Genomic DNA, 72089 nt, shown 5'->3' with positions numbered 1-72089 from the left:
CCTCATTAGGAAAACATGATTGATTGAACCAAATTCAATTAATTCAACCTGTAAATCACTACTGCCAAAGAGTACTTTAACAATATTGATAATGTAGTGGCTTTTATAGAAAACATAAGTATAATAAATCATGTGAAGTGGAACGGAGCATCCTGCCACAATACAAATGAAAGCACTATAAGTAGATACAGCATGTTTAGCTTGTGAGGGTCCTCAAACATCCCTACAATAAAACATTGCCCTGTCGTACTCGCAAGGCTTTCTAACTATCCATTTATGCAGCTAGAATTTAACGACTGAAAGCTATTTTTCTTTCCCTCTTTCTCTGTTAGACTGAAATCACTGGGTCATGATGCACAATGTAATACAAGACATTTCCAAGCACAATAGGTCTAGACAGGAAATGCCAGAACTCTATTATACTAATTCCTCACAAGGCATGAATTATTAATGGTGCAGCTCTCCTCACAGTGATTGGACACACGTAAACATAGAGTGTGCGCTTCGAGGAGAAGACATATTTCCCAGACAAGAACAAGTGGAAATACAAACTGAAAGTCAATGGGATTAATAATATAAACATTAGGTGGGAAAATAAAACATAGGCGGGCCATGATTTTAGTTGCTAAGAGTTCCTGGAAACTGGATCTAAAATTTAAAATAAACTACTAATTATGTTTTATGCCTTGCAGAAACACTATGTAAAAGATATCAAACATTTCCTTATTTTTACACAGTTATGTATGTATTTGGAAAACACATTAACAGAAAATCTATTAAATTGAGGGAACTAAACAGATTTTTTGTGAGCAAAGTATAAAATAAATCATTTTAAAATGTCAAAGAGTATTAATTTTCTTCTTCCCTAAAAAGTGTTGATACTAAGAAATAAATAAGAATTACATAATGTTTACAATTCTTTTTTTTTTTTTTTTTTTTTTTTTTTTTTTTTTTGAGACTGGGTCTTGTTGTGCAGTTCAGGTTGGCCTTAAGCTCACTTTTTAGCCCAGGGTGGTCTCAAATTTGCAATGATCCGCCTGTCTCAGCCTTCCGAGTGCTGGGATTACAGGCGTGCACCACCATGCCTGACCTGTTTATAACTCTGGATTGTCACTTTTACCGAATATAACGAATATTAAATCTGCATGTAGTGAGATATGACAGTAGGCTCTTTATACTTCTAAACTCAAAGAGCACTGGAAAATCTTTTTCAGGTGCACGGAGAAGTAAATCCAACTACTATTTTGTCTATAAGCTAGACACAAGAATTTCACCTGGAGATGAAATCTCCTTGGACTTAGCTTAACATCATGAAGTAAAATATTAAAGGAACAGATACAAAAGTATCAGGAAAATAAATCAAATGAAGAATAAGTAAAGCTGGTCTCAACTAAGAATATAGTGTTGCTAAACATATTGCTCTAAAATAAGTAACTTACTATGCAAACTTTCACACTGAGCAAAAATTCTAAAAGTTACAGAGGAGGTGGCGTGAGAACTGGCAGTGTTCAAGGACAGACATTAAAGAGAAAGACATACAGTCCTGAGATGTGCCACACCGGAAGCAGCCTAGAGACCTTAATGCTGAAAACAGTGACACAGGTAGAGGAGTGGATTTTATAGCAAGAACAAAATGTTTTGAGAATTACAGTGTCACGTGTCTAGAGAGGATGATAGCATTAAATATGATGTCTGAGCACTACGATTTTAATTATGCAATGTTTTTGAATAAGCAGAATGGAAAAATTAGTGACAGGAAAACAATATGAACAACTTTTGAAAAAAACTTTCAGAAAGAAAGAGAATCAAAAACTGAAAAACTATATAGTATCTATGGGTCCATAGAGAGCAAAGAACTGTAACCAAGTGATTTAAAGCAGTGAAAGCCCTGCAGGACAAACTAAGAAAAGGAAAAGAAAAATTTTTATGAACAGATAAAAAAAATCAGATTGACTAAAGTTTTTCCATGACAACTATTTTCTCTAGGTTACATTAGCATTATGTCCGCAGTGTCCTCAGGGGAAGCAGGGTGTGACCCAGAATGTTATACTTTATAGTTATAAAACAAAAGGTAAATTATATAAACTGGAAAGATAAACATCTGTAACAAAAATGATAAAAGACAAAGGAAGAAAGTAATAGGTAAAAGTGTGCTGATTTTCTCATTTTTATGGTAAGGAAAAATACATAGGTAAAGCTGATAATTCAAGTAGTGAAATGTTAAATATGTTACTATATTTAATTATATAAAGACTTTAAAAATTTTGATAATTATATATATATATGTGTATGCCATGGTCTGTGGTATTTTGATATATGTATATATTGAGTAATGATTAAATAGATATAAGTTATATATCCATTACCTCACATGCTTTTTTACCTGGTGAGATATTTAAAGTCCACTCTGTTTGCAAATTTTAGATAGATGGTATTATTAGCTGGAATCTCCATGCCATACCGTGTAGCTCTGAGGCTTAGTACTCCAGTCTAACTAGAATTTTGTAGCCTTTCAGTAACACCTTTCCATTTCCACATCATCCATTTCCTCCCCCAATGCTCTGCCAACCACCACTATATTAGCTACTATTGACTGTTTTAGATTCCAAAAATCTAAACTGAAATCATGTAGCAGTTGTACATTTGCACCTGGTTTATGTCACTTGCATGATGTTCTGCATGTTGACACACATTATCACAAATGACAAGATTTCTGTTTTGAATAATACTATTTGTTATGGTTGGTGTCTAGATATCCCCCCTAAAGCCTCATGCAGTCATGGGATGGGCTTATAGATTGATTCCTGGTTCAATGCTGGGATTATGGGTGTGAGTTCCATGTCTGCCCTGGGGAAGGTAATTTGCATATAACATAGGGCAGGGGATGGGGCTGCTTTCTGCCACTCCTCCCTTTTGCTTTTGCTGCTTTGCTGTGTTCCACACCCCCTGCCATGTGCCACTCTGCCTTGGAGCCAGCCAAGAATGGACTGAAACCTCCACAGACTGTGAGCTAAATAAACTTTTCCTTCCTTAATTTTGGGTGTCAGGTATTTTATCTCAGCAATGAGAGAAAAATAATCAAGACAGAATTTCATTGTTTATATAATACTGAATTTTCTTTATCCATTCTTCTGTTAATAGATAAGTTGTTTCCACCTCTCAACTATTGAAAATATATCCACAATGAACAAAGGAGTACAGGTGTTCCTTTAACACAACCCAATCAAACACCAGGCAAAGGACCTGAAAGAAATTTCCCCGAACAACACGTAGCAAAAACCAACAGATATGTGAAAAGTACTCAACATGACTTGTAGTCAGAGAAATACAAATATAGCCACAATGAGGTGCTCATTCATAGCTGGAAGAACAGCTGAGGTCAAATAGACGATGACAACAAGGGTTGGCACAGATTCAGGAGAAGGAAAACCTGCATATAGTTACAGCAGCTGTGTAAATTAGTACAGCTGTAATTGAAATAAAGACCTGGAAATTTAATACAATCTTAGAAGTACATGATGTGAATATGATTTGTGAAGATATTTGTTATGTCAACTTAAGTAAGTTTACCTCATTAAAAAAGAGAGAACAGAAAACAAATTGAACAGGAAATATTATAATGTAAGAAACATATTTTAAAAAGCACATTTCTAGAATATTTTCTATTAGCTTTTCATATTAAAACTGTCTCTTTATGTATATTGGTATGTTATCCTTTTAATACAAAAGATACTTTTGTTATTTCTAAAATATAAGCAGAACAATTCTGAACCAAAATATCATTTTGTCTGTGTATAATTTCTCTACATTATTTTTAAATTACACATAATAACTCACATGATTCGGTAGCTATATGAGATTAGTTTAGTATGATAGAAAGTTTAAATGTAGTAGAAAATTAACATGGAGATTTCTTTTATGAAAAAGAAATCAAATTGAATTATTTAGTAAGTAATTTAGGAACACTAAGTGAGCTACTTGTAATTATGTATTTTTATTTAATTGGAAGAGTGAACAAAGTGATACAGAAAAGTTAAATATTTTAGTATCGAATCTAAACTATAAAATATTGCAATAAAACATGTTTGAATTGTTTCATAAGGGTTGTATTGGAAACCACTTGTAAATCAGGAAAAAATCTGTGAATCAAAGTATATAATTATTAAAAACTCTTCTCAGTTAAAGATGTCATATAAAATATCAAATGTAAAGTCTGCCTTGGTTTCAGTGTCCCAGGAGCACAGTGCGGGGTAAAGATTCAAGAGCAAAAAGAGCATTTAGAAACTGATCTCAAGATTACTAGTGGAGAGTAGAGAAACAGGAAGTGGATGGAAGACATTAAAAGATCTGACATCAAGAAGTCTGTGTACTATGTCAAACACACCAAGGAGTTACACAACTATGTGCCCAAAGAGATGGAGTGTCGAAAGCATCTTCCCTTTACAACAGAACACTGTTTCTGGAGATGTTCTTGATCTCCCTGAGAATGCTAAGCACGTAGCTCCAAAACTCCAAGACCATTACAAACCCTACCCAAACCATACGCCCAGTACCCACACCCTAATACTCAGGTGTTTACTTGCAACCCAATACCACCCCTAACTTTAACTCTAATCTTATCTGTAGCTCTAACCCTGACACTAATACAGCCACCTGAATACTCAGGGACTTTAAACACAGCACTATCATTAAGCCTAACCCTATCCCTAAATTTGACACTAACTCAGATACCCTCACCCCAATTCCTGGATATTTGCACCTAAACAACTTACCAAACCCTAACTGTATCCCTCACCCTACACCTAATACCCACAGCCCAATACTCAGGTACTTTTGTGCCAACACTATCTCTAATCTTAGCAATAGCACTAACCTTAATACCCATACCCCAAATTTCAGGTATCTGCACACCAATGTTAAACTTAATACTAACCCTAACACTGGCCATATTATGCTGGTCCCAGTGCTCGGTTACTTGTACCATGACACTAGCCCTAAACCAAACCCTGAACCTATTATCAACACTGTAACACTTGGTACTTGCATCCTAACCCTATCACAAAGAGTAACCCCACATCTAAGCTTGATACCTGCACACAAATACCTGGAAATTTCTCCCCAAAACTATTGCTAACTGTAACCCTGTGCCTCAAACTAACAAGAACCCTATTAACCACATCCCAATAATTTGTTACTGGCACCCAACCACTGTACCTAACATGAACCCTAACCCTAACCCTAATACTTGCCCACCAATACTCTAACCTAACCCTAATACCACACTCTAACACTTGGGAAATTGCACCCTAATACTATCCCTAAAGCTCACCTAAGCCTAACCCTAACACTTATACCCAGTTCTCAAGTACTTGGATTACAACACTATCCCTAACACTCTAGACCTAACCATAAAGTCCGCATGCCAATAATAGGATACTTTTATCCAAATATATTCTGAAACCCTAACCCAAACCCTGACACATACACCACCATAGTTATGTACTAGTTCTGTGAAACCATCAACCCGCTAGCACTTTCTCTAGTGCCATCCCTAATGCTAACTCTAATCCTAATCCTAATGACAGCACCCAAATATTTGGCACTTGCATCTAAATCCTATTCCTTGAGAGCTTGTTTGAGGTTCTAGCAGTGAAGCACAGCTCCTCAAATACCCTTGACCAAAGAACAGTCTTCCTCTGTCGGGGGTGATCATCCTCCTCGACAGAGTACACAGCCTCAGGAGGGACACACATGGAGCGCTGAGAGAGGAAGAGGATGCCGCCCAGCCAGCCAGATCAGCTGAATCAACATTGGCAATTAGTGGGGTGACAGAGGTCGCAGGCAGATCACACTCACATCCTAAACCCTATTCCTAAACCTAAGCCTGTCCCTAACCCTAGCTCTAACACTATATCTACAACCCAATTTACAGATACTTACTACCCAAGACTATATGAAAAGCTAAGCAAACCCTAACCAAAAACCCTAATACCCACACCCATATGCATACAAACACTATCTCTAACCCTAATCTTAAGTCTAATATCACATGCAAATCTTCATTTACTTATACCACTATCCCTGACCCTGAAGCTAGTCAAACTTAATGCTAATTCTCATGCCCAAACACTTGTGTAATTCACCTCCAACACTACCCCTCAGTCTAACCTTAATGATTATTCTAATACTCAAATCCCAATACAAACATACTGGTACCAAAACAATAATGTGAACTTCTACCTGGACCTAAATATGTCCATCCCAAAATTGGGTACTTTGATGCCAACACTGCCCCTGAATGTAATCTTCACGCTAAACCTGACCCTTGTTCCCAAACCTAGTACTCATATATTTGAACACTAACAATATTCCTAATTATAACCCTAACAGAAACCTGGAAACCTACATTCAACTATATGCATACTTATTCCAAAACAGTATTCATAACCCTAACATTAACCTTAATACCTGAACGCAAATACTCAGATACTTCCACGAACAGACTGTTGCCAGCTCTAGTTCCAATCTAATGCCTATGCCCCAATACATTACTTGGGTATTTGCCTCCCAACACTACATTTAACGCTAACCCTAACCCTAATCCTAACCCTAACCCTAAACCTAACCCTAACCCTAACCCTAACCCAAACACTAACCCTAACCCTGACCCTAATCCTAACCCTAAAATCCACACCCAATACTCAGATATTTCTACTACCAAACTATTCCTACTCCTAACCCAAACACCAGCACCTCAATACTCAGCTACTTAGTTCCCAACAGTATTCTGAACCCTAAACCTAAGCTCATAGCCTCACCCTAATGAATCTTGGGTACTTGTATAGCATTACGAAACCGAACCCTCACTGTAACCCTAACCCTCCCTTAATGCCCTCACCTCATACTTGGGAACTGGAACAACTATCACTAACGCTCCCTTGCATCCATTTGCAATACTCAGGTGATTGTACAAAACCCAAACAATAGCCCTAATAAAAGCAACTCAATACTTGGGTACTTGTGCCTCACAATACTCTGAACTCTAAACCAAACGGAAATTCAAATATTCACATCTCACACATGAGAACTTCTCCTTCACTAATATCTTGAAAACTAAAGCCACAAAAAAATATAATGCAAATTTCAAAACTCAAAGACTTGTGACAAAGACTATTTCTAAGGCTAAGACTTACATCCACATTTCAGTATTTCAGTGCATTCATCTTAACACTATCTCTAGCCCTATTTCTAATCCTAACCCTAGCCCTAGACCTAACCCTAACCCTAGCCCTAGCCCTAGCCCTAGCCCTAGCCCTAGCCCTAGCCCTAGCCCTAGCCCTAGCCCTAACCCTAACCCTAACCTTAACCCTAACCCTAACCCTAATCCTAACTCTAACTCTAGCCATAATAACTGCATCCCTATTATTGGATTCTTTCACCCCAACACTATCCCTAACTCTATGCTTACAAATTTGACACCCTACATGAAATTCTTTGAGAGACATAAATTAGTAAAACTCACAAAAAAATACTGACTGTAATCGAGTAATAACTATTAAGAACATTAAAAATTAAATAGATAATTGTTTGTTGTATTCCAGGAAAGAAAGCAGCAGACCAGAGGGTATGCTTGGTAAATTCCACTTCACTTTTAATGAAGAAATATACTGTACACATCCTCCACATTCCATGTTAGGAAGTGGTAGAGAGAATACGTTCTCATTTTGTTAAGCCACCATTACTCAAAACAAACAAATAAACAAAAACCAAACAAATTTCAGGAGAATTACAAAATTTGTCATGTACATTGATTCAAATACACTCAACAAAGGATTGATATAACAAATTAATTTTTGTGGAAATGCTAATGCAACTTTTCAAGACAGATGGAAGGTTTAACAAAGCCAAACTTCCATAGGCGGCTCAGTAGTAACCCCCATAATTATTTAACCAGGTTATTTGAAAATAAATTCACAAGAAATAGTACGTGATTTTTGCCTCAGCTTTATTCACTATCACTAAACTTGAAACAATACATGCCTTTAAAAAACTGAGCATATGGATAAATGACACATATTTATACAACTGAATGTTATTCACAAATCAGAGTGATAAAGTGCTGCGTCACAGAAGATACAGATGACTCTTCAGATAATGTTGCCAAACAAAAGAAGCTATAACGCAAAGAGTAAATACTGTTTGATTTTAATTACACAACGTTCTGAGAAAATGAAAACTAATAAGGCAATAAAAAGATTAGAAATTTGCAGAGGCATAGAAATACAGGTAAATAAGTAAAGCTCATGAAATTTGTAAAAATAATGAAGCTCTTCTTCTACCATGGTGAAATATTGCACTGTTCATTTGTCAAAATCCATGCAGTTTTACACCAGAAAGAATAAACCTTAAAATATGCCAATTGAGCTGGCAATAGTGGTGCACATCTATAATCCCAGCACTAGAAAAGCTGAAGCAACCAAGAGTTGGAGGCCAGCCTGAATTACATATTGAGACCCTTTCTCAAAAAGACAGAAGAAAATATGTGAATTGAAATAGCGTGTATGGGATCAGTGAAGCTCAGGATGGATTACCACTTTTGATAAATTAATTTAATTGTCATTACAAATGTAATGACAAAGTCACTGGTGGAAAGAGGAGACAAAATAAATTTGGAAATGAGTGGAGAGTGTAATTCTAAATGCACATGGAACTGCACTACAAATAAGCATTCTACTTCATTTGATAATGATGTGCTTCAAGAAAGTATGGATTAAATTTTTTAACATTTCTTATAATATATTCTGGAATTGACCAATTAAGTAATTTTATGGCTCATGTCAGGATTCAGATTTCTCACTGTCACAGTGGAAATATGCAGATAATGAGAGGAAGCTAGAATGACCCTTGCGATAATGAAATAGTATTGGAAGCAGTGAAAGCTCAGCTAACTATAATAAATATACAGAAGGCTGCATATGACAACGTGTGCAAGCTTTACAATATAAACAAGAATTAGTACACACATATATATTTTCTTATTCTGTCAACTGAAGGTATCTAAAGGAAATGGCATCCCAGTAACAAACATTTACCAAGAAGACAGTAGTTTTTCTCCAGTTCGTCTCTGAACTAGAAGACCAGAGGCTAAAAGTTTGGCTCTCAGCATTACACTTGTTGAAAGCGGTGGAAATTTTAAGAGGTGGGGACTAATAGGAAGTCTTAGTGCACTGCAGGCATGTCTTCAAAGGGACAGTGGGTTTCTTAACATTTTCTCTTTCTTTTGCTTCCTACCCAACATGAAGCACAAAGTTTTCCACATCAGAATATACCACTGCCTTTCTATAAGCCAAGAAGCAACTAGGCCAATGATTATGGACTGATCCCTCAAAAGCTGTGAGCCTCATTTTAAGTTGATTTTCTTAGGTCTTTTGTTACAATACAGGAAAGTTGAATGACACAGGTTTATGATACTGTCTTCCAATTAATAAAATAGGGTTCCTTGGAGAAATGGTGACATCTATGTTGAAGCAAAACTTCTACAGAATGAATCAGGAGCATTTTGTAGTGATAATAAGGATATACTCAAAACAAGCAAGGCTAGGTGGGGCTGTATCAGTGCAACAGAAGTCACTTGAAAGAGATTCTAACCATCAAAGTTGGAAAATTTTAAGCAACAAAATAAATTATTATTGAGCTATGATTCAAAGAAAGGTTTATGCTAATATTATGAGAATTTTTGCCCACATCCTGTACTAATTACTTTAAAGATAACAATATGCAATATATATTAACTATTGTTATTCTATTATTGCATTATAAAATTTTGTTTTACTTTTCCCCATAAAATAAGAAAAGTTGAAAATGAATATCCATACATTCCTACATATAAATAAATAATTTGATACATAAATAAAGACAGAGAATAGACAACTTCTCTGCAAAATAATCCCAGATCAATCTCATAAATACTCTGCTGTCAAGGAAATGAAGTATAATTATGTGCTTAAGTATGAGCTCAGAATATGACTTCTTTCCAAAGATCACAATTTAGAAAATGGGAAAAAGGAGTTATTTTAAAAAGTAATGACCCTGACAAGTGCTCCTTCAGCCAGATAACAAGGTTAACACCCACCTGTGTAAGTGATAAGTCAGGGGTGGTATGCAATGTTGATATAATTAATGAGAGTGGTACTAAGTTTGTCATCTTCCTACTTCAAACACATAACCTCAATTAAATCATAATAAAAATATTGGTTAAATCCAAAAGATACTATAAAATACTCAAACAGTATTACACAGTGAAATAATCAAAAACAAGCCAAACTTGAGAAAATGGTAGGAGGAGCCTTAAAACGTTGTAATGTGGTATTCTGGATGAAATCCTAGAATTAGCTCAAACAAAAAAGGCATTTAATGAAGGAAAGATGCTTATAAAAAGGTAACTAACATATGTAAGAAATGAATTTTCAAGCATTTCTATCCTACCTGGAAGTTATTCAAAGCTTTATTTTTCACTGAAATATAGCTGTGTATTCACTTATGTATAATGGCCAGGACCAGGAACGTCAAACCACAGAACACAGGTTCTAATTATGCTTCCCTTTATGAATAATGGCTTCTGTAAATATCAGTCCCTTTATGTATGTCAGGAAAAAAGATTCAGTTCTTAAAAATAGTGCAAAATGACTAGTAGCACATTATTTCAATATCATACAGAAGACAAAAATGGCCAAGATTATCTAGGATTATACATGCATATTTTTAGTGCAGTTAATTTCTAACTCATTAAAGATCTCAGACTTAGTAAAATTGCATATCTATTTAGACTTTGCCTGTTAGAGACACAAATGATTGCATATCAGTTTATGACCCAGACCAGTATTAACAAGCTTTCTATCAAATCTAGCAACGGTGTCATGCTATTTAGATCTGTTTTGCCAAAAGGGATTTCAAATAACTTCAAATTTATGAATATTTGCTGCTTCCCTCATTAATTAATAGATTCAAGAAAAGCTTTTACGTTTATTCATCCACTAGTATCATAGTCATATTATTTTTTCTTTATATTTGGTATCTAAAATTTATGTTGAAAAACTCCAAAATTTTTGTTGAAGAATTAAAGAAAATTGCATTAGGATCTTTGCTACAAATGTCTATAGAAATGAGGAAAATAATTGAGTCATTAGGTTAAAAGTTTCCTGTTAAATGAATTAGATGTCATAGGTCCATACAGCTTTGTAGAACAGATGGGAATATTACTGGAAGATTATCCAGAGAATGGGGGCATCAAATATCTTTACATGATATTTACACATTGCTTTTCAAATTTGTCAACATTTTCTAGTACAGTTTTGTCACCATTTTAAAGTTAAAAAAAAAAAAAACAACAACAATAAAATTACAACTTGAGACCAGAACCAATTCTCAGGCCTCCAAATTCAAGAATGTTCAAATATTGTTTTTCTTTGTGTGGATAGAAATTACAAATAATAGCTTCCTTTTTACCAACAAGGTTAGTACAAGGTTTATATTGAAAGTGATCTCATCAAGATTTTTAAAATGTACTGGGAAAGTCTTGCTTATACAACACTTCAGTTTCATTAACTACATTGAGTGAAACATAAACAGAGAATTTTATTATTCTAGGTGCTGTCTATCACACAGGTAAGAGTTTCTAAAACATGCTGCATTACTATTATGAACACTGACCAGAATGCTACATAAACGTATGCAACAGCATGAAACCATTTACTGCTGAAATGTTGCTGGTTTCCCTTTCCAGGTTTGTGAGCAGCTGACAGAAGAATAGAGTTTAAAATCTCTTGATAATTGGAAATGAGCGCTTTGTTGCCCTTGTCATTGGAGCAAGCAGTTTTGGAGTCATTTGGGGCCTCACATCAGTGCATTTGACAACAAATTGCTGGATGAAAATTCCCAACAGTGTTCCTCCTGAACTTCTTTCTTGTTGCCCTAGGCTTTAGTCAACTTTCTCAGCAATCGACAGGTAGAAACTTTCTCAGCTAGCATTGGTATTTGTGATGGCATCATTTATTTATGTGAAATGACAACCAATTTCTCACTTAAGATTGCTTAAGTAGAATGAGCAAGTCAAATGTTGGTTTCTTCCTTTAAATTACGTGGAATGATGTGAGAGACATTATATTTTTCTGCACTCTAAAAAAGTGTGGAAAAGCTTTCAGCATTACATCTGCTTACCTCCTCTGCATGATGCACCTCTGCATGGCTTTCATCATAAACTGCATTGTATGAACTCTGAATTAAAGAGAAGTTGATCTAGAAATAATTTGAGTATTGTAGGGAAATGTGATTTTTAAAGAGAGATTTGTAGTTCTTCTTTGCAATTCCTCTAACTTTTGTTGCTGAATCACTTAGAAGAACAATCATTGGATCCAATTAGTGGGAAAACATAGTTAAATGGTGTTAATGTGACTGAAAGAAGATCTCTAGCGGTGTGCCATCTTTGTTATAAAGTTTTAAATCTTTCTGAATAGTATTGTTGCAATTTTAGTCACGTATGAATATTATATAAACCTGTAAGAACTATTTTTTTGGTAGCAAAGTTTTAATCAAGGTAGGAAAAGAAACAGGCTCTGCAAAATGAGTTTGGGCCAAGTAAAAGCTGGAAAAGAAGTACACCTTACTGAGGGAGGGTGGACCACCGTGAAAGAGAACACTGTGGTGAAAACTCAGTGTGGATGGTCATTCTTTATCATGCAGTCCTCAGGAAGATGTCAGGTCCAGGACATCCTACAAAAATACCTACTTGAGTTTTTATGAGAAGTCCATTGGCAAGGATTTGGTAACTGTTCTGTGCATGTGTTCAAGGATCTTCTCATGATTTCTTTCCAAGCCAGTAGTATTTTGTCTTTTCTTTTCTTTTATTATTTTCTTTTATTAATTTAGTTTAGTTGTGTTTTTTTTTTTTTTTTTTTTGAGATAGGGTCTTTTCATGTAGTCCAGGCTGGCCTTGAACTCACTATGTAGCCCAGGCTGGGTTTAAACTTATGGCAACCCTCCTGCCTCAGCTTCTGAGGGATTATAGGGCTGCACCATCACACCCAGTATTTCAGACAATTTTAACCATGCTCTATCTTACTTACTGTCTCATCTCCCCGCAAGAGACACATATCACCACAATTCTTAAAAGACTGTAGAAGGTATGGAGGTCGTTTTCATCTATAGCTTCTCCTGGCTCAAAGTGGTTGTAAACCTTACGTACTGAACATTATGTGCTCTCCAACTGTCCTGGGGTGTTGTAGCTCACTGGCTGACTTGAAGAGAAAAACTGAAGACAAGGATAAAATAATTAGTGACTGTTGCTCTGTCTGTTTTACTAGAGAAAGAAAGCAACTATTATGTTAGGGACGTAGAACCCAGATAAAAGAGGAGGGTCAGTTTTCCATACTTTTTGTGGAGGAAAATATATGTCAAAGAGGGAAGTTAGACAAATTGTTGAGAACCTGAGGGTCACAGCCTTAGCAAGATTATCCAGTAATGGATCTAATTAAGAATGGAAGCCTCAACACAGGTGCTCATTTAAGCTATGCTGAGTTAGGGTCATTAGTGACTCTAATGTGCACTCAGACCAGCACTGGAGTTCTGCTTTGGAGGAAGGCCTCATATCTTTCACAGGTTCTCGTGCACATCTTTCTTCTTAGTCCTGTGAAAATCCTAGTGGCCTTTCCCATTCATGAAGGTTCTTAGCCTAGTGGTGAAGTCAGTGGAAGCTATGGGGCATGGTTCATGAGGTTTCTCATAGCTCATCTTGGGACCTATAGAGAGAGACAACTAGCTCTCAGTCCCTTAACATAGCATCCCACCTAGAAGGAGGAGACCAATTTGAGCCCACAAATGACCCTTGTGAGACTCAAGTGTTCACCACAAACACTCCTATCCAAAGCTGGAATAATACTAGCATCTTTCATAGAAGGATATAATAAAGGCCTACAGAGGGCTTTTTTTCTCACTACAGGGGCCCAATAACTCTTTAAGGAGAGGGATGCTGAACCATCTGTGGCTCTACCTAGCCCTTCATAGCTCATATGAGATCAGGGTGAGTCACTCCCCACAAATACTCTTTCAGCCATGTTAAGGCACTTGATGGATTTTCTTAAGCAGAATGGAGCCTCTTGGGAAAACTAACCCTCAAATTTATCCCAAAAGTGAAAAATTTGATGCTTTTTTTAAGGCAGCAGAGATGGAAAACTGTTGTTTTAAGAAAAAATCGAATTAGGCTTTACTGACTGTTCTTTTCTTCTGCTTGGGATATTAGGAATATGTTTCTAAATTACCTGCATTGTGTTAGAGAAAACAAGGAAGGGAAATAAGCATGATGGAATCCACATGGTTGATCCAAAATGGAAGCCAGTCATGTGACAAGACAAGATGGCAGCCAGAAATGTGATAAGACAACATGGTGACCTGAACTAAAATAGTGCCCTGAAAAGGAAAAGGCCCTCTAAAGAAAAAGCCTGGATGGGACATTGAGCTCAAAAACATGTGAAACTTGGTAGGCAAGTACTCAGGCAAAAGACCAAGATACTAACAACTATTTTTCCCCAAAGACTAAGAAAGCTGAGCAAAGTGTCATGAAGAACAGAAACACGAGGTTTAAAAAAGTATACTAGCTTGCACACATGATACCTGTCACACATGATATATATTTCACACTCAGGGGACCCATGGGAGATTTTCACAGGTAAGGCCCCAAGGTTATAGAATACACGAGTGCAAGACATCAGCAACAAGAGGGGGCAGCATGGAGCAGAGAAGAGCACAAGAGCCCCCTGCATCTTTATTGTAAAATCCTTATACAGGCCAATATCTCACATTTAAATTCTTACATAGTGCCATAACCAGCACATGTGTGTTTACCTGTGCTAAGTCATGGTTCCATAACTGTATCCCATTGTGCACCTGTCCTAGACAAGTAGGGTCACGTCTTCAGGTGTCCTTAGATGCCTTTGAGCTTTAAAGCAGTCAGAGTGGTTCCTCATATCCCACCCCCTCAAAGATCAGGAGTATATAAATATAACATTCTATATGTAAATGGGCTCAAGTATCTGTAGTTTACAAATCAAGAACTGTGGTTTTGTAAAATCACTCATTTCATTAGAATGGTTTCATCCATAGGCAACATTAAGGCCTGGCATGTAACATTCAAGGTCTAGGTATTTTATCTGCACTTCTGCTGTCTGTTGTCCTGTGATGCTCTCACAGGCATGCAGAGCAGCGTACAGTGCTGCTGTTTCTCAGTCAGGGAACACCGGCTCTCAGCTCCCTTCCACAGCTGTGACCAAAACCCAAGAGGGTGCTTCTGCTTCCCCTGTTTTTGCCATAGACCCCAGCCAAATCCATCCTCATCCACACTAATGATTAGGATAGATGGTAGGTTAGGGTTAATGACTCATAGGGATTGCACCTGTGCAATAGCCCTCTTTGAGTACTGAAACTCAGCTTCCACTCTATCTATCCAGCAAGCAGTCTCGGCTGCATCTATTCAGCCCCATTTTGTGCCCCTTTTTGTCATCTAGTATAAAGAGCACAGCAAGATAGGTAGGTGTGGCATGTCCACCAAAAAAGGAACAAGCCTATTATGCCTGTAAGTGGCATACTCTCTTGGGTCTGGTCTTACTCAACCGTATAACACCCAAAAATTTGATAGACAAGCCAGTTCCCAGGGTCTTATCTTTGTCCATGGCCCACCCCCAAGCCAGAAGAGTTTCCTTCAGACTGTTCATGGTGGCTTTCAAATTTTCAAGAAGATCAGAGGCTAACATAATATCATCAATACAAAACAATGATACAGAGTGTGGTTTGGTCCAGGTGGCCAGCTCCTGGGTCTCCAGGCCATGACACAAAATTGAGCTATGCAAATAGCCTTGTGGTAACATCTGGAAGGTCCATTGCCTGCCTTTCCAGGTGAAGGCAAATTGGTGCTGACTGCCAGCACCAGGGCGAGATTTCACAGTCATTGAACACAGTCTGTATGGCTTCTGAACGGGCCAAACTGAAGGGATCTGTGCAGGAAGTATTACCCCTGCCTCTTCCAATTTCAAGACAGCGGGTCCCACTGCTTCGTGTCCTCCAGACAGCAGGTACTGCAACATTCACACAACCCACTTGGCCTGTGGGAGAGTCAGTAGTCCTTGCTTTGGATGGCTTCAGACTACAATTGTACCAGGATAATTCACAACCAGAATTCTCCCTGCATGGTCTTGAGTCACGCACCAGTGAGTATGTACATCCTCCATATGTATTCAGCAACTGGGGAAACATAAGCATCATACGGGCATGAGGGGCAGTGCTCAATGCCCAAAGTTACCTGGGCCTTCTGGACCATGATGTAGTGACCTCCACATGCTTTTGTGCACGCGGTGGGTCCTGTAGAATGGTCTGGATTGCCATATATTAGAGTTGACGCAGCTCAGTTATCCACCAATGCTAGTACATGCTGCACATTTTGGGGGGACCAGTAAATAGTCAATTCCACATGTGGCCTGTGGTCTCCCAGGACCCCCAAGAACCAGGTACCTCAGCTTGCCTCCTAATTGGGGTAAAAGGAGGAAAGTGTCATTTCTTCCAGCTTCTAGTATTCCTGCTCAGAGAGTAGCTGCCTTCACAGAGTCAGTAACACATCCAAAGTCTGCCAGTCTAACTTTTCTGCAGCTAGCCTAGCAGCCAGAAGGTGCATCTAGATCTGGTGCTGACCAACCTTCAGTGGCCCCACAGCCTGTTCTCACTGGGATCACCCTGCTCGCCCAGGACCCTCTTTTTCTCTTTTGCCAGTACAGTTTTTACAGATCTCACCTTTCCTTGGTGCTTCATTTCTTCATCTCCCAAGCTAGTAAGGTATCCACAGCATCAGAGACTGGGTGATCTGTAAAGGGGGCTAGAAGGGGTGCCATTAACCAAACATCCCAGCCAGCCTGCTCACCAGGATCATGTCCTTTATGTGTCATCAGCGGTTCCTCAGCTGGCTATGGTCCTGCAGTGCAAACACCATCTGCAGCATGCCCATTTCACACAGCATAGTTATCAAGTCTAGATAGTGACTTGCTCCAGCAGGCCACCAGGATTCTCCCAAACCAGGTGAGCCACTGCCATCAACCAGTTTTTCACATCTGAACACCTGCTTCTGGGGCCATCCTCTGCACATCCTGCAGAATCCATCTCATAGAGGGGATGATTACTATGCTGGCTATTTGGAACGTCTCTTGTTGACTTAACTGCATGTGATCAGCCCCATCATCCCACAGCTTTAGCAGCCAAGCAGGAACTGTTTCAATAACCTTCTGATTTAATTGAGGACTTACTCTTGTGGAGACATTTCTGGAGGAGGCAGTGCATCTTATGCCTCACAACCTGAGCTCCACATCACCTTGCCTTTGCTCAAGGTCCTTTTCTATCTGCTACAGCTGGTCTACTTGCCACACAGGGCCATCCACCTCTTGATTTACTCAGCAGAAGAGAGTGAAAAACAGTCAAGCCATCCATCCCACCATTTCACAGTGAAAGGGAGGAATTTGTCTGTTTATGGTTTCCAAGGCTTTCAAGATATTCCTGGGCTCCAAATGGACTGTTCCCCAGTCCTCCAGGGCCTTCCAAGGTGCCAAGAAAGTAGCCACAGGTATCCAACGTGAGCCCAGGGTTACTTATCAGCCATTAGCTGGGGCTTTTCTTCACCTTTAAGGACTGTTTTTACAGCCTCTATGTGACCACTTATCTCTGTGTCCTGCTGACTGTGCTAGTTGTTGGCCCACTCAGTGGGTTAAAGGGCCATTTTCACAGGCGAGGTCCAAAATTTAAAGAACACATGTGTTCAAGATGTCAGCAACAGCAGCAGGCAGGGTGGAGCAGAGCAGAGAGCAGGAGCCAGAGACAGAAAGTCAGTTACGCCCTTATTGTATAATTTCCATACAGGTCATTATCTCCTATTTACACTCTCACATAGTGCTGTAACCAGCACATGCATGTTTACCTCTGCTAAGACATGATTGCACAACTGTATCCCAATGTGCACCTGTGCTAGCCAAGCAGGAGCATGTCCTCAGGTGTCTGAAGATGCCCTGGAGCTTTGAAGCAGTCTGAGTGGCTTCCATAGCATCTAAATGATCTGTTCTTCCACTAGGTTAATAACAGGCCCTCTAGCTTTTCTTTGCTGACTTGTACCTCACAATGAGTGACAAAAAATGGTAAAAAGAGACAAGAGGGGAGATAAACTTAGAGCAGGCCTAGGCCTCCTGCAGCTGGAAGAAAAGCAAAGGCCATGCATTCCCCTGCCCCCTGCTGCATGGTGGGTGTCTTCATTACTTTTCTCATTGCTGAGAAAAAATACCAGATACTCACAGTTAAAGGAGGAAAGATTTCTTCAGCTCCCAGTTTGCACAGGGTTCAGTCCATAAACGGCTGTCCAGGGCAGGGTGGCTGGGCAGAGGCCAGCGCAGAGGAAAACAGTTCATTGTGTCCACAGATAGAGAAAGGAGCAAGGGAGGGAAGGGCAAGCCCCTTTCTGTCCCTCATATATTATATTTAGCCTGCCAGGATTAGGGTGATATGAAAGCAATCAGTGGACTGATTTAGTAATCACCCATTCTCAGTCCTAGCACCCTCTATCCTAACACCACATCATGATTCAGCCACCCCTGAAAAAACCCCATGTATGACTGCATGAGACTTTTGGGTGACATCTAGACCTAAGCCATAATAGTGGGAAAAGCAGGAAATAGTTACTTGTGCCATGAGAAGTCTCCTCAGTTCCCCAGCCTATGGGAGAGATACAGGGAAAGAAGAAGAAGAAGTAGACAAAGAAGAAGCAGAAGGAAGAGGAGGACAAGGAGGAGGAGGAGAAAACCTTTGTAGAATTTTAGAGAAAAACAAACAAATGACAAATGTATCCACAGGGCTTTACCTGCTTTCCTGGATGATTAAGGCAAATATGTTAGTAGGTTTTGGGGTGCTGTTCTCTTCTTCTGGAAGTGGTTTCTAGGTTCTTTCTGTCCTGAGCAAGGAATTGGTCAAGACCAGCACAAATGGTAGGAAAGTTTTATTAAATTTAGGAAAAGAAATAGGCTCTACAAAGTGAGAGTTTGGGCCAAGTAGAAGTAGAGAAAGAGGTACACCCTGCAGCAGGAGGTGGGCCACCATGCAGGGAGAACACAGTGGCCATTAAGGTTTTGTAATTGGTTAAATGACAGAAGTAGGCACTAACCTAATATTTCCTAGTTAAAATGAATTGAACAATAAAAAATCCAAATGAAATCTAAATTATTCTGTAGAGATATATTGTACATATACGTATGTATGTACATTAAATATCCATAGGTAAATGATCAAATATGTACATATTATGTATGTGTGGCTAATAGAATATGGAATATTCTAGAGTAGCACAACTAGATATTAACAATAATGGCTAATAATCTTAAGTATGCATGAAGTGAAATATAATATACTTATGTGAATTTTCACTTACTCATGAAATTAATCTTAATTTATTAATGTCAAGAAATGTAACTTGATTGTCTATACTATAGAGAATTTAACCCATTTAAATGGTTATTAATTCATTAAGTGAAATGTTCTCCTCAAAGTAGTTTTAACTATATATATACCTTTAAATTTCTGGTTTTAATGCGATAAGAAAGAAATTTCCAGTATATTACTTGGAAGAATTTTATTTTGTAGATTTTGTTTTTTGGTACCAGAAATCAAAATCAGGAACCTATGCTTGCTAGGCAAGGGCTGTGCCACTGAGCTATATCCCTATAAAAAGTATATCACTATTAAAAAAAAAGCTATATCCCTATAAAAAGATGATTGTTATCTAATCATTCTTAGACTCACTGAAAGCAAAGTGAACGCTCACTAGAAATTTTTTGAATGTTAATTCATTCAGCTATGTGAGTGGTTAGTTTTCTGCAGGCAGTCATATTTTCTCTACAGTTTGTATAAAAACGGCTCAAAATTTTATCATGAGTGCCATTTTCTTTCTGGAAGGAGACTGTGAACTGTCTCTAGAAAAATCTGTCCATAGCCTTGTTTGGAATGACACAATATTCCATGATAATTGGATAACGTGTATGAGATAATTATTCTTTAATCTAGTGCATATTTCTGTTCTCTTTCCTTCATAACCACTTAAAAACTTTTGTATATGTGATAGTTTAAATATTTGTTTACCTATCAACTTTTCTGTCTAATATGTAGTAAGATATGCTTCTGACATGAATATGAGGTATTTTACATACACACATGAACACCCATATTTTATGACAATAAAATCTGATTTATGTTTTAGTTATGTTTTCCTGAAAATAATTACTTCTTGTGAGTTCAAGGTTAGTAAATTTTTAGTGTGACTCCAGGCAGAAGCATATTGCTTAGTGTTTTATTGTCAGTGTCTTAAATAGTGAGTAATATGTCTTAAAACGTGATAATTAAATAATGTCTTAAATAGTGATAATTAAATAATGACAATAGCTATATCAAATTTGGATGAAAAGATCCTCAACCATTTACTCAGACATCATTTTCACTCACTCACGAGATCCACTTTTTAATGAGACTATTATTATCTTAGTTACTTTCTCACTGGAGAGATAAAGTACCCAACACCAAAAGTTAAAGGAGGAAATGTTTATTTAGCTCACAACTTATCAAGGTTTCAGCCCATAATCAGCTGGTTCCAAGACAAGTTGACTTCACAGAGGAGAGCAATTCATGGTGAGCAGAAGACAGCAGAAGCACTAAGAGAAGAGAGAGAAGAGACAATTCTTTTTTTGTCCTGTATATTGTAAGGTAATCTGTGGCAAGATGTGATCTACAGCAATTGGGGCAGTGCAAACCTAATCAGTGGACTGATCCAGCAATCATTCACCCTTACCCCCAGCACCCTTAATCTCAGCATTGACCCATGAATCAGTCACAAGCTCTAGATTCAGCTACTTCCCGAAAAGCCTCATCTAAAAGTGCACAAGCCTTTGGGAGAACATGTAGATACAAACCATAACATTCCACTACTGATCCCCCGAAGAGTCATTTACATTCCTTCAGGCAAAAGACCTTTAGTCCATCTCTAAGAGTAGATGGAAGTTTTAACAGTTTCAACATTGCTGAAAAGTCCAAGTCCAAAGTCCTCTGAGATTTAAGGCAGACTCTTCGCTTTGAGTCTCTGTACAAATAAAAAGAGAGTTAAATAAACACTTCCCACATTCAGTGGCACATGATAGTTCCAAAAGTTCCAAACAGGATACAAAGAAATAAGTAATTCCAAAATCCAGTGAGAAAATATTGAGTCCTGTAGTTCCATGTGCAGCATCTGAGGCAATCTGTGGCAAGATGTGATCTCCAAATTGTTCAGGTGGCCCCACTCCTGTGGCAATTCTGGTGGTTATAACTCCTATGGCTTTTCTCCTGGGCCCACTCTGCTCCCTCTGCAGTTTTCCTGTCGATCCATGCTGTTGGCTTCTCCAAACTTTAGGGGTTTACACTGTACTCTCAGCTGCACACTCTCAGTGTCACACACGGCCTTCTCAGGGGCACACTGCCTGGACTCCCAGACCTTTTTAAATCTCGGTGGCAGCCTTCCCAAACACACAGCTCTTGTATTCTGCATGTACCTAAAACATGGATGTGCCTAAAACATGGATAATGCCAAGTTCTGCTCACAGCTGGAGCATTAGCCAGCCTTCCCTCTCTCTTAGCTGTAGGGATCAAATGCATGGATTACTCTGAGCATTCTGAATCCAATTCTGAGTAACAAATTCTCTAGGCTGCCACCATTCTGGAATATGGTACAGCCACCACCATTGTGGATCACAGTGCTCTAGGGCTTTCTTCTCAAAGCAAAGTTTTTAAATTATACAATTTTGAGGCTGCAAAAGTGAAGTTATGCTACCTCTTGTGATGCCCTCAGGCCATTTTTTCTATTTTACTGTTCCTACTCAGCAATCAAAATCTCCTCTGTCTATCCTTGCATGCCGCAGTTTTACTGGAGCTTCATTTGTGGCTAGAACCCAGTGTTTTAAATTATTCTGCTGGGCCCTTTGCTCTTATCTCTCAACATAAATCTGGCTAACAGCCCCCAACAGTAGCCATGCCACCTCCTCAAAATTAGATTGCCTTGAAAGTCCTTTTTCCAAGTTAATTAGGCAGGTACCCTTAATCTTAGTCTCAGGCAGTTCCTGGACACAAGGAAAATGCAGACAAACTTTCTGCCAAGCCATAACACGCATCATCTGGAGTCCAAAAACCAGTGATGTCCATCTTCCCAGCAGAAACCTCTGTAGCCCAGTCTTCACTGCAGGACTTCTATCTACCTTCTGGTCTTTTGAGTTCTGACCAGATTCTCCCATACAGTAAAACCTAAGGTATTCCAGCTCTATTTTCAAGCCAGCATTTCTGAACCTCTCCTAACTCTTCCCCTCCCAACAGCCAGCTCCAAAGACTCTTAAACCACATGGGCAGGTAATGTCACAGTAATGACCTTAATTCTCTGGTAACAGAGCATTACTTCTTGTGAGTTCAAGGTTAGTAGTGTGACTCCAGGCAGAAGCATATTGCTTAGTGTTTTATTGTCGATGTCGTAAATAGTGAGTAATATGTCTTAAAAAGTGATAATTAAATAATGACAATAGCTATATCAAATTTGGATGAAAAGATCCTCGGCTATTTACTCAGACAGCATTTTCACTCACTCAACAGATCCACTTCTGTCTTAGTTATTTTCTCATTGCTGGACCAAAATGCCCACCACCTAGTTAAAGGAGGAAATATTTATTTAGCTCTCACTTTTTAGAGTTCTCAGTCCATAATCAGCTGGCTCCAAGACCGGTTGGTTTCACAAAGAGCAATTTATGGCTGAGAGAAGACAGTAAAAGGAACAAGAGATACAGAGGAGACAAACCTCTTCCTGTGCCTTACATTGTATCCAGTATACCTGAATTAGGGCAGTGCCAATTCAGTCATGGACTGATGTAACAATCACTCTCCCTTATTCCCAGCACCTTTAATCTCAGTATTAAGCCAGGAATCAATTACAAACTCCAGATTCAGCTGCCTCTGAAAAATCCTCACTCAAAGTGCATGAGGCTTTGGGGGGGAATCACATTGGGTTCTTATTGTACTTGCAGCTGGTCCAAATATTATAATATTATTAATATAACTGAAATTTGACTGACCTGGTATTTTCATTTGTTGTGGTTTTTCTGAACACTGAATAAAGACCAACAATCTCTATTCTACAAATCATTTTATTTATACTATTTTAGTGCTGTAGCACTTGTGGATTGCAAATCATAGCGATATTTCATGTTAAATGATATCACTACCCTGATTTATCACTTGGATGGAGATATTGTTGGCATCTTATTGTCATAAGACACATTTACTATATCCTATAGTAAGGTTCAATTTTTATTAGGTTTATGTTCCATAAAAGCTGCCCTGAAAACAATACTTAAAATAAAGTTTTGAAATCAAATTATACATTTTGGAAGTAATCCAGAGAGTAAAAGCCCCTGGTCGTGGAACAGGAAAAGATGGGAAGGATTCTCAGTAAGGTTTGTGTTATGGATGACTGAACTATAAACATCCACACCATTCTGAAGAGCTTTATGTAATGTCTTGCAATAACTTGCTTGAGCTATCAAAAGAAGATAGCATTAAAATCTTGTCTCTCACGTTTTGCTAGTCAAGGATAACACAATGAGCATTAACATCTTCACATTTTGTGTTACATAGAGGTGAGTGCCCTGTGAGTTCCCACTAATCATTTTATGCTATGGCATTTGGGAAGTTTTGTATGGGAGAAATGGTTAACGGCATGATTGCAAGCTCAGAAGGAAGTATTGTTTCAGTGCTCCTTTGTAGAAATGCTTTTAATCTACTCAGAGATGCCTCCTCAGTTTGGTATAGAGCTTAGGTATTACTTCAGCAACACAAATGATACACTGCTCATAGTAATTTTGTCTCCTGATTTTATTTTCACATTTCATAATTTTATTAATAATTTGCATCTTTCTTTTTCTGTAAGTTTTGTCTTGGATTCCTTCAGATTTACTTCTTTGGAAATTCATTTTTGAGCACAGTATTTAAACTATTTTTAAATGCTGCCTCCATTATGACTTCTATTTCCTCTACATGCTTTACTCTCCAATTATCATTAACTCAGATAGCTTCATTTTATTATTTCTTCTAAAACTTAAATTACAAGCTATGCAGTATGTGTTTTATTAACAGTGTACATGGACAATCTTTTAGAATTGTGTGCGCTGTACTATTTCTTCATTTTATATAAAGTTTGTTAGGTATTGAAGCTTGTTATAACATGTATCTTTCTGTCTGCATAGCACCTTATGAAGTCATAAGTAGGGTGACTCAGAGATGACTGGATCTAGAGTATGTGATTCTGGGACCAAATATGTGATGCTAAGATTAAGAGTGAGTAACCTTGATAGAATATAAGGGACAGAAAAAAGGTTGCTTACCACTTACTGCTTGCTGCCTTGTTATATTTTTCCTTCCATGAACACTTTCTCCTCTGTGATGCCTCTCTGCTATGCTATTCCAACAGTGTTTATGGATTCAACCAATTTTATGGACTGAAGTCTTTCTGACCCCACAACTGGACTGAAAATTCTACACTGTGAGCTGACGTAAGCCTTTCATCCTTTAACTTTGGGTTTTGGGTATTTTGTCTCAGCAATGAGATAAGTAATCAAGACAAAATTTGGTATCAAAGAAATGGGGACATTGCTAAGTATGTAACTGACCATATGGTTCAGAAACCTTTAGAACAGGCTTGTGGAAAGGATTTGGAAAGGTTTGGAGATGCTGGCTGGCTGGAGAAAGAACCCTGGAATGCCTTAAACTGTACTTAATAGGGGATTATGGGCAAAGGTCAAAAGACCAAAAGAATGCAGATAGATGTACTGCTAGCAAGGACCAGACTCAGGAGGTTTCTGCTAGAAAGAAAGATTTCATTTGCTGTTGGATACAAGACTATGTGTTTTATGCCTTGGTAAAAAGTTTGTGTGCATTTTGTTCATGTCCAGAGACTTTGCCTGGGACTGTAATTAAGGGTAGTGGACTAATTAATCTGGGAGAAAAAATTTTAAAGCAATATAATGTAGAGGTGGAGCAATGTCTACTGATAGGGGCTTTTAGCCAGATCTATGTTGAGAATCAAGAGCAAAGAGCCCAGCGGAATGATTTAGAGCTTTTTGAGGTTGGCCAGAAGGGAAGTTCAGTAAAGTTGTGGCTTACAAAGACCAAAAGGAGGAGAAATTGGTTGCTGAAAAGACTAGCAACAAAAAGCAAATGTTTCAGAAAAACACAACAGAAAATACTGCCTAAGGACATCACAAGAATAAGAAGAACTCAGGGGCTGGGTGTTTAGCTCAGTGGCACAGTGCCTGCCTGGCAAGCTTGAGGTCATGAGTTCAATTCTCAGTATCAGAAAAAAAAAAAAAAAAGAATAAGTAGAACTCCATGCTTTGCAGCTTAAAAATTTTTTAAAGTGAATGAAAGTCCCATAGCACCATGTTCTATAATGGTGGTGGCCTAGGGAAGTTGTTCCTTTGAATATGGTTCATTGGTACTTGACCCATACAGCCAAAAGAGAAGGGAGCCTAGCTGCTATGATAGCAGACCTTGCCATCATACACACTGTGCTGGATTAGGGACATGCAGAATGCAGGAGTTGTGGGGTCAGAAAGGCTTCTGGTCAGATTTCAAATGAAGGCCTGGGAGACCAGGCATTTTGTCAAGCTGTGGATGTGAAGCTGAAGGTGCAGTGGAAGCCAGCAAGTTGGAGAAGGAGGAATATTGATCATCTGAGGAAAGCTGCAAGTATTGGACAAACCTGGCTGAATAACAGACATTGGAACTACAAGCACTGGAAGTGCTATAGGGGTGGAGCCAACCAGGCCCTTTGGAGTTCACAACTTTCCACAGGTTGCAGGGGCTGCTGGACATAGATCTTCAGGATTTAATGTTTGCCCTGTTGGATTTTAGTCTTGTTTTGTTCTCATTTGTTTGTCTCCCCTCTCTGTGTGCCTTTTGGAATGGAAATGTCTCTCTTATGCCCTTGTACTTTGGAAGTGGATAACTTCCTTTTCATTTGGATGGGGCTCACAGAAAACAGTGCCTTGAAACTCAGAAGATAGGTTGGATTTGAAATTTTCAGCAGATCTGAAACTATTAGGACTTTGGCAAGTCTTAGAGATGGAATAAATGTCTTTTGCATAAAGGATATGCATATGTCTTTGCAAGGAGGGGAGCAATGAATGACTTGTGTCTACATGTCCCCACAAAGCTTCATATAGTCATATGTGGGACTTTTCAGAGGTGGCTAGACCTACAGTGTGTGATGCTTGCATTAAGGGTGTGATTACTAAATTAGTACCCTGATTTGTTTGCATAGCTCTGGGTAGGATTAAGAGTGCACCACTCAGTGCAACTGCTATGTGCCCTAAGGCCAAGTAGCCTTCAGAGGATATGAGGGATGGAAAGAGGGTCACTTATCACTTGCTGCTTGCTGTCCTCTGTCTGCCCCTCTGCCATGCCACTCTACCTTGGAGCCAGCCAACTATGAACTGAAACCTCTACAGTCAATCTTTCCTCCTTTAACTTTGTTGTCCCATATTTTGTCTCAGCAATGAGGAAAAAGTAACTAAGAAGCAGCACAATTTTTAAAAAATTTCTAGCCAGGTTTGCAGAGATAATGTCTCTCTTTTCTTATTGTTAAGTGAATGATCCAGTAGGTAGTGATCTAATTTATTACAATAGTAGGCATACAATTGTATCTCCATGGGACAACTATTGATGATAGATTGTATAGTTTTGTATTTGAGATCAGTGTATGACACTCATGATACTGTCTTTATCGTAATAAAAGAAAAATAAATGTATGGGCATTTTTTGCCAATGAATAACTTCATTTAGATGCTTAATGGAGAAGACTGGAGAACTAAAGAAATATGAGAAACTATAACAGGAGAATTTCCTTGTACTTTTTAATGTCATGGATAAAATTTATTGAAGCAAGCAAGTACTACAAATTATGATTGTCAAATATGTAAACAAGGATTGCCTTCAACTCTCAGTTGCATAAGGTTTTACTGGGCATTGAAAAAATCTACTTTTTGATTATAAGGTTTCTTTACTAGGAAAATGATATGTTGTCCCTTTGATATTATCTTCAAATTGTTAATTTCTGTATTGTATGATAGAGAAATCTCTTCAGATGTTAGAGTGTAGGTGGAATGCTGTCCTACTTTTTGAAGTTTAAAAAGCTGTTGCTTATTTTTAGTTTCATTCGTTATATCAGTAATAAACCGAGAGTTAACAGATTTTAAAGTATGGGCTTTTAAAGAAGTCATCTCAATCAATTTATTTTTACAAGAATTTCTCTTTGCATTTAATCAAAGAAAAAAATAGATAAGTTCAAACTTGCCAAATTGATAGACATGATTGTTGGTACCTATATCTATTTTTAATCATTTAATTTAGGCCTATAACCAACTCAAAAATGTCAAAATTTATAATTTTATCATATGAATAGGACAGTTTTACAAAGGAACTCAAGAGAATGAAAGTAACACTCAACAAAGTAACTCAAAAAATTGCAAAAAAAAATCATACTTGTTTTTGCCTTCTGATACGAGTGACTTTTAGAAGACACCATTTATGGACTGTTTGAGGTTTTCTTCACATATATAATGATATATTTTAAATTCATGTACTTGAAATCAAATCTTACAGAAAAAAACCACCATTTGTCTCCGTTAAGGATAAATTATCCTGAACTGAATTACATTATCCTTTAAAAACACTCCATTTTGCACCTTTTCTTAGTGCACGTATGAAAGGTAACAAATTATTAAATAACTTGTTTTATTTTCCTACATAGAAACATATATCTTCAAAAAATCTGGAAGGTCAGCATTGGCTCTAAACTTCTTAAACACTTTTGAATTTCTTATATAGATTAGTACCTCAAAATTCTATTGGGCCAATCTCTGCTCAAACTTTCTGCATACATTCCTCTTTGTTCAGCTTTCAGGACTGGGAATAGTCCATTTATGATCAACTGTGGGAAGACAGATCCAGTCCATGTTGCAATTAGATGGCTCTAAAGAATACTTACATTGCAGACTTCACCTTTGATACAGAAGAAAGTGAAAAACTTTTGATTAACTTATTACATTAGTCCTGTTACTCCTCATCTCTGGGGAGGCACTTGGCTAGAAGTGACCAAGTTGTTTTTAAGGTATATGACCCAATTTAGGAGCTCTACCTGAGATCTAAGATTGTTATTATGCATAACAGGTAATTTTATTAATATTGCACTATATTGCAAATTGTTTAATCACCATTGCATCATTTGTATTGTGTTCATTGATTTGTTTTGTGCATAGTATTCTTTTTTATTTTAAAGAGAAAAAACAATAAAAACAATGATACAGAATTTCAAAACAAGATAATAGGGAATTAACAATGGTTATTATGTTACATATTGTTATTTTCAAAGTAGTTGCTCAGATTTCAAGATACAGTCATGCAAAATCGATCAAGCAATATAAATATATACTGTTATTTTCAATGAATTAATAGAAATTAGTAGTATAATTATCTTAGCTATCTTGTGTGTATGTATTTCTTTTCCTTTCCTTCTTTTGTCCTTTCCCCCATCCCAGGTGAGCAGTTTCTTTCCCTTTCACAATGTCTATTGTACAGTTTGGATCTTATTTACTCTTTCAGTTTCTTACAGTAGGGAGACAATAGAATGTCTACACGTGTGAGTATGATGTATTTCACTCATGAGTATGGTCTCTACTTGCATCTATTTAACTATAAAAGTCTCTAAAAACAGCCAAATCCTGGAAATAATCCCAATGCCCATCAACTACGGAATGGGTTAAAAAATATTGTATTTTTATATGACGGAGTACTGCTCAGTTATAAAAACAGATAAACTTCTTTGTACTGTTCTATTTGGGTCTATTGGTCCAAAATTTGAATTCAGTATGCACTGATTATCATTCATCTTTTTCTCATCAGAATTTCAGGGGCAGTAATATGAAAATTATATGTTTGAAGAAAGTGATCACAGAATCAAAAACATATTATAGAAGACTTAATAAAACAATGTTAGAATCTTCATAATATTATTTTAAAAAATAATTCTTTAACCATAAGATTATCTATACATTATGTAATTATATGTCATTGATAAATACTAAGTTATCTATATGAACTATTCATGTAAGAACCACTATGTGTCACAAGATCTGGTACATAAAATTTCTACATAAGTATCTCCTTAATGAAAGTTTAAGGTCAAAGTAATGATAACGTTTTTTCATTAAAATATAGTGTTTCAAGAATAACTGAATTTGTGAAGAAGTAATAGCACCAAATTAATTTTCTCACTTTTTAAGGTGCTTTCAGCAGAAAATGTCCTTATAGAGTCTAAAGATTATCTCTAGATAAAGTAATTTTGAAATCTGAACAACCTAGACATATTAAAATCCTTAAACATTAATGTTTTAAAGCAAAATCTAATTTAACAAGTATTTTATAACTGGTTATGTGCTTCTAAAGGCATTTAAATGTTTTTACACCAAATAGTTGAATTCTGAAAGCTACTGTGTCTCAGTCAACCTTTGATTTTGGTTTGACTGGATTAGGAAGGCTTCTTGAGAGGTGACTGGCTTGTGAGAGCACCACCCTCATATATGAGCCAATCTGTTGATGTATTTTGGCTTACCGGCCTCTTAGGAGCTGGGCCTTAGTGGACAGAAGTAGGTAACTAGGGCCTGATCTTGAGGAATTCATCCAGTTCTCAGCCTCTTCCTCTCTGGATCTTCCCTTGCTTTCTGCTTCCTGGATGCCATGAGTTAAGCAGCTTTTCTTCCTCTGTCACATTTCTGCCTTGGAGTCAGGGATCCATAGGCTGGATGCTCTGAAACCATAAACCAAAACTAAACCTTTCTTCCTTTAACTTGCTGTTGTCGTATATTTTGTCCCAGGAATGGCAAAACTACCACACACTGCCAATACAAAAAGACCAGCAAAAGTTTTATTTCACTATATATATATATATATATATATATATATATATATATCCCTTTAGACATGATGAAGTCATTCTTCTATCAAACCAAAATGTGTTATAATTCTTGTAGTTTTGATCATTTTGGAAGACATATATCATTTTGCTGTTGCTTCATAGATTTTGATTATGAGTAACAATATTACCAAAGTTATTGGTAAATTTGGAATTTATGTCTTCCACACTAACCTATGCATAGATATCATGCTTAAAATAGCTATGTTATAGGTAGGTAATTCAAACTCTAAAATCATCCAGCCTGTATTTTGTAGTAATATGATTACACATTATTTTGAGAAACTTTTATTTTGTTTTGAATCTATAATAAAATATTTTACTTATCACCACAAAAATACTTATAATCAGTCCATGTACCTATTTAAACAAAATCAAGATAGTTAATTATATTATTAAAATAGAATCTGATTTCAGTTATAATATGAAAGTAACAATAGACCGTATTCTTACTGCTCAGTGTAAAAGTATTCCACAAATAATGGAAACCATACTTTTAACGACACTAAATAGCAGTAGAGGACAATACTATTTCATAAGCAAAATTTCACAGAGACATTTTCAATGTGAATAATCTCTCTATAGTTACTTTTACCCCCAGAATAAGTTTGCTAACTCAAAATGTGGATTGACTGATGTGCCTGGCCCATAGACAGTCATATTACACAATTTAAAATTTGCAAAACCCTAAGTGGGTGATCTATTTCTCTATAATACATTTTTTTTCAAATTCTGTAGTATGTATAACAATACCTCCTCTAGCATATTATAAAGTTTGGAAGGGACTTAGGTAGGAAACCAATGAGTAATGGTACAGCATTCTAAAGAGGCTGACAAGGATGAAAAGGACAAATAGTTACTGGGTCCCTCACATCAAACATAAGTGACATCTGCTCAACAAAGTGGAAATAAGATGGGAGCATCTCTTTAAAAGTACCATATTCCAAAATCAACCCAAGTCCTTACTGAACTGAGGTGATCAGCCTATCTACTTATCTAAGAACAAAAGAAAAGTTACCTTACAGAAGATAATACTATTAAACCATTACAGTTTTCTTATACATAAATTCTGATATACATTTAAAAATTATTAGAAGGATATAACAAACATGAAAATGTAACAAATAAAATAACTGTCATTAATAGTATGTAGGATGGCAGAAAAGATAAAAATGACTGAAAAATGAGGGCTCACAATGGATATGTAACATCTATTAAAATGCCATTATTTACAATGCATTGGATGAATTTAACAGCAAATTAGAGGGAAAAAACACACACAAAACTTGAGCCAAGTCAAAGAAAGGAGACTAAAAAGTAAATTTAATCACACAAAGAGAAAAATGAGTGTAAGTAATATAAAGAGCAAATTAGAATAAGTTAATCCTACAGCATTAACTAAGCATGTAGAAAATTCATATGATCATCTCAGTCTATAAAAATTTAATTTCAGAAAGAACCATTTACTTTTATATGTTTTATGTTTTAAGAAAATTAGGAAGAAGAATACATTTTCTTGTATTAACTTATTAACATCTATGAAAAATCTCTAGTTAACATGTAACAGAGTACTGAAACTATAACTCCTTTTCCCTAGGGTCAGGTATAAAAGAAGAGTTCTACTCTCTTGTCCTTGAAGTTAACATTGACCTGGAAGTCCTAAGGAGTGCAAAAGAGTCAAAAAAATAAACTGAAGAACCTCAGAATTGAAAGAATGACTTAGAAACTGATTGATGATATGACTGCATAATTGAAAAATTCATCCAGAAACTACTAAATTTAAACATGAATTTATCAAGTTTGAACTTTATATACTGATATATATGGGTATGTAGCTAATTGGTAACATATAAACAGCATGTAGAAGGACATAGGTTCAATCTCCAACACCAAAAAATAAATGAGAAATTTTCTATGCATTAGCAACAAACAATTTGGACACAAAAATTTGAAAGTATTCTTTTCTATGATAGCAAACTCAATCTTGCATTCAAACTAATTAAAGTAACTCAACAACTGTAGATTCAAAAGTACAAAATGTGGCTTGAAGAAATTAAATGATGCCCAAATAAATGAAAGTATATACCCTGGTTGTACTTCATAAGGCCCAATATTATTAAGATGTCAGATTTCCTCAAATTATCCTGCAAATTTAATGAAAATTCCTATGGGAACTGTTGTTGAAATGAACTATCTCTCTTTAGATATTATACAAAAGTAGAAGGCAATAGTAAGAAAGATTGTAAAGGTAATCTTGACAGAGAAAAACATGAAGAATATTTTAAATTATATCAAGACTAACTAAAAAGTAATGCACATAGAATAGTAGGTATCAGTGTAAGAGTATACGTCATAGATCAATGAAATATTTGCTCAAAAATGTGAGAAACAGGCCATATTTTTAGATATGATGTAGAGCAAAAACAAGACTCTTCCTGAGTGGCCAAATGATATATTATGTATACAATACAAGGGACTTCCAAGAAAATGACAGAGTAGTAAACAGTGACAAATCAGCCTTTACAAGAACTGGAATCAGGACACTGAATAACAACTTGGGGAAGAAAATAATCAAGGAAGTGAATATCTGGGACTCAGGATGGATTTAAAGGAAAAATTGAAGAGAGAGACTACAATACAGAAAAAGAAAGGAGCAATCTGGACTTTCCTCCCAGTTTCAGGCTGTGGTGAGAGAAAGTAAGATCGAATCTACAGAAGTACAGAGAAAGTGGGCAACTCTAGAGCCTTCAGGGAGAAATGCACACTGCAAATGGAGCAATGGATGCTGAGCACGGCAACACGCAAGTGACTCCAGTTCAACTCTCTACCATTTCCCCTGGAAAGAATGACAGATTGGATGCTATTTTAAGGAGGCTTTGATGGAACATGGAAATCCAAGCAGAGAGGGGTTATCTTCATCTCGGGGTTCTCAGCGTTAAAATCCCACAGTGACTGGGTGAGGGAAAAAAGGAGCTGTGATCAAGCTCGCAAAGAGACACCCAGTGCTATAAACTGAATGACTTAAGCCCTATCTCCATGACCAGAGTCCAGGTTCAAACTGAATGTCTGTGGAGCTGGAAGTCCCAGAAGTTCCCTAATCCTGCTACTGGCTTGCTGGAGCTGGGCTCTGAGTGCTTTCCTTGTCCACAAGCTTGGAATCACAGAGAAAAATTTTTTGTCTTTGCTCTTTATCTTAGTTACTTTTTTTCACTGCTGAGACAAAAAATACCCAACTCTCAAAGTCAAAGGACAAGAGCTTTATTTGGATCACAGTTTGTAGAGGTTTCATTTCATAGTTGGCAGGCCTCATGACAGGGTGCCATGGCAGGGGATCATCACAGAGGAGAAATAGTTCATGGCAGGTAGAAGGCAGCAAGTCATCAAGCTATAAGTGTCAATAGCAGTTTCTTTCCATCACTTTATATTTTATCTAGGCTACCCTCCCTTTCCTGTGGTAGTACTCACACCTAGAACTATGACAAACCAATCAAGGAACTAATTTAGTAATCACATACCCTTAACCTCAGCATCACAAATTCTAGTTACAGCTAACTCTGAAAAAGCACCACCTATGATCAACATAAGGCTTTGGAGGGACATCCAAAAACAAGCCATAACACTTTTGAACCCTATTTTTTGTGTTCATTTGTATTTTTGTTTGCTGTTTTAATTGCTTGGTTTTTGCGTGTGGCTGAACTCTGATCTTATTACTTTCTGGTGATTGTTTTTCTTTTTTTATTTTTCGTTTCCTGCTTGTCCTCTTCACTATTTCCTGAGGCTTGGGTAATCATCCTCTGTCCTTTGGCCTTTCCTCCAATTCCTTTTCCTTCTTTCATTTATCTATCTTTTTCTCTTCTCCTTTTTAAAGTTCCTCTTCTTAGCATGAAATCTCTCTATTGAAGGACAATTTACTGTATGTAATTTTCTGATTTGCCTTAGATGTTTATATAACTATAAATGTTGTACCAAAGGTTAAAGTTGAGAAATTATTAATTATCACATTTTATCATTTTCTAGTTCATGTTTGATTCTATTGGTATTACTACTTTAGCAGAGAGACTTAGTTGTTGTGATCAATTAATCTTTATTTTATGTTAATATTTAAATTGTCCTGGGGTCATAAAAATACTACTGCCTAGTATCATAAACTAGGAGGTAGGCCAAACAGACTGCAAAATTTTATTCCTAATAAACAGAAGGAGCAAGATCCTGGTAGAGACTCAAAATCAAAAGCCAACTGTACACCTACAAGACATCTCTGATAAGCAGTGATTTTCTTAAAATATCTCAATACTAGCAATAAATATGCCTGGCATAAGCAATTTATAAGCCTCAATGCAGAGAAAAACTAAACAAAAAAAGAAAAGTAAATGAGAAAACATGGAAGCAAGATACAATCGAAAATCCTCAACTTGACCAAGGCAAATCCAGGAAACACTGAGGTGGAAAAAATGAAAAGCTGCCCAGCTGAAATTTCTGAAATGGTAGTATTAAAAGTAACAAAATACATGAATAAGTCTCTTGAGAATATCAGAATGGAAATAATTACACAGACAATTAAAGAGATGATGACCACAATGAAGAAAGTGGTTAGTGAATCTAGAATTGATAAAAAAAAAAAGTATAGGAGTTTAGGAAAACATGGAAACCATGAATAACCACCATAGGAAAAATACTCAATTACATAAAAAGACTCAAACAGATATCCAGAAGATTAAAAATTCTATGGAAAGTATCTGTAGCAGAGTCAATCAATGTGAGGAAAGACTATCAGATCTAGAAGACAGGGTGGAAGTAGGTGATCATCAAAATAAGAATATTTTGATCATAGCAAGGGACCACTAAAAATCAATCCAAGGGCTGCTAGATGATCCAAAAAAGAATAATAGAAGATTCATTAGAATTAATGAAAAAATGGAAAATAGTTCAAGGACATAAAAAAATTATTCACAGAATTAATAGCAGAAGGGGCTGGGGATTTAGCTCAGTGGCAAAAGCGCCTGCCTGGCAAGTGCAAGGTCGTGAGTTCGGTTCCTGGTACCGGAGAAAAAACCAAAAAAAAAAAACCAAAAAAAAAAAAACAAAAAAAACGTAATAGCAGAAAACCCCTTGAGCCTTGTAAAAAGCCTGATATAGAGGTAAGTGAGGCACATAGAATTTCAAATAGCCATGACCAGAAACAAACAAATAACAACAAAAAAATACACTACAATGTATATATTAGTAGAGATTCTAGAAATTCAACACAGGAAGAAAATACAAAAAGCCTTTAGAAAACAGAAGCAAATGAACTACAAGGGAAAACCCATCAGAACCACAGCAGACTTCTCAACACAAGCCCTTAGGTCAAGAAGAACTTGGAGTGAAGTGTTTGTAGTTAAAAAAAAAACCCACCTCCAATCCATATTCTTTCACCCTGCAGAATTATCTTTCAAAACTGATAGAAAAATAAGTCGATTGTAAAGAACACCTGAAGAAATCCATGACCACCAAACCAGAACTCCAAAATATTCTTAAGGATATTCCATAAAGAGAAAAAATGAGAACAATTCAAGCATTCTAATAGAATGAATCCACCAGGAATGCAAACTGCTTAAATAGGGTGAAGAAAGGGAGGCAACAACAGAATGATAACACAGTAGCAATGCTTACCAGTCATAACAATCAATGTCAATGGTCTCAATTTACCAATTAAAGAATCAGATTAGCTAAATGAAACAAGAAACAAGACCAACAATATGCCATGTACAAAACCAAATTTAACCAAAGAAATTTATAGATTGAAAATCAAAGAATACATCATGTGACATGAACTTGTCAAAAAGCAGGGAGAGCTCATCATTTGTAAAGAGGTTTTTTTTGTTTTGTTTTGTTTTGTTTTGTTTTACAACATTTGGCACAAGAATGCTAATTTATTGTTTTTTCTAGACACATGAACACAAAATATCCCAGCAGGACAAAAAGTTGCAAAATTTAGACAACCATTATCTTATTTCATCATGGGGATACTTTCCCTCCCTTAATAGTTTAGAAAGTACCTCACATTACTAGAGACATACATCCAGTCCAAATTTAATAAAATACATTTTAAAATGTTACAAGTCTAAAGTTATTGAAACAAAAATCACACCATTAATGAAAGGAACAAATGCAAACATTTTCAGCCATTACACGGAAAAAGCATGAATATGTCAATAGCAAGGGATATGGAAATGGTTAATCAATGTGATCTTTCCTGTAATTTTACAAGGAAAACTTCTTGGAGTTGAGGCAGTGTTGATACAATGCCCTTAGCTTCCACTTTCTTAACACAAAAGCAGAGCTACTACTTTGCTATTGAGCAAGAAAACTTTACAGCACATACACAAAGGGTCGATGGGGCAGGGTGGAGAGGGTGAGTCCTGTTAAACAGTGGATTACCTTTCCTCATGGAAATGGGGTAAATAGCTGGGCCTGGTAAGTAAGCTCTGAAATAGGCTGGGCACCAGATCCAAAAGTACAGACCATGTAGAACATGTCTGTTTATAAATCATCACCTTTGGAAGCAGTAAATAGAATTTACAGTAAGAAAGAATGTGTTCTGTCTGTGCAGAACGCTGGCTGCAATAAGCAGGCTGGTTCATTTTATAAACGATTCAACAGCTAACAACAATGACAAAGCATAATTGATTCAACATTTGTGTCTTCACCACTCTCTTAATGTCCCACTCCTTATCTCCAAATTGTTACTCCTTAGCATTCTTACATTTAAAACTTTCACAGCACATGACAGTGCTTAAACAGGCTGCATTTAAGAAAAAAACAAGCAGCCTAATACTACTTTGAGAGAATGCACACCTCCCATTGATTGACACACACATAATGAGTTAGTCTTTAGGGGTTACGTATTGGAATTGTCAAGCCAAAATAAATTAAAACTATGCTTTCATACTTGCTTGCAATAATATTGCTGGAACTCTGTGCAGTAGTGACCTCTTAAAGGTTCACCTCTCCACAAGTTGTTTTTGGCAATAATTCTACTTTTTTTACATTTCTTTCCTTTTGTCTAAAATGACAGCATTGCACCCTTAACGAGACTGTTTTCCTATAAACATAGGTCTCCTGACTTTTCCTCCACCATCGTACTGATTGGCCCAAGTGTACTGTAACTGATTGAGGTCTTACAAATGGTATAGTCTGAGGTCTAGTGTATAGCCCAACTGCAGGCAAGTGGATTAGGGCTTTTGGGCACTTGGCCTCACCCTTGCTCCATGGATGCCAGGATATGGTGAGAGTTTCTGCTGTGCATTATTAACAAATGAGCCTAAAGCACTTGAGTGCAGGTGTGTTGCCAGCACGACAGCCAGCCAGCCAGCCAGCCAGAGATCTTCACAACTTGGACTCCAAAGAAATCTCCTCCTCTTACAAGGCTTGTGTTTTCTTCTCTTGGGTCCAGAGCAGCCTTGCTGAGGGGTATTTTCTGTGCTCTCCCTGAGCAAGTGGGAGTAGAAGCAGCAGCCAGTCCCTCACTGACATATTCTGATTTGTATTATTCAGGTGGGGTATTAAATGAGCCCTCTCAAAATCCCAGCAGCATAAAGCACTGTTTTTCTTCAGTATTTTAAGCAAGTTTGTGAATACATCGAGGTTTACATTCTCATGTGCTGTTACTCAGCGATGCCACCAGTGTTAGCTGTGACTGAGCTCTGAAAATTTTAGGTCTATCAAGTCCTGTAGCTCATGGTGATGAGTACATATGTCTTTAATCTCTGCATATAGTGGGAAGAAAGCAAGTTCTGTGACAGAAGAACAACAGAAGCAGGAGTGAAGAGATGGAAGATATTAATATCTTAATATTTTCCTTTTTTGCAAAGTGTATTTTAAGCCAAGACTGATCAGCAGGGACAAAGAAGGTCAGTACATACTTGTTAAGCAAAAAATCCAAGAGGAAGCATTCACAATCATAAATATATATGCACAAGGGGGCTGGGGATTTAGCTCAGTGGCAAAGCACCTGCCTGGCAAGCACAAGGTCGTGAGTTCGGTTCCCGGTACCGGAGAAAAACAAAAAATAAATAAATAAATATATATATATATATGCACCAAATACTGATGCATACAACTACAGAAAATAAGTGTAAGTGGGCATTAAAAATCAGATAAGCACTAATACAGCTGAAATGGGTACAACAGCCACACACTGTCTCAAGTAGCCAGGTGAACTTGACAAAAGACCATCAAAGGTATATCAGAGCAGATATATATGTTTTTGAGTCCAGGCTGTCCTTGAATTCACTGAGTGCTCTAGTTGGCCTGGTATTCACTCAAATCCTCCCTCAGACTTCTGAGTGGTGGAAATATACCATGTGCCACCATTTCTGGCTGAACCAAACCTTTGAAGAAATATACTTAGTAGATATCTACAGTGTTCCACCCAATGACAACATACACATTCTGTTTAGAAGCACATGGGACTTTCCCCAAAGTAGATCACATAGTAGCTCATAGAACATGCTTAAGTAAGTACATTGGAAGGAAAAATATCCTATGGTTATTATTTCATCACAGTGTAATATAATTTGAAATAAGTAAAAAGAATCCAGAAGAGCTATATAAACATACAAAATTAAATAATGCTCTCTTGAACCAACCAATGATTCACACATGAAACAAAAGAAGAGATTAATCATTCTCTATAAATGAATGATAATTCCAATACAACATTCTGAAATTTATGGGATACAGTGAAAGCAGTCTTATGAGAGAAGTTTACAGTGATGAACTACTACAGCAGAAAAAAGGAAAGCTCAAATAAAGAGCCTAGTATTTAACATTATGCTTCAAGAAAAAGAGCAAGCTAAATGCAAAGCACATATGAGGAAATGAATTATAAAATAATAGTAGAAATTAATGCAACTGAGGCTAAGAAAATAACACAAAGAATCAATGACTCAAAGAGTTAAGATTTATTTGATCTTTGAAAGATTGAGTAAAATAGATAAATCCTTAGTCAGCCTCATCCAAACAAGGGAAGAAAACACTCAAATCCACATAGTTAAGAATAAAATGGGCAAAATCATAAGAGTCTGTAGGAATCCAGAAGATCTTCAGTACGTACTCTGATAAACTATACTGTAATAGGATGAAAAACTCCAAGAAATCGATAGGTTCCTATATGCATATGAACTACCAAAGCTGAATCAAGAATATTTAAAAATTTTTAAATAACCTAATCTCAGCCAATGAAATTGAAGAAGTAAAAGCCAGGTCCTGAAGGATTATTGGCTGAATTCTTTAAGAACTTCAGAGAAAATATAATCTCAATCCTCCTCAATCTCTTTATTGAAATTGAAAGGGAAGTAATTCTTCTGAACTCATTCCTGGAAGCAAGTAACACTCTGACACCAAAATCCAGAAGAAGACCCACCAAAAAAGAGATCTATAGGTCAATCTTCCTAATAAACATAGACGAAAAAATCTGCAGTAAGGTAATGGCAGACTTAATACAGCAAATCATCAAGAAGAGTATACAATATGACCAAGTATTTTTCACCCTAGGGAAGCAAGGATAGCTGAACATATGCAAATCAAGAAATGTATTCTGTCACAGTAATAGAAGCAAACACCAAAAATACGTGATAATCTCAATAGACACAGAAAAGGCATTTGAATAAGTTTAACGATTTATAATAAAAACCCTAAACAAAATTGAAACAGAAGGGCTTTATCTCAATCTGATAAAACCCATCTATGACAACGAAACAGGCAACATCACACTAAGTGGTCAAAAACTGACAGCTTTCACTCTAAAATCAAGAGCAAGACAATGATGCACACTCTCAAAACTCCTGATCAATATAGTTCTGGAGACATTATCCAGAGCAGCTAAATAAGAGAAAGAAATAAAAAATATAGTTAGGAAAAATTTAAATTATCATTTTATGCTGATGACATGATCTTCTACAAAAAAGATCCCAAAATCCCCACCAAAAATCTTCTAGATTTAATAAGTAAATTTAGTAAGAGCAGGATGTAAGATTCATAGTCAAAAATCGATAGCAATCCTGTACACAAATAAAACACTCATGAAGAGAAAAATTAAGAAAACAACAGTTTTCAAAATAGCACCAAGAAAAAAAATGAACTGTATAGAAATCAATCTAATGAAGAAAGAGAAAAATCTCTACATTGAAAACTATAGTACTCGGAAAAAGAATATCAAAGAGATTATCAAAAGATAGAAAGATATCCAATGTTCCTGGATAGATAGAACCAATATAATGAACATGTCCATACTTCCTGAACTGTTATACATACTTAATGGAACCTTAATCAACATACTAATAGTGTAATTCATAAAATTAGAAAAAATAATCCTAGAATCCATATGGAATGAGAAGGAATTTAAACTAGCAAAAGCAATTTTGAGCAGGAAAGGGAAGGTGAGGGCATCACAGTTCCCAATGTGAAGTTATACTAGAATGATACTATAATAAAATCAGTACAGTACTGGTAAAAAATGACCCAAGGATCAATAGAACCAAATAGAACATGCAAAAACAATCCTAAGCATATTCAGCTACCTTATTTTTCACAAGTGAGCCAAATACCTTCACTGGAAGAAAGACAACCTCTTTAATATTGGTGTTGTAAAAACTATATTTCCACATGCCTAGGATTAAACCTAGGGCAATTTCTCTCACCAGGCACTACACTAAAATTGAATTGGATCAAATATCTGTGTATAAAATGAGACAATCTACTGGAAAATAGAATAGGTAAAAATTCTTAAAGACATAAGTATAGGCAAAGACTTTATGAATAAAAACCCTCATCTCACAGGTAATATTACAAAGAACCAATAACTGAGATCACATTAAAGTAAAAGTTTCTGCATAGCAAAAGAAGCCACCAACAGAATGAAGAGACAACCCATAGAATGGGAAAAAATATTTACCACGTACTCCTCAAATGACCAATATCTAGAATACATAAAAACTCAAAATGTCAGATCCATCAGTCTTAAAGATGAAAATCCAAAAAAGGGCACCCAAAATGAATAGACACTTCTCAGATGAAGAGGTACTAACAGCAAATAAATATATAAAAGTATATATTTATAAATATATATTTATTATATATATAAAAAATGTTCAACATCATTGGTCATTTTGGAAATGCAAATTAAATCAATACAACACCAAGATTTCATTTCATTCTGGAAAAATGGCTCATATCATAAAACCAATAACAAATGCTGGCAGGGCTGTTTGCATAACAGTACCCTTTTCCATTGTTTGTGAGAGTGTGAACTGGTACAACCATTTTAGAAATCAGTCTGTAGATTGCTCAAAAAGCTAAAACTAGAGGTTTCATTTGACACAAGTATGTTCCTTCTAGGTGTCTTTCTGAAAGAGTTAAAACTCCATAGCACAGTGATATATGTATACCCATGTTTATAGCGATTCATTTATAATAACTAACTCTTGGAAACAGCGCACATGCCCAATAGTTGAATGGATGAAGACAATATGGTTTTTATGTACAATGAAGTACTATTCTACCATAAAGAAGTATAAATCTGTGGCATTTTTAGGTAACTGGATTCACCTCAAGACCATAATTTTAACTGAAATAACTGAGACACACAAATTTGAATGACACATGGTTTTCTCCTGTGTGAGACACCCACAGGGGAAATAAGGTAGAAAATGGAGGATAGACAGTGGGAAGTAGGAAGAACATATTTAAATGGGAAGTGGAACAAGTGAGGGTGGGTGGGGAAGGGAAGCAAGGGAAAAAGAGAATGGAAGGAAAAATGGAAACAAATGTTGTAAATGAGGAGGAATGAAGAGTTGAAGGGAGAGGAGGGGAGTGGGAAAGAAAAAACATTAAGATACAGAATGTTCAGGTATGAATTCCCTATGGTGAATGTATTCATTCTGCATGGCAAACAGGTACAAATAAAACAATCCATGAAAAAAGTAATGCATCTAGACAAGATTGCTTGAGTTCACCAGTGGTTGTTTTACTGCATATTACTGTCTTCAAATTAGTTCTTCAGATTACCAGATGTATTGGTTTGCAGGATATTTTTGCAAGGGGAACAATATAATACAGGACACATATTTTATAAGATTATTTATAATAGTCACCCAAAGGACGATAGACAAAAGAGTGCAGGAAATCTGTCCACACACTAAGACCAAGGCAACTAACTGAGGGCCTAGATCCCATGGAAATGTCTTACAAGAGTGCAGCTGAAAATCTAGAGCTCATAACAGTGGCTCCCACGAATCCATCTGAAGGCGCAGAGCCCATAAGAATATATCATGCAGGCCTGTTTCACGGATCTGTGCTGCAAATGCCCAAAGGTCAGGAAGTCTGTGCCAGTGGGATGAAGGATCTGTGCTAGCAGGCTGAGGGATCTTCACTGGAGCCAGGAAGCAATGCTCAAATTAAGAATCAGAGCTCCCCCAGAAGGTACCACAGCCATCCTCAGCAACAGTGAGGGTTGAGCTCCTCCAGTGGTGAAGATAGCTGAGTTGCCATCAGGAAAGCCAATGCAGCAAGCTTCTTCAGGAGACTAAGCTGTGCACCATCTTCCCCTCCAGAGCCAGGTAATGATACTGAAGGTGAGGAACAGAACTCCCCTAAAGTGAACCAAAGCTATTCTCAGTGCCAACACGGTCCCAAGCTCCTCAAAGGATGAGAACAGCCTAGTTCATCCAGAAAGCAAGCATGACAAGCTCCTCCAACAGAACCACCAAATCCTTACAGCTTCCACAAGCTCCCAACAGCCTCACTTCTTCAGTGCTGCCTCTTATGCTGCTGGCAACAGTCCTCAGGTGGGCCTCCCACACTGAGCATCATGCTGACTCAGTTCAGCTAGGGGTTCTAAGTTGACCACCTGTTGTCAATCCACTACACTAGATATAAGCATTCAAAATTGGTCAGAAAGAAAAAAAAATTAGGCATTAACTGTTCCTTTCAATAAACCATTAGACTTGGGCAGTAGAGTTATCCCAGATATCCTCCTATATACTTTTTCCTTTCCTTCGTTCTTTCATTTTCTCTTTTCCCTCTTCCCAGTTGTTCCTACCATCTTATTGAGTGAACTCTGTATCTTTTCTAATGTTTTTTTAAATTTTTTGTTCTCCTTAATGGTTTGATTAATCTTGCATTCTTACATCTGGTAATCTGAGGAACTTCGTTGAAGATAACAATAGGTAACATAACAAATTGTTATATGTTAATTTCTATCATTTTGTTCCACTGTTAATTCCTATCATTTTGTTCTGAAAGCCTGCAACATTTCTATTGTTTTTGCTTTGTTTTGTTTTTGTTTATGTTGTTGATATTTTGCTATTATTCTTTTTTTATTATTCTCTTTAAAATTAAAAAAGCTTTGGAAAAAGCAGTCTATCAGGATCTATTCTTGAACTGTCACAATAAAAATAATTTGGCATTATAAATACATTCTACTGTAAAATGTAAAATGAAATAATTTTAAAAGATGACAAGATTTTCATGTTGTACGATAAACAAAGGTTGTCTTAAATGAAAAAAAATGAAGTAACCCTTTTCTATAAAAGATGAAAAATTGATTTTTATCAGTATTAAAACTCATATTCATCATCAGAAAATATTAACTACAGAAATGGATACCTCAGCTTGAAAGGAGATATTTGTTATGCATAGTTAGGGAGGTAAATCTCACATATCTAATAAATAATTCTATGAAATGATAATATATTGAAAACATAAAATGCATAAAATTGAGATAGATTTTTGCTATAGAATCTAATGTTTAATTACAAAATAATACTGAGAGAAATTCTAATGGAAATTGGAACATTTTATTAGACATTCATAAGCCATTTCTAAGAATAAATTATAGTCATTTGAAAAAACAATGGAACTGAACTTTTAGTACGTTTTTCTAAAGTTTTACTCTAATCATAAAAAAAATGCACTTTTTTCTAGGAATGCTGAATAATTCTATGTGCCCTGGTTTAAGACAATAGCCCTTTTGTATTAGGCTCCGTGCTAGCTGAAAGCATCCATTGTTTAAGAGAAAAAGAACGCTAGCTAGATGGCATAATACTGATATGCTCTATTGTAGAGTGTCTCATTCTCATTTCTTTTAGTAACTAAAGTTGAATATAAAATACGTTTAGTTATATAATTCATATTGAAAAACAAATCAATCATAGCAGCAGATGCACATGGACAAACAAAGACACACATGTAACTCCAGATATTTTCTGGTTTTCTCAGTTGTATAATGAAGAATCATTCATTTATCCAAGTGATATTTATTGAAGATGTATCATGTACCAAAAGCTATAGAGGTCCTCAGGATATACATGTAAATGAAACAAAAAATATTTTGTTAATAATCTACCTTAAGCTAAGAAAACCCTCAGAGAGGAAATGCAGAATTAACAATTGAAGTTTTCATACTTAATAGTCATAATTCCTTCGTTCAGCCTGTGGCTTTGCCTTCCACACTTCCTTTCCAATATTAATTGCATAGAGATGAAAGAGTTAATTTGCTAAAAAATAATAAGGTAGGTAGGAAACTTTATGTGTAAATATATACTGTATTTCTGTGAGACAAGCTACATATAAAATATTTTTTCTCTAGTGAAAAAATGATTATTGATTTTAATAAATGCATATCTTGTCTTGCAGTAAACTATAATTTGGAATGTACAGTTTTCACCTTAGGCATATCTTGCCTCACTAATTTTAGATATTTAAATTCCGTAACTATATTATGACTCATTGACATTAAACAAAATCTTAAATTATTGCGAGAAGGCTATATTCTGTGCTGCTGCAGTAGAAGCACAGAACACAGATAAATTGATAGTTTTGTATTAAAAAATACATCCTTAAAATCTTTTACCATACTTAGCTCAATCTTTTCAGTGTTCCTATCTGTGGTATAATTACATTATATTTTAGTATGCCTAAGCAATAGTCAAATAATATCTGTATTCTGAAGATTATTTTCTTCACAGTATGAATCTTAGTTTCCAAATTTCACCAGGAAAATATATGTATCTGGAAATTGTCTTAGGATAAAACAATAAAACTATTAAGATTTAGTCTAATTGCTAATTTTAACTTCAATGTCCTTGCTGTTACAAAATAATACATACTTTCTCCAAAACTTTTTATTATCTTAGTTTAATAGTTTAAATCTTATGAAAAGATGTTGCATTTTTTGAAAACTCATTATCACAATAAAAAATAATACTGGATACAATATCATAAATGATGATTACATCAAAAAGGTGTTAGTGGAATAGAAAACTCCAAATTTGAATCCCCATGTACTTTCATTACCCCACCGAATTTTTGAAAGTTTAATTTACTTCCTTCTTTTACCATTAAAAATAACTTTTGAGGAACATTGCAAATTCAAGGCCAGCCGAAATTACATAGTGAGTTCAAGGCCAGCCTGGACTACACAGAGGCCCTGTCTCAATAGATAAATAGAGAAATAAATAGACATTCTTCCAGAAAGGTGGAAAATATTTTCACACAAATGATCAAGAATCAGCATTGCTTTGGGTTTCCTCATTAAAGCATTAGAAGCTAGAAGACAAGAAGTAATTCCTTCAAAAATCTGGGAAAAAAATTATATCTGATTTAGAATTTTAAATGATGCCAAATTTTCAATTAAAAATGGAGGTATAATAAAGACATCTTTAGACAAAAAAAGAAATAACTTTATTTATGAAGAATAAAGAGGGAAAAGGGATGCTGTTTACATTTGTCAATATTTGACATAATACATGGGAGTTTATAATGATGAGTTGTACTTGTTGAGATTGTGTTGTATTAGGAATAAAACTAATAAAATTGGCTTGGAAAACTATGATTGGAATAAAACATTCATTATGTATGACCTCTTCACTTACTTTGTCAAAGGAATAACAGATTAGAATTAAAAACATTGCCTTTTACATGCTTTCATAATAATTTTATAGGAAAACACTTTAATTTTATTTTTAAAAAATTGCATCATTTTGAAAGTTCTCTCAAGTAAAATGCATTATATTATGAAATGCTAAACACAAACTAATACCTGAGACTCTCAAGTTTCTAATTAAAGGAGTAAATACCATATTCCCTTAATTCTCACCAAAAGAATTCCATTTAAAGTACTATGGGGAAAGGTGTATGTTAAATTAAATAGAAACTGAAGAAAATAAGTGTTTATCTACAACACTATGCAATTCAGCAGATGTACACGAACTATTTTTCCTAATTAGCACATTATATTTTAAGTAATGTCTACAATTTGGAATAAGTTTGGATACTTGGTAGTTAAACATCAGTTTTTTGTTCTCTTACGTTCTAGGCACTGCTGCTCCAAATGGTTTGATTGGATGAGAATGGAAGGGCCTTGCTAGGGAGTGGAGAGTGTTGTGCAGGTGGGAGAGTCTTGAACTCTGAGGTGTTAAAAGGAGTGTGGCAGTTAGATAGCCTCCAAACAATCCATTAATCCTGCCTAGTAATGCACATGCATATGTCGTTTTCGCATTGAACCAGTGTGTTCTCTACTTCATCAATAGAACATGCTAAAGTGATAACATGCACTTTTAAAACTGAATTATGAAAAATCCTGCAGGTTTTACATTACTTATGCTCACTCCTGGATTTTTCTCATAATGGAGGAAGCCAGCTGCCATCCCATGAGTAAACCTGTTAGAAAATGAATAATTTGATTGGAAATGAATTTCCTAAACAAGAACCAGGAAAGCCAACCTTTGAAATGCCTGAAAATTTAGCCAAAAGCCTGATTATACTGTAACATCATAAAAGACCCTGAATCACACCATTAAGATAAAATACACCAGGATCTCTTACCCTTAGAAATTGAGATGAGAAATATTTCCCGCCCTAAGTTGCTCATTTGTGGCTTTAAACTGTTATACAACAATAGATAACTAATAAACTTTTACAAGCAAATGAAATAAGTTATCTCCTACTACAGAACAGTATAATAAATAGTGCAATAACATAAGTTTTACCCACTAACACATTTTCATACTCCTGGATAGGTATTATCTATGTTTGCACTTAGAAATTCAGTCTAATTTTAAATAAATTACAAAATCATATATTACAAGATCATTTGTCCAAGAATAATCTCCTGGAGGCTTAGTTGTTAGATAAGAAATTAGGTTGTTTTTTTTGTTGTTGTTTTTTTGTTTGTTTGTTTTGTTTTTAACAGGTACTGAGAATTGAACTCAGGCCCTCACACTTGCCACGAAGGCACTGTAACACTAAGGTACATCTCCAGCTCCTAGATTCTTTTGACGCTCCTGGAAACTAAGTTAAACCCAAGTGTTTAAAGCAACTACTTCATGGATGTGGTGTTGGATGCCTGTAATCCCAGGACAATTGCTATGAGTTTGAGGCCAACCTGCACTACATATTGAGACCTTGACTCAAAAGAAAGAAAAATAAAAGAAAAAGAAATTATTTCTTAGTTAGTTAGAATCCCTAAATTCTAGTCCCTGATGACACTGGTAAAGAACTCTTGCTTCACCAGCAATATATATTTAAGTGTTCAGTGTTTGCATGGACTTGCTATAGTGTAGGATGGGACAGTTTCATCCAGCGATGGTGAGCATTTTAGGGACCCAGTTCCCAAACTGCAGCTCAAAAATCAGTTATTGTTTCAAAATGTCAAAACTTCAATTAAACCTGAGTACTGAGTTGTTGGTTTAGGGAAAAAAATCTCATATATTAATATCCTTTGTCTTTTTTATTGTAAAGAAAGAAAAGAAAAAGAAAAAGAAAAGTACCAATAAAATAGAGTTTCAAAATAGGCTAGTAGGACAGTAACAATAATTAACACATTGCATATTGTTATCTTCATAGTAGATATTCAGAGAACAAAATATAGACAAACAATAACATTCTTCATCTTAAAGAGAAAACACCTAGCGAGTTTTTAATGCTACAAACAGCTTGTTCTTGGAGTGATAAAGTTTGTGTTTGACTGCTTTTGCACAATTACTGTGATCTTTGCTGTTACATGCGTGCTGATAGTCTGTCAAACATTACCTCATACTTCATTAGTCTGAGAGTAACACATGCAGCATTCTGATCATCTGTCTGTTTAATTTATCAGATGTGACATGATTCAAAGATGAAAAGAGCTGCTCATGAGCATAAGATGGTACAAATAAAGCAAGAAAAGCAATCCCAAGTACTTCCATTGACTTAAAATTCACTGGCAGAGGATTCTACTCTTTAAGGTTTTAATCTTCTGAACTAACACCTGTGCTGTCTTTTGTCTTCCCTTCACACTCTATCTCCTCTATACTATGAAATGTTGCACAGGGGTCATACAATTTCTTATCCAAATAGAGCCTTTTGAAATTCCAATAGCTCCATTTTCAAATTTCCAAAATTTAACCAGCGTAAGCAGGAAAGATCAAGTTCTTCAAATGTGGCTTTACCTAGAGAAGCAAGAAAACAGAATTGTATCCATCTTAAGACTGTAAAACTCTGGCACTAATATTCTCCTTTGCTGCTACTGCAGTGCTGGAAAATTACTTGCAGATTTCCTAGTGTTTGTAGGATTGTATGCAAATGTAGAATTTGCTAAATGCAGTTTCAGATTTGGAAAATATTTCAGCTGGCCAATTTCAAGATTTCTTTGGAAACCTTGCCATTTTCTCTCAAATATTTTGCTATCACAAAACATCCTTCCTGCTGGTTTCCCTACATCTTGCAGTTTTTTGTTTAGTAAATAGAAATGTAGTTTAAAATCTGTAAAAAACAAAGTTGTTAAGCCAGGCCATATCAGTAAGCTGTGGACATTCCTGCCCTTTTTTATTCATGAACAACATAATTTCATTCAAGCAGGCTACAGATATCTCCAGAACTCAACTGCCACTCAGCCACTGGACATCACTGTACATAGAAAAGTATTATACTGTGCCCAAGCCTCGTCAGTAACTCCTTAAAACTGTCAAAAATTAAGAGAATGAACCACAAATTAATTCATAATTTTTGTGATACCTTTGAAGGATATAATCTAAACTTTTGATGCTTTCCCTGGCACCAAGAGCTTCTTGATATATAATACAATGTAATTAGATGTTTTGCTCGTTAATAAACAACTGTATGAAAGCAGATGTTGCCCCCACATTTACGGTGCCCCATCACTTATAAATGAAAATCCTTTTTATTGTCTTATGTTTTGTGATAAAAAGTCTCCATCACAGCATTGTAGATGTCCTTTGTGTTTTTCCAGGCAGAGAAACCAGTTTCACCAGCTCTTCTCTGATGATGTCATCAACAACATAATTCAAAATTCCTGCTGGTCTGCATGATTGTTTACATCTGTGCTTTCATCCAAGGACACGGAGAAACATGCTGCCTTTTGTTTTTTTTGTTTTGTTTTGTTTTGTTTTGCTTTTCTTCGGTACCAGGAACCGAACTCACTACCTTGCACTTGCCAGGCAGGCGCTTTGCCGCTGAGCTAAATCCCCAGGCCCCATGCTGCCTTTTGTAAGTCAGTGGTGAGCTGCTGAATAGCATTCCTTACTACATGCAGGGCTCAACATTTAACAGTATTTCTGCTAAGTGGCAGGTAAAGATGAATGGCATAATTTTAAACTTGTTTGGGAGATGATGAAAAAGAGAATTACTCCCAGACAACATGGTCATTTAAATTAGATCCCCATCAGATATGGGCTTACAATAATTTTCTATGCACAGTGAAATATAAAAGCTGGAAGCTGTCAGATTATTTGTTTTAGAAATCTAGCTCCAAAAATTAAGACTTTTGGGATGGAATTTCCTCAATTTCCCTTCAAGGTATGCTTACCCTTCAGTTTAACCAAGTTCAACAATACTTTTGTAGTTAGTGTCTAAGTGCCATCTGAAATTTGAATGTAAGACAGAACACTTTCACTGCACAGAATATATAATACTTTTCCACTGAACTCAGTTACTTCAAATGAGTCTGTCCAGTCCTTTTAGAATGATTCTTCACTATATTTTTTCACTTTTTGTTTTTGTTTTCGCTGTAGTCATTTTTTTGGTGTTTAAAGTTGGAATTTAAAGAAACACAAAATTTAAAAAGCACTCAGTACAATTATCCCTATATGAAAAATAGTTAACACTAAAGAACTGGATTTTCTCTGAATCAATAATCAGTGGCAGTCATCTCAGCTGGGTTCCTCTTGAACCTGGTGACCACCAGCACATGCAGACAATGTTCCACTGACACCAGCTTTTCACCTGCTCTGAAAAAGGCATCTGAGTGCATTTCCTATCTGTGGGGGGTTTCTGCTATAATTACACCCATCTAAGCATGCATAAATTATATATATATATATATATATATATATATATATACACCTTATTTTCATAAATTCTTTACAAACAACTAAATATAATGCTGCAGATTCAAATATGCCAAAGGGATAAGCAATATACTAAAAGGATCAGTCTCTTAATTAAAACACATCTTTTCCACATTTAAATATTATCAATTTTTCATAAGAAAACTCAAAGCAAAGATCATGTGTTAATAAAAATGAATGCATTAAAAGTCACAGCAAGTTCAATCTCTCTATCTATCATCTATCAACTATCATCTATCTTGGTATCATCTATCTATCTATCTCTCTATCATTGGCAGCACAATGACAGCCATGCAAAAGCTTGAATTAGTCAGAACTAATGAGTTGCAGCTTGTAACATCATTGTCTGGCACTGTTACTGCTGTACAAGCATGCACATGGCCCCTATCTGCATGGTTATCCAATGCCTGGTACTGGGGAAATATTGGGTAAACTTGGATCATATGTTCACAGAGAGGGTTCTGCATGCCCAGTGTGGTATGCATGACATAGGCTCACCGCGATTGAGATAACCAATCTTTGGCACATAACCTTCACTATGAAGAGGAGACACAGTTTTCCTTATGATTTAGCTAGGATGGGGATGAACCAAGTCTGTCCCATATAATATATTGGTATTAACATCCTGGAGTGATAAAAGCAAGGTGTTTATGAGGTCTGACCTTTCCTTGGTCATACATCTTGAAATCTCTGCTTCCCAATTGTTGTATAAGCTTTCCAAGTAATCATTTCCTGATAGAACTTTGCATCTTTCTAAAATATAATGGATATGCTCTCACTGTGACTATGAGGTTATAAAAGACCAGTTTATGCTGTACAACACAATGTAAGTCTGTGAATCAAGGAACAGGAAAATCAACACAGTGACACTGCCAGTACCTCAGCTTTTACATGAGGCAATTTCCAGCCTGTATCTGAAATAAGGAAGACAAATAATCCATAATAAACTTGAATTTGGAAGACCAACAAGGCTAGAATGCACATAAAGTATATATGGAGTTGTAGAAGGAAACAGAGAAAAAGGCCTACAGAAATTGCTGTAAAGACACCCTAAAACTTTAGTCCAGTGCACAGTTGTGCAAGGATTGGGTGAAAATCCATGAAGTTCTGAGAAAAACATCCATAAAGAAAAAAGTACTTGGTGGCTATTATCTAAAACCTTCCCAAACATACACTGGCAGGGATAACTCAAATTCTCACCAGATAGAATGAGGAAACCATGATAAATTCAAGGATCTTTTAGTTGCAATTCCAGACATGTAGTTTCATGTGTGGGTATGAAGTGCTCTCAAATGAGCACTCTAGAACTGTCCAATGCCCTTTCCAAAAACATCTTAAAATTAAATTTCATATAATAAAATTGATTCAAAGGTAAATACCTGTGTCAGAGACAAAGAACAAACACTTGGAAAATGTTGAAAAAGTTGTAAAAGTTGTAATAATTACAATGACCATACTTTAATAAAATTAATACCTATATGAAGCTATAGCACTATATGATCAGGAAAAAATAAACCAAATCAAGTAGAAAGAAATGATAAACCAAGTATATTTGCACATGCCTGTCATCTCAGTACTTAGGAGATCACTAAAGATTACGATAAGTTTGATTCACACCTGGGACGCTTACCAATACCCTGTTTCAAAAGGATGAATGAAAATATATAAAAGAGTGGGAATAAGGCTTAGTTCAAAGGCCCTATGCTGAGTTCTTTCTCATTACAATGAAAGAAAAAAAAATGTGATCATAAAATTAGCAGAAAATTATAGATGTTATACATATGCTTAATGCTTATATTTCCAAAGGTAAATATGAATATATTAAGAACGTAAATGAAAGACAGAAAAATAAAAACGATGGTTACTCAAGATTGATGTTTTGGCTGAATCCAAGACATCTTCAGGAACCCCAGTGAGCTGTTCTCACACCTCATCAACCAGCATACGAGGCAGGCAGAGCCCCAGACACCTTCTGGGGCCTTGGTGACCACTCCCTGCAGCCCTGTGGGAGCCGAGCTGAAACCTAGAGTCAGCGGCCTCAGGGAATCTTCCCTCACCTCCCTCGTGCTGGCCTGGTAACCCGGCTGGGTCTTCGGCAACATCTGAAGACTTGGTGACCATGACCTGCACTCCCACAACTTGTGGAAGCTGGACTGAACTCCAGACAGTTTCAGGAACTCCAACGAGCCTCCCCAGCCCCTCCGCCACCAGAGTGGGAGCAAATTGAATGCGAGAGTTTTGAGAGCATCTGTGACCCCCACCTTTTCTCCACATAGCAGCAGAGGAGCTATACTGAGCATTGGGGACCTTTGGATCCTCACCCTTCCACTCCCACACCATTCTGGGAGTGAGGCTGAGCTCCCAGGAACCTCTGGATCTTCAAAAATGACAAAATGAGGGAGCAAAACGCAATCTCAGACCTCTACCCTACCCAGAACAAGTAAAGGAGACATCAATACAGAAAAGGCTGGAAGTCATACACCTGAAATTTCTGAAATGAAAGCAACAGAAGTAAACAAACAATTTCATCAGGCCATAAAAGACATCAGAGTAGAAATGATCTCTCAGGAAGAAAAAGAAATGACAACATTAATGAAAGAATTGCTCAGCACATCCAAAGAAGACATTGATAAGAAAATAGAGGATCATAGAAAAGTCATGGAAACCTTGAGTGAACAACATAGAACAAAACTAGAATGCATTAAAACAATGCAAACTGACATCCAGGATATTAAAAATTCCATTGAAAGCTGGAAAAACCACCTAAACAAAGCTGTAGATAGACTTTCAGACCTTGAAGACACCATTGCCCCTAATGAACGTGAAGGAAGGATCTCTTAAAAACGACAAGGAACCAGAAAATAGCAATACAACAACTGCAAAATGAAGTAAAGAAAAAATGTAAAATTAATAGGTATCAACAAAACAGCAGGTGTCAACACAAATGACATAAAAACACTATTTGCAACAATAATAGCAGAAAATTTCTGAGGCATGGTAAAAGAATAGGACATCCAGATAAGTGAAGCATATAGGACTCCAATTAATCATAACCAAAATAAATCTACACCAAGACATATGGTGAGATCCCAAAAGATCCCAGAAACTCAGCAAAAGTTCAGAATATTCAAAGCTATGAAAGAAAAGAAACAGATCACTTATAAAGGAAAGCCTATCAGAATCACAGCAGACTTCTCAACACAAACCACCAAGGCAAGAACAGCTTGGAGTGAAATATTTCAGGTACTGAAAGAAAACAGCTTCAAACCCAGATTGATGAATCCTGCAAAACTCTCCTTGAAAACTAATGGAGAAATAAAATATTTCCCTGATGAGGAACAACTGAAGAAATTCATGAGCACAAAACCAGTCCTACAAAGAATATTAAAAGATATTCTAGAAAGAGATAAAAAAAGACCACAACTTCAAGAACAACAACACAAAGGAACCATAAATTAGAGCAAGCAAATAAACACAGAGAAAAAGGAGGAACCAACAGCAGGAAAATAACATGACAAAGATAAGCCAGTGCATATCAGTTATACCATGAATGTAAATGTTCTCAATGCACCAGTCAAAAGAAGGAGACTGGCAGAGTGGATCAATAAACAAAATCTAACTATATGCTGTCTACAAAAAACACATTTAACTCAAAAGGTAACTTGTAGACTGAAAATTAAGGATGGAAAACAATACTCCACATGACAGGAACCCAGAAAATAATGGGTGAGATATTCTGGTGGCAGACATCGTAAACTTCAAACCAAGAACAATGAAAAGAGATACAGAAGATCACTACATACTTGTGAAGGGAAAACTTCAAGAGGAAGAGATAACAATCTTCAATATCTATGCACCAAATATAGGAGTACCCACCTATATAAGACAAATTTTAACAGACCTGAAAAATAAAATAAGCAGCAACAGAATCATAACAGGGGACTTTAGCACCCCATTGTCACAAAGAGATAGATCAATAGACAAAAATTTAACAAAGCAGTAACAGAACTTAGCCAAACTTGTGAACAAATGGACTTAGTAGACCTTTGCAGAGTGTTACATCCAAAAGCATCAGAGTACACATTCTTCTCAGCTGCACGTGGGACATTCTCTAAAATAGACCATTTACTAGCACAGAGAACATGTTTAAAGTGCAAAAGAATTGAAATTATCCCATGAATACTATCAGACCACAGTGCAATGAATTTGGAAATTAATGACAAAAGAAATTACAGAAACTCCATAAACAGTTGGAAATTAAATAATACCCTCCTGAACAACCAATGAGTCACAGATGAAATCAAAGTAGAAATTAAACACTATTTACAATCAAATGAAAATGGAGATACAACTTACAGGAACCTGTGGGATGCAAAGAAAGCAGTCCTCAGAGGAAAATTTATAGAAGTCAATTCCCATCTCAGGCAAACAGAATGAGTAGAAATAAACAGTTTTATGCTGCACCTTATGCTTCTAGAAAAAGAAGAGCAAGTCAAACCCAAAGCCCAAAGGAGACAGGAAATTATAAAGCTCAGGGCAAAAATTAACACAATGGAGACTGAAAAAAACAATACAAAGAATTAATGAATTAAAGATTTAATTCTTTGAAAGAAGAAGTAAAATAAACCCTTGGCCAACCTTATCAAAAAAGAAAGAAAAACTTAAATACATGTAATAAGGAATGAAAGGGGTGAAATCACTACACACCCTGTAGAAATTCAGAAGACCCTCAATACCTACTTCAAAAATCTTTACTCTCAAAGGATGGAAAGCAGAGGAAATGGACAGATTTCTAGATATATATGCATTAACAAAGCTGAATAATGAAGATATAAAAATCCTGAATAACTCAGTATCAGCCAGTCAAACTGAGAATGTATTTAAAAACTTGTTAATGAGGAAAAGTCAAGATTCTGATGGATTTACAAGAAATTTAGAGAAGATTTAACACCAATTCTTTCCACACTCTTTAATGAAATTGAAAGGGAAGGAATTCTCCCCAACTCATTACTGGAAGCAAGTAATATCCTGATACAAAAACCAGAGAAAGACCCAACTAAAAAAGAGAACTACAGGCCAATCTCCCTAATGAATATATATGCAAAAAATTCTCAATAAAATACTAGCAAACAGAATTTAACTAATCATCAAGAAGATTATATACCATGACCAAATGAGATTCATCTCAGGGATAGTTCAATGTATGCAAATCAACAAATATAGTACACCATATCAATAAAGCCAAAACCAAAAATCACATGATCATCTCCATCAATGCAGAAAAAGCTTTTGACACAGTCCAACACTCATTCGTGATTAAAACCCTACAGAAAATAATAATAGATGGTCTTTACTTCAAGCTAATCAAAGACATCTATGACAAACCAATGGTTAACATTATACCTAATGGTCAAAATTTGAAAGTTTTCACTTTAAAATCAGGAAGAAGACAAGGATGTCCACTGTCACTCTCCTATTTAATATAGTTCTGGAAATACTAGAGCAACTAGACAAGAGAGAGAAATAAAAGTAATATGGATAGGAAAGGAAGAAGTCAAATTATCATTTTTCCCAGATGATATGATACTCTATATAGAAGATCCCAAAAACTCCTCCAAAAGGCTTATGGATTTAATAACCAAATTCAGTAGCATAGCTGGATACAAAGTCAACACTCAAAAATCAAGAGCATTCCTGTACACAAACAACAAACAGACTGAGAGAGAAATTAGGGAAACCACACCTTTCACAATAGCATAAATAGAGAGATAAGCAGACAAAAAATCATTAAAGAAATATCAGAAATGTGTAATGAGTGTGTAGAATAAACATCAACATTTTCAACATCAACTCTTTACTTGCTTATAAAATCTAAAATATAATGGCAAAGATAACATTTTAAGTGAAGTACAATGAAAATACAAACAAAATGCTAACAAGAAATAATCTTTGCTTCAGTTATCACACTTAAAGCAGTCTTCACACATGATGACCTCATATTCCATACACAAATCTTGCTTACACATAAGGCAAATATCTTTAGCTTTCCTTTCCTGCTTGGTAGGCCATATTTGTCGCCTCTCTTCTCTTCCTTTTTTGTCAGGAGCTTGCTACTATATTATACAATGTCCAGTTAGCAAGAAAACAGGTAATTATTACATCATCACAATTAAATTATTGACAATTTTAGCAAGAAAATTAAATATAAATAAAATATCAAACATATACTGAATAAATATCCAAATTTTCTACATTAACTGTTTATTTGCTTACTATATCTAAAAAATACAGCAGAAGTAAATTCTTATGTGAGCTACAATAAAAATATAAATAAAGCTCTACCACAAAAGTAATCTTTAATTATGTTTTTTTGTTTTTTGTTTTTTTGTTTTTTTTTTTTTTTTGGTTTTTCTCTGGTACTGGGAACCAAACTCATGACCTTGCACTTGCCAGGCAGGCGCTTTGCCGCTGAGCTAAATCCCCAGCCCCCAGTAATCTTTAATTATGAAAACTTAGGTAGTTTTTCACACATGAAAACAACATGTTCCACACATAAATATTACTTATACTGTTAGCGCATGCATTTTATTTTCCTGTCTCTGTTGTAGGACATACTTGAAATCTTGCTGATCTTCCTATTTTTTTTTAGGAGGACCTTTAGAGTTTCACCTATCTGTTCACAGGTCTACTACAGAATTGTTTTGAAAAGTTCCTTGGGCAGATACATACTATTATTCCTCTGTTGTAATTGATCATTTATGAATTCTAGTTCCAATTTTTCAAAGATATTTTGTGCTTATTATTTTCTTCCTGAACTGTGAAATTATTTATGCCTCATATGTGTAGGATCAAGTAAAACACAACCATTGGCCAACACTTTGTGTTTTGTGTGACACAGATAATGCATAACTTATCAACAGCATCCATCCTGCCTTTCATTTTGTTGTAAAATGTAACCATTTCTAACTTAGTTTTTGAGAAGTTACTATCAACCTTGCTTGCATGTTTGTTTGTTTTAGACAGAGTTTCACTATGTAGTCCAAGCTATCCTTGAACTCACTATGTAGCATAGGCTGACCTTGAATTCACAGTATCCTTCTGACTCAGCCTTCCAGTACTGGGATCACATGCCTTTGCCACCTTACCTGGCCTCACTATAATCTTATCATTATGACATAGTATTGACAGTGTCAATATTACTTTATTTTTCCTCACCATAATGTAGTCTAGGCTAGCCTGGAAATCTTCATGTAGCACAGACTGATCTGAAATTCATATGGTCCTCTTACCTCAGTCTTCTCAGTCCTGGGATTATAGCTATGCATCACCATGACTGCCCTCACTATCTATCTTATCATGATGGTGTAACATTGACAGTATCAATACTACTTTGTGGGTTTTTTTTGCCATATAGGAGGCCAATATTGTGTCTTTCTAAAGTCCAAAGATTGTACTACACGTTTCTCTACAGTGAACTTGCAACATTTTACAGGAATCTTGGATTTGTTCTTGAGAATATTTCCTGTGCCATTAACAGTTATTTTTTTATTTTGAAGAGAGCAGTACCTGAGAAAAAAGCAAACAAAAAAATAGAACAGTAGCAGCATACCAGCATCACGAACATAAACAAATCAAAGCTAGAGCATTCAAAGCTATACAGGGTCTCAAGACAAATTAATACAAATCAACAGTGGTTGTTACATTACATATCACTATCCTCAACTACATTGCTCAGATTATCAGATGTAAGAATGAAAGATTACTCAAACCGTTAAAGAGAATAAGAAAATAATTCTTCAATAAAACATTAGAGATAATACAGTCTCACTAAACAAGATGGTAGTTCACCACTGTAATTCCATTGCATATTGCTACCTTCAAATCAGTTGCTCAATACACCAGACAAAAGCATGCAAAGTCGATCAGAACATAAAAAATTTTCAGCCTTAACTCTTCCCATTCCTTCCTTTGAGCAATTTCTTCCCTTTCCTATCATCTATTTTATGTTTTGAGTTTTACCTAGTCTTTCAGGTTCCTACACCAAGAAGACAAATTGACGTTTACACATGTGGGTCTGATTTATTTCACTTATGAGTATGGTCTCCAGTTACATCCATTTACCTACAAATACCTCCAGTTTATCTTTTTTAATAGCTGAGTAATACTGCACTGTATAAAAATATCACAACTAACAGTTCTATTACCAAACATGACATCAATGCATAAGTAGTGAACCAGTTGTCCAATGTGACATTTGGGTTACTTTTTGAAGTAGGTGCAGTCTTTGCATATCTTAGAACGTACATATTTTATGCTGTATTTTGAAGGTTTACTTGGCATATATTGCCAAAATTTCAACAACCATGAAATGATTCGAGTTGTTCGTCAGTTGTCATGTATTTGAATGGTATATAAATTGCTTGACAGTTCAAAGCTTTCAACAAATGAGTGAATAGCACCAAATTGTTAGATTTTTTTTCTTTCTTGGTGAGTCTTTTTGTCATCAAATTGTAGACAATTTTAAAGGAAACCTAATTTCTTGAGTTTCATCATTAGTGTAAAACTTTCAGTGCCACATGTGTCTCTTCTGTATAAATCCTATAAATTCTGATGATTGGAATGATAAAGTCCTGCTATGAAGGCTTTTAGTTCAGATAGTGAAGTGTCATAATAAATATATTTTTGAGTATTAATATTGATGCATATGGTATGTTTTCTTGTATTTCATTACTAATGTATTCAAACCATCTTATAGGATATCATTCATTACAAATAATTTCCAACATTGAATTGTAGTGTTGACATTCTGTCCAATAATTTTTCACCCCTGGACAGAACCTAATAACATTTTCTGACCTAGTTTGAGCATTGGATTGCAATGGCAAATGGAAACACTGAAAATGTCACCAAGGATTTGGAGGCAGATTTATTTTATATTGATAGACACTGACAAGGAATAAAAAAAATCAGGCCCCGAAGGCTCAGGGAGGGAGGTTTTTATAGGGTTGCAAACAAGAAGCAGAGTACTTGGCTGTCTTTGATTGGTTCTTACAGTATGGATCATAGTGACCAGCTATGCATCACAGTGACCAGCTGTTTGATGAAACAGAAGTAACAGGTACTCTTACCTGGGCAACTGAGGTATACTAGGTGGGTGGCATGCTACAGAATCACTGAGATATATATATCATCATTTTATAGTATTTTGACTAGTCAAATTTTTATTCCCATTAATATTCTCTTTATCTGAACCAAGGTTTACATTCTGTACTGCTCTATCCATCATATCTCTGTTTATCTGCCATATATTGCTAACTTGTTTGGCTTACATGATCTGAGTCATCATTGGTAGCCAAGTTACCAGATGACTAACTTTGTACCTCCTCACAAAGTTGTAAAAGTGGATTTTCATGCAACATTACACTGAACTAGGCTAACTCTACATGAAAAATCAGAAGAAAACATTTAATAAATTGATTAAATGGCTCTCAAGTTTTTACTTAAATGACTACACCAATCTGGTGAATAGAAAAGTGACTTTAAAATATTTTAATGATAATTTTTTTTTATTATGAACAGTTTTCTACTTTATTGTATGTGCATTTTATGAAGATATAAAGTGAGGTTTCTTTAGCCCTTTCCTGTTTTGTTATCCACTCAGGGACTCTCATGATGTGGAGTGTCTGTGTTCAGAACTCTGAAAAGTATAAATCAGAGAAAGGAGAAAAATGGCAGAATGGTGAGTACACGCATTTCAGCTTCTCCAGAACAAAGTGACTAGAGTCTGGAAAATAACACCTTGCAGTTATTGGAGTGAGTGGAGGGCATATGGAAACCATGAGGGAACTGACAGAGAAGAAATTAGGATTAAATGATTCAGAAAAATAGTTTATTGCAGTGGACCAGAGACCTCGTGCCACCACAGAGAGAGGCATTATAGCCACCTATGAAGACGCAGTGAAATTAGAGCTATTCTTCTCAGGGAGGCAGAAGACATGACCTAGACCCAGAGAATCCATGTGGTCAGAGGCATTGGTGAGAACATGAGTCACTGCTTCCTCAGCCACTTCCCAGAGTCCACAGTTGGTGAGTGGCAGTGGAGCAGCACCCAGGAAGTAGTCCTGCAGGGAAGAAGGGGCCTGGCAAGTGCTGCTATCTTATTTAGTGAAGGACTTTGTGCTCAACCTTCAGTCTGGAATAGTCCCACAGTTGTTCCACTGGCAGTTTCCCAGAGTGGAATAAGAGAAGGACAATCCAGTCAAGGTAGATTGTTGGCAGATGAATGCTGACTGGGGGATTCTGCTAGGAGGGAGGGCCTGGGACCACCCAGACTCTGCTCTCATGGCCATAGCCATGTTGATGACTTGTTCTCACCATTAATAGACCTCTACACACAGTACTATTCAGGCACAGAGTGCCTTGTATTCCAGTTTGAGTAAAGACTTGTACTGCCTGGAGTTCTGCTCCTTCACATGAACCTCAGGAAAGGACCCCAAATCCAAAGCAATTTAATTTTCTTTTTCCATTTTATTATTCTTTATTTTACTGCATTGAATGGTGAAAAGTAAAATTCAAAATGAGAAAAAACATATCGGTAAAAGTAGAGGGGGTATAAATGAACAGGAAGGAGTTTCCTTACCCTCTAAAAGCTATCATGGGAAGATAAAAAGCAGAACAGAACAACACAAACACATAAACAAATAAAAAAATACAACAGACCATTAAGCATAGGCAAAGCATGGATATACAGATAGTCTTACAAGAGAATAGTGTAAAACAATGGGATAAAAGTGTGAGAAGTAATGTATAGAAGGATGAAAATAAGAAAAAAATTTAAAAGTACAGTGAGTATAAAAATGAGCATGACAATAACTGTACAACTCGGTAAAACTTGGGAGACTTTGATAACAGTTCTAACAGGAAAATTCATTGCAATTAATGTTCACATTAGTAGAACACAGCAAACCCAAATAAGTAATATTATGAGAAATTTTAGTTACTTGAGAAACAAATTGAAACTAAGGAGAGAAATTATAAAGATGAGAGCAAAAAATAATAAAGTGAAGCCTGAAAACCTATTAATCAAATCAACAAAGATCTTGTTCTCCAAATGAATAAATAAAATAGATAAGCCCTTAGCAAGACTCACCAGAGGAAGAGGAAAGACCCACATAAATCCAATTAGAAATGAGCAAGGTGAAATCACAAAATCACAACAGATAGTGCCAAAAAACCAGAAGATAGTCAATAACTACATTAAAAATTATATTCTAACAAATTAGCAAATTTTGAAGAAATAGATTCCTAAACACATACAAGCTAGCAAAACTAACCCAAAAAGACATAAATGTACTTAATGCAATCACAAGCAGTGAAATTGACTCAGTAATAAAGAATCTACCAACTCAATGAAGCTCAGAAGCTGAGGGATTCATGGGTAAATTCTATGAAACCTCTAAGAGTATTATATCACCGATACGGTTCAAGCTGTTCAAAGGAATTAAAAGGATGGAGTGCCCCCAAACTCACTTATGGAAGCCGTGGTCACCCTGATTTCAAAGCCAGATAAAAACTCAACTGCAAAAGAGAACTATAGACCAATCTTTTTAATGAACATAGATGCAAAAATCCTCAACAAGATCTTAGCAAATAGAATGTGGCGTATTATCAAAAACCTGATGCAAAAATATGAAGTAGGATTCATTTCAGAGATACAAGGATGGTTCAACATACATAAGTCTATAAATACATCACATACAAAAACACATGATCATTTCCATAAATACAGAAAAGGTTTTTGCCTAAATTCAACACCCCTTCATGATAATAACATTAAAGAAAACAAGTATATAAGGACCATGCCTAAATATGACAAAAGTTATCTATCACAAGGCAATATCCAGGATCATACTAAATCAAGAAAAACTAAAAACATTCCCTCTAAAATCAGGAACAAGACAAGGATGTCAACTATCACTTCTGCTACCTAATATAGTACTTGAAACATTAACCAAAGCATTTAGAGAATAGAAAGATATAAAAGGGATGCATATAGGAAAGGAAGATCTCAAATTATTGTTATTTGCAGATGACATGACCCTTTACCTAGAAGATCCAAAGAACTCCACCAAGAAACTCCTAGAATTAATAAACAATTTCAGCAAAGTAGCAAGATACAAGATCAACCCACATCATTAACATTTGTGTATACCAACAAAGAATGTGATGAGAAGGAAATTATAAAAAGATACCACTCACAGTCACTTCAAAGTAATAAAATACTTCAGAATTAACCTAATCAAAGAAGTGAAAGGCCTCAATGAAAAAAATTACAGCACTCTGGAGCAGAGGCTGAAAAAGAGATTGTGATAGGACCTCCAAACGACATAAGGGAAATATTACAATTCCTAATCTACTAGATGTCTGATGCTCCTAGTTTGTGTCCCCCAAAACTGAAGAATGAGTTCTAAGAAATTATGGAGGTTAGTAGTAGGAAATTATTTTGAGGGAGATAGCTCCTGAGAGAGACAGGAGGGGCTCAGAAAGTAGGTTGCTATGGAGACGCACTTCCCAGGGAGACTTTATAGAGAAAAAAATTAACAATGGAATGGGAAAAGAAGCAAGAAGAAAAGAAGGAAAAATGAAAACAAAAGCTTTTGTAAATAAGGAGGGAAGAAAGCGTTCAAGGGAGGGAAGGGGAATGGGAAAAAAGAATCAAGTTATTTCAAGTACAAATACAAATTCTCTATAATGAACCTGCTCCTGTGTATACCTACAATGTATCAACAAACTTAATTACTTAAAAAACAGTGAGTAAAAGTTAAGATCAACCAATAAGATCACAAGGAAAGATGTTGTGGTAATATTGATCTAATAGTAGCAAGTGATTATGGATGACATCATTTAACTTGGTCTACAATATTGAGTCTTAGTTTCCATCTTCTTAGTCTTTTAGTCTTAGTCTTTTAGTCTTAGTCTTAGTCTTAGCCTTAGTTTTAATTTTAGTCTTATTGTGTGGGACAGGATGGTACATCCCTAGTAAGATACAAGAAATCTCAAAAGGCTGCTAACATTAACTTCAAACTCTAGTTTATCCCTTAGGGAAGCATGCAAATCTGGCCATTGTGACTCTGTTCTTCACGAGTGCCTCCAGCCAGCATTCTGATGTGTTTCCATCTTCTACACTGATTCCTTCAATGGCCTAGCCCTGTCTGATTGCCTACAATGCTTCTACTTAACTTAAATGCCCAAAATAAGATCAGAAAATGCTTTGCACCTTGCTCCTGGATAGGCAGAACCAATATTGTCAAAATGTCCATACTTCCAATACTCCTATGCAGATTTAGTGAATTCCCAATCAAAATATTAAGAGCATACTTTTTAGATCTAGAGAAGATAATCCTAAAATTCATATGAAACCCGAAGAGATGCCAAATAGCAAAAGTAACTTAGGGCAATAAGAGCAAAGCAGGTGCCATAGAAATACCAGACTTCAGGCTATACTACAAAGCAGTAGTGATACATGCAGCATGGAATTGTGACAGAAACAGACACATGGGTCATTGGAACAAAACTGATGGCACAGAAACATCCTCAGATATATTCAACTACAGTGATCCTTTACCGATCACGGGAGTTCTGTTCCAGAGACCCCCGCGATAGGTGAAAATCCACAAAGTATTGGCATTATATTTATTTTATTACTTATATATATTTAAGGCTTCATAAACTCTTCCCACACTCCTATAAACCTTTCCCACTGTCTTACTAACCTTTCCCACACTCGTATAAACACTTCATATGCTCTTAAACACTTTCTACACCCTTCAACCTATGTAATTTTAACAACATGGAAAATTGTATATGGGTACTCATTGTAAAGTGAACAATGAGAGATGCTGAATATGTGGGCACAGTGCAGGAGAACAAACAGACAGATGCTACGGTCACCAAGCCTACCAGCGCCCAGGATACAGAGCACAGTGCTGTGGTTGGTCACCCTCCATTCTATCAGACAATAGTATGCTGTGTAAAATCTCAGGTTGGCAAATTTGCACAAGCGGAAGTGGCATATTGAAATTCCATTGTGTACAGTATGGTATTCATCTTCTGATGAAATACATACTGTATTTTATTTTTATTTAATATTCATTTAATATGTTTGAGTTATATTTTTTATCTTATTTTAAAGTTTTAGGCAAAAATAATTAAAATAATAAATGTTATATAGATACCTATATCTGCAAAATATCACAATGTTGAGAAAAGTCCACTATATAGAATTATATATTTTTTTAAAAACCTATGGTACAGTGCAGCCACAATAAGTGAACCATGATACAGCAAGGGACGACTGTATTTGACCTTTGACAAAAGGTCCAAAAGCATACGTTGGAGGAAAGATAGCCTATTCAATAAGTGGTGCTGGGAAAATTTTGTTTGTAGAAGAATGAAACTGAATTCAGTCTTTCACCACATACTAAATTAAAATCTAAATGGATCAAAGACCTGTTATAGTTTGTGTCTAGATGTCTCCCCAAAGCCTCGTGCAGCCATAGGTAGGCTTCTAGAGTTTTGAATTGATCCATGGTTCAATGCTGGGATTATGGGTGTAAGTGCTACCCTCACCCTGGGCGGGGAGCCTGCTTACAGTATAAGGGAGGGAAAGAGGCTTGCTCTTGCTGCTCCTCCCTTTTGCTTTCGGTGCTTTTGCTCTTTTCCCTAGCCATAAGCTGTTGCTCTCTGCCTTATGCCACTATGCCTTGGAGCAAGCCAAGTATGGACTGAAACCTCCACGGACTGAGATAAATAAGCCTTTCCTTCCTTAATTTGGATGTTGGGTATTTTGTCTCAGCAAGGAGAGAAAAGTAACCAAAATAGACCTAAACACTAAAATAGAAACATTAAATCTCCTGAAAGACGAAATAGGTAAAACAGTTGAAGATATAGGAGTCTTAAAGGATTTTTTAAATAGAATCTCAATCACACAGAAAATAGCAAAAACAATCAACAAATGAGATCATATCAGACTAAGAAGCTTCTGTACACCAAAAGATACGATTAGTAAAGAGGCAGCCTACAGAATAGGAAAAAATATTTCCAGTTACCAATCAGACAGAGGGCTAGTATCTAGAATATATAAAGAACTAAAAACAATTTAAACCTCCTAAAATTAAAGACTCAGTCAAGAAATGGGCTACAGAAGTGAGCAGGCACTTCATAGAGAAAGAAACACAAATGGCCAACAGATATGTGAAAAAATATTCAGTAACTCTGGCCTTTAGAGAAATGCAAATTAAAACAACATTAAGTTCCATCTTACTTCAGAAAAAAAATCATTTATTAGGATATCAAAGAATAACAAATGTTGGTATGATTGTGGTGAAAAAGTAGTTCTCCTACATTGTAGATAAGAATGGAAACTAGTACAACCGTTATGGAAATAAGTATGGAATTTTCTCAAAGAATTGAAATTAGAAATTCCATATGACACAGCTATCTCCCTGCTAGGTATCTTTCCCAAAGTGATAAAGTCATAATACTACACTGATACTTGCATACCAATATTTTTAGCAACACAATTCATAGCAGGTAAATCCTGAGAGTGGCCCATCTACCCAGATGACTAGATAAACAAAGTGTGGTATCTAAATTTAATGAAATACTGCTCATAGATGAAGAAGACAAATCTGAGGCACTTGTAAGAAAATAATTCACCTAGAAAACATAATGTTAATGAAATAAATCAGACACATAAGATACTGTGTGGTATTTTTCATTTGAATGAGGTAAAGTACAAACCAAAAAATGTAAAAAAATGTAAGAAAGGTACAATAGAGAAACGGTATAGGGGAACAAGCAAAGTGTTTAGGGGGAATGGAAGGAAAAATTGGAGGAATAAAGATATGCCATGTACAAGAACCTAATAACTTCAAACAATGTAAATATCAAAAGCTGTACTGTGCTAAAAATTGTACCATCAAGTATGGAAACAGTGATTAAGGAACCAGAGAAGAGGAGGGGAGAGGGAGGTAAGAGGAAGGGGATTAAAATAAAAGAAGCCATACTATGTTTATGAAACCATTTCCCAAGGTGATTGCAAACTGAATGAATTACAAACATGTACCAATAAAATAAAAAGAAAAATATTATAAATACACAAAAATGTAACATGGCACATAATGAAGGTAAAACCTACCAATTTACACTTTGACACCCTTGTATATACCTTCTTTGTCCTCTCAAGTGGGTGAATACAAAGATAGTTTCTTTTTTTCCCTAGTGCAGCTACTGAGACACACAATCCACTACCATTATGCTAAAGTATATATTTTCATCAGAAAACTATGGTATGGGCATCTGAAACCCAGTTTGAGGAAGCAAGAGAAAATCTTTTCATATATATCAGATAACCTTCTCCGAGAAAAGACAAAATGTAATTTCTAAGACAATTTACAACAAATACTAACATTCATAACACATAAATGATTTTGTAGATGAGTACATAATTATTTGTTAATCTCAGGGTCTCAGGAGAGATAATGCTTCAATTTAGTCTTCTGTTTTCCCATCTTGTGTAACAAAAACTAAAATGTTTTATGCATATGTAGACCAAAACAAATTTAGGATGAGTAAATAATGAATCACAAGATGATGGCTGTTCAAGTATAAAGTTTATATATTCAAATTTTATGTAATTATCTGCATTCAAAATAGTTTGCTTTTAAAATACCAGCTTTGTTTCAAAGGCAAGCTTTTGTAGAACACTTAAAATTTGCTTTGACATGTTTAATTTGGCATGTTTACCTCTCTAATTTAATAATATCAAATATTACCTAGTAACACACTAAAGTAATCAAGACTTTATCTTTCACACATCACAATACTTCCTGTCTACCACAATGACAATATGAGTGTGGCATTTGTACAAGTCATTTTATATTTGAAGAAAGCAACATTCAAAAAGATTAAGCAAATCATCCAACATTAGACAGTTAATTTATCAAATCCAAACCTGAATCCCAATCTTACGGACTTCCCTCCTAATTAAAATTCTCATTATTATATAAACTAAGTCATTCTCTCTTGACCCTTCAATAATTTTCAGAGTTCTTCAGTCTTTATTTTTAAATTTGAAGGTCAGTTAAATTCTGTGAATTCAAAAGACAGTTTCCTTTCAAATAAATAGGAAAAAGTTATGGAAAATTTGTGCAAGAACAAATGAACTCTCAGAGCTACTCAGTTGAGTTTAAAATAATGGTTTTGGATGCACAAATTTGGCAGTTTGGGGTAAGACTGAGAAGGTAGGAGTTTTACTTGCTTATAAGTAAATATTTGAAAAAAAAATGTAACATCCTTTTAAGAATAGTTTTCATGGGTTTTTATATGATGCAAACGTTGAGTTATCACACATATTTTTCTTGATTCTCACATAAATTCCATAAAAGAAATAAGGCATATATAGCAATTTATGGGAAAAAAGTTCATCACCTGGGAGGCCAGATGAGTCAGTTATGACCAAAATTAATACAAAGTTGTTTGTTGGGTTGTAAGTCAAAAAACTGTGTTTGATAAACTGACTCTAAAACTTATTTGAGAGCACTGAACCCAAGAATGATCAATAAATTCAGAATTGTAATTTGGAAAATTGCTAAAAATTTATCAAATGCCTCAGAAACAAAAAAAAATGATATAACAATGTAGAATATATACATGCTAACACATACAGTAGAGAAGTTTTATTTATATTTGGAATAAATAATATTTGTTTTTATTTAAACTCTGCAAAATAACAAGAAAAGGATAGACCTTTCAATAATTTGTATGGAAATAAGTAATTCTATATGTTTTTATTCAAGTATTTATTTCTAATCATAAAATATCAATCACTCATCAGTTGACATTCATGTTTAAAGGCAAAAAGTATAACAATGGCTTTAAATTTGTGAGAAATATTTCTTAAACAAAATGTGATTTGTGCAAACTATCAGAGCATATTTAGTAGAGTTGCCTATATTAAAATTAGTGTTGTGTCAGTCAAAATCATTATACACCAAAAAGATGAGCAGTGAACTGATTTTTCAACAAATATTAATCCTAGTCACAACAGAATATACAGAAGATCTCTTTAAATTTAGCTAAAGGGACTTTGGGAGATGACAGAGTAATAAGCCATACATTCTGAAATACACAATCCATACACTGGAAAATAACAACTTGGGGAGGAAAAGACGGAGGGATGTGGATTCCTGAAATGCAGGAAGGAGTTGAAAGGAAAATTGGAGTCCACAGAGAAACTGAAGAGGCAGATCACAGTGCAGAAAAAGGAAGAAGCAATCATAACTTTCTCTTTAGCTCATGGTGTGAAAAAGAAAGATCAAACCTGCAGGAAGACAGTGAGCATGGGTGACTCCAGAGGCCTTCAAGGAGAAGTGCATCAGTGGAAAATAGCAGTGCAAGCTGTGTGCCACAACAGCTGGTGAATGACTACAGTCCAAGTTACTGTCATGTCTCCCAGAGAGGGTGCTTTGTGAGATGCCAATTTAAGGAGGGGCCAATGAGCCTGGTACTCAGAGCAACTGTGAGTTGGTGTCATCTCAGGACTTCTGGTGTTAAAAATCCCACAGTGACTGGGTGAGGTGCAAAAAATGGGAGACATCTAGTGTCAGGAAGCTATGCTCAGTCTGGAAAGAGACACCATGAGTGATATAAATTAAACAACTCAGGCCTCACCCTCACAACCAGAAGCCAAATTCACTCTTAACTTCTATAGATTTGAAAGTACCAAAACTGGTACCCTGCCCTAATCCTTTTACAAGTTTACTGGGATTATTGAGAAAGGATCTGTGCTCTGACTGCCTCTATCAGCAAAGGTGTGATCGTGCCCTGAATTGGACACTTCCACAAAATTGCAGAGCCCTGATGATAATCACACACTTGAAATCACAGATAAATTTCTTTTTTCTTTTTTATTCTCTGCTTTTTTTGAATGTTTTGTCTTTTTGAAATTACTTTTGTTTTTATGTGAGTGTGAATATTGCTTAATTTTTTGTTTTGCCCTTTCTTTTTCTTTTTCTCTTTCTCTTTCTTTTTCTTTTTCTTTTTCTTTCTTTCTTTCTTTCTTTCTTTCTTTCTTTCTTTCTTTCTTTCTTTCTTTCTTTCTTTCTTTTCTGTCTTCTTCACCATTTTCCTGAGGCTTGGGTTTTCCTTCAGATTTGTTTCTAATCTCTTTCTCCTTGTTTATTTATCTATTTTTCATCTTATCCTATTTAAATTTTCTCCCCTTAGAATAAAATCACTCTATTGAGTGAATATTTACTGTATATAATTTTCTTATTTGTTTTATATTTTGCTATATATCTATAAATCTTGTACTTATGGTTAAAGGTGGAAAATTAATAGTGATTGCAGTTTGTCATTTTCCAGTTGGTGCTTGATGCTATTGTTATTACTAATTGTACCACTTTAGCCAAGATGACATAGCTGTTGTGATCAATTGATACTCCTTGTTGGTCAGTACCTAGATTGTCTGGGGGTATGGTGATAATCACCATATCCCACTACCAAAGAACTGCATGCTAGGCAAAACAGGCTGCAACATTTAATCCCTAATAAATTGAAATAAATTCTAAAATAGATTCAAAAGCCTAAAGAAAGCTACACCTAGAAGACAGCTCTGAAAACTAGTCATTTCTGAAAGTAGTCTCAATAATAGTAAGAAAATTATCTACCATAACAATTATAAACCTACATATAGAAAACAAATAGACAAAAATAGAAAATGAGAAAACAGAAGCAAGATGCAACCCAAAACCACAACTCACCCAAGGCAAATCAAAGGAGGACTAAGGGGAGAGAAATCAAATGCCACCAAGCTGAATTTTATGAGACAGCAGAAGCAGAAGTCATAAAGCAGATGAATAGGTCTCTCAAAAAAACCAAATCAGATAATTAAAGAGATGATTGACATAATGAAGAAATGGCTAGTAAAGCTAGAATGGATAAAGATAAAAAACATAGAGAAGCTTAAGAAAGGCACACACTACAAATGATGAATGCCAATTATAGAAAAGAACTGGATTCCATAAAACAGACTCAAAAAGAAATTCAGGAGATTATAAATTCTACTGAAAGTATGTGCAGCAGGGTCAATGATTATGAGGACAGAGAATCAGATCTAGAAGGCAGGTTGGTTTTTTTTTTTTTAAATTATGAAATAAAAGACTAGCAGGGTTTTTTTTTTTTTGAAATAATGAAATAAAAGACTAGCAAAGGACCACAAAATATCAATCCAACAGATTTTAAAAGAAGACTAATATAAGATTAATTGGAATCAATGAAGAATTGCAACATAGCAAAATGGGCATAAAAACCTATTCACACCTGTAATAGTTTTTGGAAGCATGAGAAATAACTTCAGATAAAGATAACTGAGCCTTAAAGAACTCAAAATAAGCATTATCAGAAAAATGACACCAAGACACATCAAAATTCTAGAAATTCAACACAAGTACAGAATATTAAAAGTTGTTAGAGAAAAGAAACAAATAATCCCTAAGCAAAAAAATTACAAAGTCACAGCAGACTTCTCACACAAACATTTGAATCAAGGAGAGCTTGGATTAAAGTATTTCTAGCCCTAAAAGAAAACAACTTGTAACCCAGATTGTTGTAACCTTGCTAAATTATCTTCCAAAATTCATGGAGAAATAGGATGCTTCTGTGAAAAAGAACACTTGAAGAAAATAATGACCACAAAACCAGCATGCTGAAAAGTTGTGATGGATATCCCAAAAAAAGACAATGTACACAACAAGGAGACAACAGTTCCAAGAATCCCAATATAATGATTCCACTGTGCCAGGTGAGCAATTAAATAGAAGGGAAAGAAAGGGAATCAAAAATAGGAAAGTAACATCATAATATTGACATCACAATAATATCAATAATTATAAGTTACAACCATCAATGTGAATAGTCTCAATTCACTAATCAAAAAAGAAAACCAGATTGGCAGGATGGATCAAGAAACAAGATCCAAAAATATGTTGCATACAAGAACCACATTTAACTCAAAAAGGAATTCATAGACTGAAAATCAAAGGATGAAAAATAATTCCCCATGTGATAAGAACTCAGAAAAAAAGCAAAAGTAGCTATTCTATTTGAAATCAAAGTGGATTTCAAGCCAAGAATGATCAGAAGAGATGACAAAATCATTACATACTTGTTAAGGGAACAATGCAAGAAAAGAGATGTCAATCATAAATGTATATGCTCCCAATGCCAGTGCAACCAACTATATAAAAAACACTAGTGGATATAAACAATCAAATAAATACTAATGCAATTCTAATGGGGACCTCAATACTCATTATCTCAAATAGACAGAATGACTAGACTAAAAAATCAAGAAATCTTGGAGCTGAAACAAATCTTTGAACAAATATACTTAGTATATGTACAAGTGTTTCACCCAACAGTAACAGAATACATATTCTCTGACAGGCACACACGACTTTCTCCAAAGTAGACCGTATACTAGCTCA

Source organism: Chinchilla lanigera, unplaced genomic scaffold, assembly GCF_000276665.1.
Source record: "Chinchilla lanigera isolate Chin_1 unplaced genomic scaffold, ChiLan1.0 scaffold00024, whole genome shotgun sequence".
In the NCBI taxonomy this organism is placed as follows: domain Eukaryota; kingdom Metazoa; phylum Chordata; class Mammalia; order Rodentia; family Chinchillidae; genus Chinchilla; species Chinchilla lanigera.
The sequence above is the reverse complement of the archived record's forward strand: the minus strand, read 5'-3'. Positions refer to the sequence as shown.